At 48.1% G+C, this 65645-nt stretch overlaps 2 protein-coding genes across 2 annotated transcripts in view; both read left to right on the forward strand.

The window, feature by feature from the left end:
- LOC119930926 (mucin-2-like) overlaps positions 1 to 8296 on the forward strand; it is a 14881-nt gene extending 6585 nt beyond the window's left edge. Inside the window, exons 3-6 of the mRNA XM_038749683.1 lie at positions 1 to 1914; positions 2308 to 2423; positions 2883 to 3088; positions 8119 to 8296. The exon at positions 1 to 1914 is cut by the window's left edge and continues 46 nt beyond it. Of these exons, the coding sequence (XP_038605611.1) occupies positions 1 to 1914; positions 2308 to 2423; positions 2883 to 3088; positions 8119 to 8175 (2293 nt within the window). The 3' untranslated portion in view covers positions 8176 to 8296. The remainder of the gene's footprint in view (positions 1915 to 2307; positions 2424 to 2882; positions 3089 to 8118) is intronic.
- A 10424-nt stretch (positions 8297 to 18720) lies between these two features.
- On the forward strand, positions 18721 to 60077 carry PIGR (polymeric immunoglobulin receptor). The gene is made up of 11 exons (XM_038749170.1): positions 18721 to 18860; positions 35670 to 35761; positions 38440 to 38784; positions 44898 to 45548; positions 46868 to 47194; positions 48830 to 49171; positions 53233 to 53323; positions 56462 to 56583; positions 57256 to 57384; positions 57551 to 57609; positions 59554 to 60077. Exons 2-11 carry the CDS (start codon positions 35722 to 35724, stop codon positions 59650 to 59652), a joined length of 2205 nt encoding a protein of 734 aa, XP_038605098.1. The 5' UTR covers positions 18721 to 18860; positions 35670 to 35721; the 3' UTR covers positions 59653 to 60077.
- Positions 60078 to 65645: the final 5568 nt, after the last annotated feature.

Genomic DNA, 65645 nt, shown 5'->3' on the forward strand with positions numbered 1-65645 from the left:
CAGACGGACCCCAGAAACCAGGATTGCTCCAACTCCGTTTACAGACAAACCAATCCCGGGAACTGTCATTGCTACAACTCCACTTATAGACAGACGGAACCCAACATCTAATGTTGCTACACCTCCATTTACAGATAGACGGACTCCGAGAACTGTCATTGCTACAACTCCATTTACAAACACACAGACCCCAGGATCTACTGTGGCTACAACTCCATTTACAGACAGATGGACCCCAAGAACCATCACTGCTACAACTCTACTTACAGGCAGACAGACCCCAGGGTCTACCATTGCTACAACTCTACCTACAGATGGATGGACCCCAGGATCTACTGTTGCTACAACTCCATTTTCAGACAGATGGACCCCAGAAATCATCACTGCTACAGCTCTAGTTACAAACAGACAGACCATAGGATCTACTGTTGCTACAACTCCATTTACAGAAAGAAGGACCCCGAAAACTGTCATTGCTACAACTCCATTTAGAGACAGACGGACCCCAGGAACTATCACTGCTACAGTTGCACTTACAGACAGACAGACCCCAGGAATTATCACTGCTACAACTCCACCTAGAGACCGACAGACCCCAGAATCTACTGTTGCTACAACTCCATTTACAGACAGATGGACCCCGAAAATCATTATTACTACAACTGCACTTACAGACAGGCAGACCCCAGGATCTATTGTTGCTACAACTCCACTTACAGACAGACGGACCCCGGGAGCCACCACTTCTACAACTCCACTTAAAGACAGACGGACCCCAGGAACCGTTGTTGCTATAACTCCCCTCGCAGACAGACAGACCCCAAGAACCACCACTGCTACAACTCCACTTACAAATAGACGGACCCCAGGAACAATCACTGCTTCAACTCCACCCATAGACAGATGGACAAAGAGAACCACCACTGCTACAACTCCACTTACAGTCAGACGGACCCCAGGAACGATCACTGCTTCAACTCCACCCATAGACAGACGGACAAAGAGAACCACCACTGCTACAACTCCACTTACAGTCAGACGGACCCCAGGAATGATCACTGCTTCAACTCCACCCATAGACAGACGGACAAAGAGAACCACCACTGCTACAACTCCACCTACAGTCAGACGGACCCCGGGAAACATTGTTGCTACAACTCTTCTTACAGGCAGACAGACCCCAGGATCTACCATTGCCACAACACCACTTACAGATGGACGGACCCCCAGAACCATCACTGCTACAACTCCACTCACAGACAGACGGACCAAGAGAACCACTGTTGCTGCAACTCCATTTACAGCAAGATGGACCAAGGGGACCATTGTTGCTACAACTCCTCTTATAGGCAGACAGACCCCAGGATCTACCGTTGCTACAACTCCACTTACAGACAGACGGACACCGGGAACCATCACTGCTACAACTCCCCTTCCAATGGGAGGAGCCCCAGGGACTCTCAGGGCAACAATTCCATCTACAGACCACCAGGATCTGGAGACCAAAGGAACAACCTCTCCAGGTGCAGGCAGAGGGTCTCCAGGACCTCCACTTACCACCACATTGGCTCCAGGGACCCCTCCCAGGGGGCAGGCCCTAACGACCCTTCAATCAACACTTGCTGCCCAGAAACAGGCAACACAAACCGTTAGAGGTGTGATATCATCAGTCCTTGTTCTTCCACGCCGGAGAACCACCGGGGCAGGAACTCAGGTTTCAGACAAAGAGGTCTCAGGAGCCATCGCTGTAGGTGCTCCAGCTGAGGAAACAGCACTTGGAGGAAGAGGAGGAGAAGGAAGAGGAGGGAGAGGAGAAAGAAGAGAATCAGCACTGGAACTGTCTGAGAAGACAGTGGAATCAGTCTTGGGAGAGGGGATTCGGCCTCCTTCTGACCCCCAGATCCCACTAGGGAGGTGAGTGTTGGGAGGGAATTCTCTCCAGGTGCCCTCTGTCAGTCATCCCTGCCAGGCCCAGCCCTGCCAAACCTCCATGAGCTTCATGGTATTTGTTAAGTGTTTACTATGTGCTAAGCACTGTCCTGACTGTTAGGACAGATACAAGGCAATCAGGTGGGACAGAGTCGCTGTCCCACATGGTGCTCGTAGTTCAAGTAGGAGCGAGCCATTTACAGATGGCTCTCGGCTCACTCCTCCCCTCCTGTTGCATTGCTCGGGGGTTGTGGGGAGGAAGGACGAGTATCACTGGTTGGAGGGAGGCAAGAGTACCCTTCCCCTCCCTCTTCCCCCCACCAATCCTGCCCAGATAGCTTCCTGGGGTTGATCCTTGCCGGCTCCTTCCTTTCCCAGCTTTCATCCACGAGTGAGACACTTCCCACTGAAACTCATCCCCACTACCTTGGTACTGCTGCCTCTGATCATCACAGGGTTCATACTGTTGAAGAGGAGGCTCCAAAGGAGAAGCCGTGAGTCAGTCAGTCAATCAATCATATTTATTGAGTGCTTCCTGTTTGCAGAGCACTGTACTAAGCACTTAAGCCAGTGCTGGGTGGCTTGGGCCCCATGTGGTGTTCAGAAAGCTCCTGGGGACAGTGGAGGGGCCTAGTGGAATGGACACTACTCTGGGAGCTGGGACACCTGGGGTCTTTTTTTCAAGCTCTCCCGAACACACTGGTTCACTTCAGGCAAAACCCTTTCCCATTTCCCTTGTTGTCAACTGGAGAGACCCTCGGGAGGATGATGGGAATGGTCTTGGGATGAAAACTACTCTGTCACTCACCCAGTGTGTTTCGGGTCATTTGGAAAGTTTCTAATCAAAAGTTCAACTTTCCAGAGCAGGGATCAATCAAACAGTTTCCTTCTGTTGGGATGGTTTTCTGTGGGGATCACACTGCCCAGGTAATCCCTTGTCTATGTCTGTGCAGCTCTGAGCGCAGAGAGAGTCACCCTGCTGAACCTGGCCCATTTCCAGGACTTTCCAAGGGACCCCAGGCCTGGACCCACCGGACTGCGGGGGATGAAGCTCCCTGATGGTGATGATGGTGATGACGATGATAATGATGATGATGATGACAAGGAGCCTGCCTGTCCCAGCCATCAGGCTGCCCAGGGAAGCTGGGGTGCCTTCAGAGTAAGTGTCAGACTACCTGGAAAAGAGATTGGGAGGGAAATTCCTTCCAACGGGTGATGTGATCGTATGTGATGGAACACAAGAAGCAGCATGGCCTAGTGGAAACAGCACAAGCCTGGGAGTTAGTTGACCTGGGTTCTACTCCTGGCTCTACCAATGGTTTGCTGTGTGATCTTGGGGAAGTCATTTAACTTCTCAGTGACTCAGACGCCTCATCTGGAAAATGGGGATTGAATACCTGCCTTCCCTTCTGTCAGCCTCTGGAGGAACAGGGATTGTGTCTCACCTGACTGACTTGTATTTGCCCTTACACTTAGAACAGTGCTTGGCACAGAGTAAACACTTAACAAATACCATGAAAAAAACAATCTCAAGATGAGATGTGGGGGTCGGGGAGGGGTGCTTCTGGGGAGTGGGGCCAGTGGTCCAAGAAGAGGTGTTAGAAGGCAGAAAAGAGAGACTGAATAGAGATGGGCAGAGGGAGAAAGAGACAGAGAGACCGTCATGAACATGAGCAGCAGAGTGTCCCAGTGAAAAAATTCACAGGACCTGGAGTCAAGAGACCTGGTTACTAAGCACTAAGTATAGTACTCTACACAAAGTAAGTGTTCAATAAATATGATCAATTGGTAGATTGAGTAATCCTGGCTCCACCCCTTGCCTACTGTATGATCTTGGGCAAGTCACTTCTCTGCCCTTCATTTTCTTCAACTGTAAAATGGGGGAAAATATCTAGTCTTCCCCCGCCCTCCTTAGACTGTGAACCCCAGTGTGGGATAGGAACTGTGTATGATTAGATTGTTTTATATCTAGTCCTGTGCTTGGCACATGGCAACTGCAAAACAAATGCCACTACTGCCACTATTCATTCAATTGTATTTATTGAGTGCGTACTGTGTGCAAAGCACTGTACTAAGCTCTTGGGGGAGCACAATAAGACAATAAACAGACACATTACCCGCCCACAATGAGATTATAAACATGCCCTCACCAATATAATCAGGAACAGACCCAGGAAAACACTTTCCAAGGCCTCTGGATGTCGTCAGTGTGAGGTAAAGAGCAGGTGAGTGGACAATGGAGGAGCAGAAGCTGAGCCTTCCACCACTGGGGCTGCTGTGTTTCCTGTTGCCACAGATGCAGCTGCCTCAGACTGCTCCTTGGGGATGACCTACACAAGCCACCCTTCTTTTAAAAATTTTTTATGGTTTTCGTTATGCGCTTACTATGTGTCAAACACTGTTCTAAGTGCTGGGGTAGTTACAAATTAGTTCAGTCAGACACAGTCCCTGTCCTTCATGGGGCTCACAGTCTAAGTAGAGGGAGTACAAGTATTTAATCCCCACTTTACAGTTGAGGAAACTGAGGCGCCGAGAAGTTAACTGATTTGCCCAAGGTGACACAGCAAGCGATTGGCAGAACTGGGATTAGAACCCAGGTCCTTTGACTGGCCTGGCCTGGCCTGTGGCCTGGGCTCTTCCCACTAGGCTACACTGCTTCTAAGTTCTGGTGCAGTTAAATAATCAATCGATGGTGTTTATTGAGTGCTTCCTGGGTGCACAGCATTGTATACAGCTCTTGGGGAAAGTACAGTTTAATAGAGTCAGTCATCACGACTCCTGCCCACAAGGAGCTTACATGGTCTAGAGGGAGAGGCAGACGTTAAAATGAATTACCGATAGGGGAAATGGTAGAGTAAAAGTATATGTACCGAAGTGCTGTGGGGCTGGGCTGAATATCAAAGCACTTGGAAAAAGCACCAGCTTGGGGGCCAGAGGTCGTGGGTTCTAATCCTGCCTCCACCATTTATCTGCTGTGTGACCTTGGGCAAGTCACTTCACTTCTCTGTGCCTCAGTTAGCTCATCTGTAAAATGGGGATGAAGACTGTGAGCCCCATGGGGAACAAACTGATTACCTTGTATCTTCCTCAGCACTTAAACCAGAGCTTGGCACATAGTAAGCGCTTAAGAAATGTCATTATTATTATTGCTATTATTATTATTCATTAAATCATATTTATTGAGCACTCACTGTATGCAGAGCACTGTACTATTATTATTATTATTATGGGGTACACAGCCACATGCATACGTGATGTAGGGTTGAGGGGGGGCAGGGGAAATGAGGATTTAGTCAGGAAAGGCCTCACCCTTCTGGCTGCATGAAACCTTCCAGGAAACATGGCCTAGTGGAAAACGCACAGGCCTAGGAGTGAGAGTACCTGCGTTCTAATCTCGGATCTGCCGACTGCTTGCTGTGAGACCTTGGGCAAGTCACTCAACTTTTCTCTGCCTCAGTTACCTCATCTGTAAAATGGAGATTAAATCTTCCTCCCTCCAACTTAAGTCGTGAGCCCCATGTGTGACGGGGACTGTCCAAACTGAAAAATTTGCATCTACCCCCGCCGGTTGGAAGTCACTTGACACGTAATGAGCGCTTATCAAATACCATAAAACAAACAAACAAACAGAGAGCTGATGGCAGTGGTGAGGACTTGCAGAGATGGCAGAGGGGAGGGGTGGCAGCGGCAGGGGTGTTCTGGCAGGACACCCTGCCTGTTTTCTACTTTGCCCCACTTATCAAGTGCTTCCAATATGCGCTGAGGCCTATGCCTCCGTCCACGCCAAGCCCGATCCCGCCACGGGCCCCGAGTGGAACTTTCCAGAACCACCACTGAGCCAATCTGTGTGTGGCAGGGAAAATATCTGACTTCCACAACTTTCTTGCCTAATATGAGAAGTCGGATGACCCAAGGGAAAGTCCAATCCAATCCCGGCTCGCCCCCTCTCTGGACAGACTATTGGTTTTTCATCATCCCGGGGGGTGGAGGACCCCAAAGAGATGGGGGAAACGATAGGGAGAGTGTCTAGGCTGCAGGCCGGCCTTCAGACTGTAAGCTTGTTGTGGGCAGGGAATTTGTCTAGCGACTCTGTTGTATTATACTCTCCCAAGCACCCAGTCCAGTGAGTGCTCTGCACACAGTAAGTGTTCAATAAATACCACTGGTCGATTGAATGACTTTGGGACTCCGGGCAAGACCTAGAAGTCTGGCCATGATTCTCTGGGATTTTCCTAAAATCGGGGGACTTCTCAAGGGGATCTTAGGGTTTGATTGTCCCTTTTTCACAACAAGAGCATTGTGCAATTGGAAGAGAGTTCATGGCGGTGGCAGCAGCAGGTAGAGGGGGTTGGAAAGTCTCTCTCTTTTGGAGGGCACAGTCTTGCCAAGAAAAGAAGGAAAAAAAGAGAGGTTTGTGTCTGGCCACTTCACTACAGCCACAATAGATCAAGTCCATTGGGAAACTGTGATGCCTCACCCTGTCTTCCCCTCTTCTTCCCTTCCCTGTCTTCCTCCCACCCTCCAGCCCTCTCTTCCCCTCCCTGTTCCCCCTCTTCCACCTCTGCTTTCTCATTGATTGATTCACCAGGGAAGCTCTGGAGTTCATGATTGGATAATTCTAGGGAACTACCAAGAGAGGAAAGTTTTTTGGTTTTCTTGGGTATTCGTTAGGTGTTTACTATGTGCCAGGCACCATACTAAGCCTTGGGTAGATGCAAGACAATCAGGTTGGATACAGGTCATGTTCCAAATGAGGCCCACAGACTTAATCCTCATTTTACAGAGGAGGTAACTGAAGCACAGAGAAGTTAAGTGACTTGCCCAGGGTCACACGGGCCTCGTGGATAGAGCACGGGCCTGGAGTCAGAAGGACCTGGGTTCTAATCCTGGCTCTGCCACGTGCCTACTGTGTGGCCATAGGCAAGTCACTTCTCTTCTCTTCGAAGCTCTGGGGGCCCCATGTGGGACGTGGACTATGTCTAATCTGATTAGCTTGTATCTAACCCAGAGCTTAGTATAGTGCCTGGCACATAGTAAGTGCTTAACAAATACCACTTAAAATAAAAAGGGGGTGGGGGCAGAGCTGGGATTAGAATCCAGGTCCTTCTGATTCCTAGGCCCATGCTCTATCCAGTAGGCCATGTTGCTTCTCAAAGTTTCTGGAACAATGTCTGGCTCTGCTGTTGTTTCTCAATGCAGTCACTCTAAGGACCCTGATTTTCCCAGAGAGAGCAGTAGACTGCTTTTACTCTCCGCTCTATCTCACCCCACATACCACTTCAGCACTTTCGCAGTACTTAAGATCTTGAGTACACAATCCTCCCTACCCACTAGGACTTTATGTACCTGCCTTTAATTCTGTTACTTCCCCCTACCTTTAATTTCTTTTAATGCTCATCTCCCCCAGGAAGAATGAAAGCTTCTTGAAGCCAGAGGTCATTCTTTTTAGTGCTCTTGTACTCTCAAGCCCTCAGTACAGTGCTCTACTCAGAGTAAGCACTCAATAAATACGTCTGATTGATTGTGAATCTCGTGTGGGACAGGGACTGTGTCTGATTTGATTATAATAATAATGATGACATTTGTTAAGTGCTTACTTTGTGCCAAGCACTGTTCTAAGTGCTGGGATAGATACAAGGTTATCAGGTTGTCCCACGTGGGGCTCACAGTCTTAATCCCCATTTTACAGATGAAGTAACCGAGGCACAGAGAAGTTAAGTAACTTGCCCAAAATCACACAGCTGATCAGTGGTGGAGCCGGGATTAGAACCCATGATCTCTTACTCCCAAGCCCGGGCTCTTTCCACTAAGCCACGCTGCTTCTCTGGTATCTACTTAATAGCACTTAGCACAGCGCTTGTCAGAGTAAGTGATTTATAAATACCAAATCTAAGCACGTTCCCTCTGTCCTTATTGTGGATTTAGCTTTTTCTTTTCTATGGCATTTGTTTGGTGCTTACGGTGGGCCAGGCGCTGTACTAAGCGATGGGGTAGATAGAAGGTCTTAATCCTCATTTTACAGTTGAGATAGCAGGCCCAGAGAAGTGAAGTGACTCTCCCCAAGGCACACAGCAGACAAGTGGTGGAGTCCGAATTAGAACCCAGGTCCTTCTGGCTCCCAGGCTGGTGCTCAATCCACTAGGCCATGCTGCTTCTCATTTTCTCATAGCTTTGCATTTTTTCTCTCAGATCAGGGCCACCGCTTTGTTGAGGAGAGAAGACAGAGCCCAGCTTCTGCAGTCATGATGGCTGTGAGGCAGATGGAGAAACAAAATGGGCTCAGCGGTGTCAACCGGAGAAGGAAGGGAAGTATTCCAGCCGCTCAGCAGACATGCAGTAATTATTAACAATCAATAGTGATGCAAGATTGGCTTGGCTTTCTATATCACTTAATCAATTCTTGGCTTCTTTAGGGAACTTTATTGGTGCATAAATCACTGGCTGGATTAAATTTTGCTTACACAGAATTCTAAATAATTGGCTGAAGTTATAATTTAATCAATTTAATTGCTCTCATCGTGGAGCGAAGTGTAGATCGAAAGTCAGTTTTTCACCAGGTGTTGTAATTACTCTGTTGAAATTACTCTGGGCTTTAGGAGTATCTCAGAACTGTTAGAAAGTTCAACCAGCCAAAGTTTAAGAGAGATGCTGCTGCTGCTAAATGAATGATTATGGTACTTTTTTAGGGCTTATTCTCTGCCAAGCATGGTACTAAAACCTCAGGTGGGGGTACAAGATAATCAGTTTGGATACAATCCCTGTCCCTTATGGGCTCACAGTCTAAGTAGGAGGGAGTCTTCCTTAGCAATAATAAAGATAACGATGATGATATTTGTTAAGCACTTACTATGTGTCAAGCACTGTTCTAAGCTCTAGGGTAGATACAAGCTAATTAGGTTGGACACAGCCCACACAGGGCTCATCCCTATTTTACAGACGAGGTAACTGAGGTATCTGCAATACAGAGAAGTGAAGCGATTTGCCCAAGGCCAGACAGCAGAGAAGTGGCAGAGCGAGGATTAGAATGATAATAATAATAATAATAATGGTGGTACTTGTTAAGCACTTACTATGTGCCAAGCACTGTTCTAAGCACTGGGGGAGATACAAGGTAATCACGTTGTTCCAGGTGGGGTTCACAGTCTTAACCCCCATTTTACAGATGAGGCAACAGAGGCACAGAGAAGTGAAGTGGCTTGCCCAAAGTCACACAGTTGACAAGCGGTGGAGTCAGGATTAGAACCCATGACTTCTGACTCCTAAGCCCGGGCTCTTGCCACAGAACCATGCTGCTTCTCTAGAACCCAGGCCCTTCTGACTTCCATGCTCTAACCATTAGGCCATGCTGATTTAAGCAGGGCCTCTCCATGTTTGGGAGGGTCAAAAGTATGATGATTTGATGTGGCAATATTTGATTCAAACAAAGAATACTGATTTCTACACCAAAGGGAGACAGCTCACCCCCTTTGGAGTTGGAGCAATCGTGGCATTTATTTAGCACTTACAATGAGCAAAGCACTGTAGCACTCTGAGTTCTGGGGAGGCATATGAGAATTAACTGAAAAGTAGTGTGGCTTGGTGGAAAGAGCACGAGCCTGGGAATCAGAAAACTGGGATTCTAATCCCAGCTCTGCCACTTGCCTCCTGCATGACCTAGGGCAAGTCACTTGACCTCTATGAGCCTCAGTTCCCTCACCTGTAACATGGGCATTCAAAATCTGTACTCCCTCCTAATTACAACCTGAGTCCCCTAATAATCTTGTTTCTACCCCAGAGATTAGTACAATGCTTGGCACATAGTAAGCACTTAATAAATATCACTATTATTATTATTAACTTTTAATGGTATTTGATAAGCACTTACTATGCGGCAGGCACTGTACTAAGTACTGAGATAGATACCCCTAATCAGGTTAGACGTAGTCTGTGCCCCACATGAAGTTCACATTCTTAATCACCATTTTACAGATGAGGTAACTGAGGCACAGAGAAGTGAAGTGACCTGCCAAAGTCCCACAGCAGATGAGTGGCAGGGCCAGAATTAGAACCCAGGTTCTTTTGACTCCCAAGCCCATTCTTCAATTCAATTCAATTCAATTCAATCATATGTATTGAGCACTTACTGTGTGCAAAGCACTGTACTAAGCACTCGGGAGAGTACACTACAACAATAAACAGATACATTCCCTGCCGACAATGAGCTTACAGTCTAGAGGGGGAGACAGACACTAATATAAATAAATAAATGAATAAATAAATAAATAAATTACAGATATACGTATGTGCCGTGGGGCCGGGAGGGAGGTTGAATGAAGGGAGCAAGTCAGGATGATGCAGAAGGGAATGGGAGAAAAGGAGATGAGGGCTCAGTCAGGGAAGGCTTCTTGGAGGAGATGTGCCTTCAACAAGGCTTTGAAGTGGGGGAGAGTAATTATCTGCCAGATATGAAGAGGGAGGGCTTTCCAGGCCAGTGGCTGGAGGTGGATGAGAGGTTGGAGGTGAGATAGATGAGATCGAGATACAGTGAGAAGGTTAGCATTAGAGGAACCAAGTGTGATGGCTGGGTTGTAGTAGGGGGGTAGCGAGGTGAGGTAGGAGGGGGCAAGGTGACTGAGTGCTTTAAAGCAATGGTGAGGAGTTTTTGTTGATGTAGAAGTGCTCTATCCACTAGGTTATGCTGCTTCTCTGTGTATCAAGCGCTTAGTATAGTGCTCTGCACATAGTAAGTGCTCAATAAATACGATTGATGATGTATGTGAGTCACATCCAGTCCCTGGCCAATAGGGAGTTCACAATCTAGCAAATTGGCAGTGGGGCCAGGGACCCTGGGAAGGAATACAAAGGGTAGCACAGCAAGAGTGACAGTAAGAGGAGCAGTCTTCAGGTTGCTGTGTGAGATGGGTGTTCAGGCACCCCATGGCTCCATCCGGGCTGTCCTTGGTCCAATCACCACAGTCTTCTCAGAGGTTAAATGCTGGGAAGTAAAAATAATAATAATAATAATTATGCTATTTGTTAAGCGCTTACTATGTGCCAAGCATTCATTCATTCGTTCAATCATATTTATTGAGCGCTTACTGTGTGCAGAGCACTGTACTAAGCGCTTGGGAAGTACAAGTTGACAACACATAGAGATGGTCCCTACCCAACAGTGGGCTCACAGTCAAGCACTGGTCTAAGCGCTGGGGTAGATACGTGGTAATCAGGTTGTCCCACGAGGGGCTCACAGTCTTAATCCCCATTTTACAGATGAGGTAACTGAGGCACAGAGAAGGTAAGTAACTTGCTCAAGGTCACACAGCAATCAAGTGGCAGAGCCAGGATTAGAGCCCACATCCTCTGATTCCCAAGCCCGTGCTCTTTCCACTGAACCACGCTGCTTCTCCATTGTCCAGTCTAATGGCTGTGGCAGCTTCCATCTGTCCTCCCCTCTTGCCGATGACAGATCTGTCTAGCAATGGTACATGGGGAAAGAGCTTAGACTCTAAGCTCATTGTGGGTAGGGAATGTGTTTCTTTTATTGTTATATTGCACTCTCCCAAGTGCTTACTTAGTATAGTGCTCTGCACACAGTAAGTGTTCAATAAATAACAACTGACTGACTGACTGACCGACTCCCCACCCTTTCAGCTCCCCGAAGACCCAATGGCTAGAGTGTGTTATGATTTTTTTCAGGCTTTTGGTTGGGCACAGATCTGCCAACTTTTGGTTGTGAAAGTGAAGGCAAAACAGGAGCCAGGGAGGGGTCAGATGTCTAAGAGCTAAAAGGTCACAAAGCCCCCATTTTGGCCTGATAGGCAACTCTTAGGTTTTGTCAGAAGCCTTGGTCGAGCGAGTCCGAGAGCCATGCTCAAAGCTCTAGGGAGACATTCCCACCCAGTCACCCCCTTGAGTTGGGCACCTCTAGTTGGAGATTTATTCCTACAGAGGTCCTGAGGGAGTACACAGGGGTGGGTGGGAAGTCAATCAATCAATCAGTCAATCTATGGTATTTACTGAATGCTTACTTTAAGGAGAGCACTGTACTAAGAATTTGGGAGAGTAAAATGCAACCAATTTGGTAGACATGTACCCTGCCCAAAAGGAGCTTACAGCCTACAGGAGGAGGTGGTCAATAAAATGAATTACTGATATGTACATAAGTGCTGTGGGGCTGAAGGAGTGGTGAATATCAAGTGCTTAAAGGATACAGAGACGAGTGTCTAGGTGATGCAGAAAGGAGCTTTCTCACAACTTAACATAGAGTCTGGATCTGGGTATACAATTTGCAATGCTTAGGTGAGTTTTCTGGGGCCAGTAGCCAGCAGCTGGGAGCAAGGAAAACCCCAAATCCTTTGCCATTCCTAGGAACATGGTCACTTGGCAGCTAGTGGTTTATATCGGGTGTCAGAGCCCAAACTGCTTCCTCATTCCCAGCCTTGCTTAAGGCTTGGCAGTTTGGAATTTTTACTAGAAGTTTGAAACTGAAAGGCAGCCCCACAGGGTGGGTGGGCTTTGAGAGGCTGGGGTCAGTTGCCACTGGTGAGGAGGGAGAGGCTATTCGCTGAAAAAGAGCTTACTAGAATTGTTTAGACAGGCACGCACTGGTTGTGGAATGGGCATCACTGACCCTTGCTGGGGAAGCAGCTAAGACAAAGAGGGATGCCAGTGGCCTCGAGGAGAATGCCTCACCTGGTCTGAAGATTCATCCAGGAACAGGGCTGCCCTATCTGTAAATTTGCCACGGCCCCTAAAGACACATTCATAGTAATAATAACTGTGGTATTTGTTAAGCCCTTACTCCGTGCCAGGCACTGTACTAAGCACTGCGGTGGATACAAGTCAATCGAGTTGGACACGGTCCCTATCCCACATGGGGAGTCAATTCCCATTTTACAGATGAGGTAACTGAGGCCCAGAAAAGTGAAGTGACTTACCGAAGCTCATAAAGCAGACAAGTAGAGGAGCTGGGCTTAGAACCCATGACCTTCTGAGTGCCAGGCCTATGTTCTATCCACTACTCCACAGTTGTTCTGCTCTGGGAAACCTATAAAAATATTTGGATGTCAGTAAATCAGGGCGGCCACCACAAGGAAGTAGCGGCCAGAAAAATCCCGGGGGGGGGGGGGGGGTCATCACCGCTGTGGGGAACAAATGCTGCTCTATCACCTCATCAAAGCGGCAGGTGCTCCCAACCAACTCCCCACCACTCCCCTCTTCCGCCGGAACACCTACTCTCTGCCACTTTTGATCTGACAGTAATAAAAATCTGGCAGCCAGTAATTTTTAGTCTGTAATATTTGTAAAATGTAGCCTTAAGCACTTAGTGCAGTACTCTGCACAGAGTAAGCACTCAGTAAATACCACCGATTGATTAGCATGTACCTTCCCATCTCCTCCCCCTTCACGCCTGCCCCATCCCAAAAAGTTTCGCTCTTCTTGTTACGGAAGGTTGGGGGCTTCTAAAGAGGGGTGAATCTCACTGTAGCTGAGGGGCTTGGTAGGTGAAGGAGGTTCTGGTCCCCCAGCCTGGCCCAAATTCCCAGTTATCCCAGCTTCCACCTCACTGTCAGCCAGAGCCCTGTGGTCAGTAGGTGGTGCTTAAAGAGCAGGTCCATCTCTCCCAAGCGCTTAGTACAGTGCTTTGTACACGGTGAACACTCAATGAATACAATTAAATATGAATATTGAGTGGACAGAGGAGAAGCAGATTTTATCAGAAACTCCTTGTACCAGTAGGCCTCTTCTTGGAGGCCAGCATGTGTGTGTGTGTGTGTGTGTGTGTGTGTGTGTGTGTGTGTGTGTGTGTGTGTGTGTGTGCGCGCGCGCGCGCGCGCGCGTAACAAAACTACCAACCCTATTACATTGAACTCTCCCAAGCACTTAGCACAGAGTTCTACACACAGTAAACACTCAATAAATATGGTTGATTGATTGATTGATTGATTCTGGTGCTAAGTTAGCATCTAGCCCTAATGGAGGTAGATTAATTTAGACCTTTCAGAGACACTGGGGTCCTTTTCTCCCTCTTCCCAGGAGTCCCCAGCCTGGGCATGAGTTAAATCCTTTCCTTCCACCTCTCTCCCTCTGTTCCTCCACTCCCCTGTTCTCTCCCCATCTTTGCCCCACCCCAAAATTCATTTGGAATTAGGACTTGCCCTGTATGGGCCAATAGTGAGCTGTGGGCTCTACAAAACAGTGCCTCCATTCCTGCCCTCTGGCCTGGCAGTTGCAAACGGATAAAATTTAATGGCCTTGGCACTGCAGCCTGGCACACAGGCCTCTCTCCTGTAAGACATGGTTGTAATCGTGAGCTTTTTTCTACTAAAACCCCACCTTCAGGAAGCCTTCTGAGGATAGTCTGAGAAGTATGTTGGCTTAACGGAAAGCACAAACCTGGGAGGTCGACACGTGCTCTCTCTTGCTACAATTCAAGTCCCTTTCCTCTTGCTCTGTCTTCTGGGGACATGGGGGACAACTGGTCAGCCAATGTTTCTACCAGCCTTCGTCAGAGGTCTCCTATCTTCCCTTTCCCAACCAGCCTCTCTCTACCAGAAAGCCTAGAATGCTAATCAGTTCCTTGTGGGCAGGGAATGTGCCTAGCAACTCTGTTATATTGTACTCTCTGAAGTGCTTAGTAAAGTTCTCTGCACAGTAAGTGCTCAATACCATTGATTGTTTATTTGATTGATAGAATGTAAGGTCCTTGGGAGCAGCTCCTTGTACTCTCCCAAGTGCTTAGTACGGTCCTCTGCACACAGTAAGTGCTCAATTAATACCACTGATTGATTGATAGACTGTAGGCTCTTCAGGAGATTGGGTCTATTGTATTTTCCTGAGTGTTTAGTACAGCACCCTGCACACAGTAAGCACTCAGTAAATATCCTTGATTGATTGATTAATTGACCGATTGACTATAAGCTCCTCGGGGGGCATGGAGTATGCCTACCAACTCTATTTTATTTTCCCAGGTGCTTAGTACAGAGCCCAGCATACAGTAAGTACTTAATAATACCTTTAATTGATTGATTGATAAAGGCCACTCTGGGGAGAGAGCCTGGGGCTATCCACCTGGTCTCTGTGTACCTTTTGCATACATACCTGTTCCCTTCTGCATATTAACACTCCAGAGGATCACGCATCCAGGCCCCCATGGCTTGTCCAGGCAGATGAGGTCAGGTAGAGGGGAGCCTGTTGTCATGCAGGGGTGGCAAGTGTGCCCTCTGCGTACACAGATTAGCCCAGGCATAGAAAGTTAGTTACCATATTTATTCAGCATTGGGGTAGACCAGGATCAGGAAATCACTGTGGACAGAGTCTCTGTACCATCCAGGGGCTCTGTATTGCCTTTCAAAGCCCTGGTGCCTCAGCAATCAGGCAGGATCAATGTTTGGGCCATGAAATGCTCTACTTATCACCCTCCCATCTCACACCCCCTCTCATCCCAGCCCTGTTCTCCCCAGCCCCAATCAAAATGTCATCTTTCAAATGAGGATTAAGACTGTGAGCCCTGTGTAGGACAGAGGCTGTGTCCAACTTGATTAGCTTGTATCTATCTCAGCGCTTAGTACAGTGTCTGGCATATAATAAATACTTAACAAATACCATAAAAAAAGGAAACACCTTTCATTTGGGGATAATGCAGCTGGGAATGTGGGCCTTTTCAGCCACACAAGTGGTCTTAGAAGAACTTCATTGTCAGTGGTGTCCTCTTTGAATACAAAGGACAACTATATATGTGAAAAGACACTGGAATATACAAATTAAGGTTAGGATTCAGAGGGTTAGGGCTAGGATTATGGTTAAGGTTAGGTTAGGGTTAGGGCTAGGGTTAACCAAAATAGTCTTTGGAAGGCCAAATAACCCGATTTAGATTAGCATATTTTGGACACATAATCAGGAGGACTAATTCTCTGGAGAAGACCCTAATGCTAGGAAAAGTACAGGGAAAATGTGGAAGAGGCAGACCAGCAGCTAGATTGATAGAGAACATAACAACGATAATGGAAGAACTGTTAGAAAGGTTGCAGATTATGGCAGAGGACAGGACGTTCTGGAGAAAGTATACCCATGGAGTCGCTATGAATCAGAAACGACCCGTCAGAACTTAACAGCAATAATAATACTATGGTTAAGGTTAGGGTTGGGGTTAGGGTTAGGGCTAGCGTTGAGGTTGGGTTAGGAAAAGTGCCTGGAACATAATAAGTGCTTAAAAAATACCATAAAAAGAAGGAAACACCTCTGGTTTTTGTGTAATGCAGCTGGGGCTATGGGTATATACAGTCCTAGGTGAACTTCACCGGGATGTCTTTTTTGAGTACAAAGGACCACTATATAAATGGAAGGACACAGGAATATACACAGCAATTAAGGTTAAGGTTAGGGTAAGGGTTAGGGCCAAGGTTATGGTTAGGGTGAGGGTCATGGTTACCGTTAGGGCTGGGTTTGTGGTTAAGGTTAGGGTTAGGGTTGGGTTAGAAACAGTGCCTAGAACACAATAAGTGCTTAGCAAATACCATAAAAAGTAAAAGAAAACCTCTGTGCTTTGTGCAATGCAGCTAGGACTGTGGGTCACACAAGTAGTTATAGGTGAACTTCACTGTCAGTGGTGTCTTCGAATACAAAGGACCACTATATCTATCTATATCTGTATATCTATCTATATATACAGTTCTCTCTCTATAGCTATAGATATAGATAGAGAGAGAACCGTATATATAGATAGATATATAGAACTATATATAGATATATAGAAATATATATATATACTCTTCTATATATATATATATAGAAGAGTACTGAGATATACACACTTGTATACATATATTCCAGTGTCCCAGCACTTATTCATATTGTTAATGAATGTCCTGTAAAACGTTTTACATATTTTCATGACCAGTTTTCAAGCCCATGCCCTTGTCATGTGAGGTTTTAGCTAAGAGAGTGTTCATGTTTTAGAGGTTTCATTTTTCCCATAACAACTGCAAACTCCTTGAGAGTGGAACCCAGGATTCTTTTATAAATAAAAAGAGCATCTAAAGCAGTCCTCTGTGCTCACAAAGTGGTCAATCAATTGTTTCTATTGATGGTGATGATGATGATGATGAGTCAGAAGGACCTGGGATCTAATCCCAGCTCTGCCACTTGTCTGCTGTGTTACCATGGGCAAGTCACTTCACTTTCTCTTTGCCTCCATTCCTTCAACTGTAGATTGGGGATTAAGACTGTCAGCCCCATGTGGGAAAGGGACTGTGTCCAACTTGATTTGCCAGTATCCACTCCAACTCCTGGTAAAGTGCCTGGCACATAGTAAGCACTAAACAAACACCACTATTATTACTATTATTGTTATTATCAAAAATGACAGAAAGGGCAATGTCCTCTTTCCTCCAATTTTGCTCCATTGATTGTCATGCACTCACATACCTGTTCCCTTCTGCATATAAACATCCCGTAGGATCATGCATCCAGGCCCCCATGGCTTGTCTGGGCAGATCTTCTAGACTGTGAGCCCGTTGTTGGGTAGGGATCATCTCTACATGTTGCCAACTTGTGCTTCCCAAGCGCTTAGAACAGTACTCTTGCACACAGTAAGTGTTCAATAAATATGATTGAATGAATAAATGAGGTCAGTTAGAGGGGAGTCTGTGGACATGCAGGGGTGGCAATATAGTCCTCTCTGACCTCACCCCCAATCCAGATCCTCAGAGAGAACTCACACTTTCCATGCACTGGCAATTTGCAAATCCAAATCATGGAGCTGCTGAGGTCCAGATGTGGAAGCTGAGCTCCGAGAAGGGGAAGTGAGTTGCTCCAGACCAGCCCCAATGGGTGACCAGGACCAAAATAGCACCCGGCGGGTCTGACCACTACACTCCTTCTCCCAGTTCCACTTCTGCTTCATCCCTTCCCCTCCAGGGAGCACAGCCTTGAGCTGGCTTGGATGGAGGGAGTCCAGCTTGCATGCTGGAACAGCGTGGGCCCTGTGGGGAGAGGGCTGTGGGTATGCACGCGTGTGTCGGGGAGATGTCTGGGGGAAAGGAAAGGGTGTTTGGGGGGTCTGCATCAAAGCACATTCAAGAAAACTGGCAAGGGAGCTGTGGTGTGTATCAAGGGAGAGAGGGTTGGGCCTTAATCGCCAGACTGACTTCATTCCCCCCCAGGAAGGGAAACTACCTAGCCAGGCCGGTCAGGGACCTGAAGGGTTATGTTGGCTAACACCCCCTCGGTCCCCAAGACAGGAGGACCTCAGCTGGTTACTTCCCTGCTGCCATCCCGGGCAGCCAAGAGGTTCCCCTCTGTTTCAGCCGACCACACTCCCTGAGCAGAATGATCACTGCGGGCCTGTTCCTAAGGTCAAGAGCAGAGGCCCAAAGGCAGTGAGCCTTGGCTTCGTTCGCCCGGTCTGAGCAGCCCCTCACTTGGCCAGATCAGGATCCACCTTGCCAGGAGCTGGAGAAACTCATCTCCGAGGAGCAAGAGCGGATCCCAGTTCTTGGGTGTCTTGTGGTGAATGGGGGAGGGTCTTCTGGGGACGGAAGGCATTCAACAAACACCGTTGAGCCAGCTCATGCTGACACCAGGCTGGGAAGACAGGGAGGGAGGCTGGGGGCTTAGAGGCACCCATAGGTCAGCTCCTGTGCTGCCCTTCATGGGATAGCAGGGGAGTCAGCTGGAGAATCTGAGGGAACCAGGAGGGGAAGAAAACTGAAGATCGGCAGGTGTCACGTGTCATCCGCTGGCCGGAGCGCGTGCGGGACATTGTCCCTTTAAGAATCTTCCACAGGTACAGGTCCAAGCGCCGGGGCAAGACATAAAACAGTTTCAGTTTGGGCAGCATCCAGTGCCCTGCTGGCAGTCGGCAGGGAGGTGGAGGTGAGACCTTCCTCAAGGGGACAGGAGACGGAGAGGCAAGAAGACTGTGTCCATAAGAGAAGGCGACAGGGAGTGAAGTAAGTGCAAGAGCCAGTTGGTGAGTGCGGTGTCCTGGAAAACCCTGGGAATGGAGAAGTGGACAGGGAGAGTCTGAGATTGAGGGGACACTGGGAGTTCTGAGCATCAAAGGCTCTTTAATGGTATTTGTTAAGTGTTTACTGTGCGCCAGGCACCGTACTAAGCACTGGGATGGCTACAAGCTAATCGGGTTGGACACAGTCCTGTCTCGCATGGAGCTCCCAGTCTAAATCCCCATATTACAGAAGAAGGAACTGAGGCCCAAGGTCACACAGCAGACAAGCGGCAGAGTCAGGATTAGAACCCAGGTCCCTCTGACTCCCGGGCCTGGGTTTTATCCTCTTGGCCACACTGGTTTTCTGGGTCTTCTATTCTTCACTGTGCTTCCAACCTGGAAACAGTTGCGGGCAGAGGGCCAGGCGGACCCCCTCCCCACAACCCCCTTTTAGGGATGGGGAGGAGGGTGAGGAGGAGTGGGGAAGTGAGGGAGACCAGGCGGTGAGGGAATGAGAGGCAGAAGCATCCCCCTGATATGGGGAGGAGAGGAACGCAAATCCCCAAATGCAGATATTTGGCAGTAAACCTAATCTGGTCCAGACCAGCCATGTGTTCCGTTCTATTTGCATCCAGCGCCATACCCTTGGAAGACACTTCACCATCCCCTTCCTGCAGTTCCAGCTGTGATGGAAACCACAGATGTGAATCTGAACCTGTGGCCTTTCTCCTCAGGGGCTAAGTCTTACTCTATGTCCTGCACTGGACTAAGCACTGGGGCTGATACAATGGGATTAGATGGGTCACAGTCTCCCAGGACGCATTTCTCAGCCTTTTCCCATCAACAACAGAGAACCAGGGTGGTCCTTCCTGGGTCTGTCCTCCACCCACACCCGGGGTTATAGATTAGAATAATTGTCCCCATTTTGCAGGTGAAGAAATCAAAGCTCAGAGATGTTAAGCGACAGGCCCAAGGTCACCCAGCAAGGTAGGAACAGCGCTGACGTAGGAGCCTCAGTTGGCGTTGCCCAACTCCTGGCATCAGTTTCTCGCCAGGAGGGCAGCTCCCTCCGCTCTGCAGACCCCAACCCACCCCCTTCCCCCATAGCAGTGAGGTTGGGAGCCTGCAAATTTTGGCCGGTTTCTTCAGAGAAGCAGCATAGTGCAGTGGCCTGCGCGTGGCCTAGAGCACAGGCCTGGGGGTCAGAAGGTTATGGGTTCTAATCCTGGCTCCCAGCTCTGTCCCTTGTCTGCTGTGTGATCTTGGGCAAGTCAGTTCACTTCTCTATGCCTCAGTTGCCTCATCTGTAAAATGGGAATTGAGACTGTGAGCCCATGTGGGACAGGGACTGTATCCAACCCATTTTTTTTTGTACCCACTCCAGCGCTTAGTAGAGTGCTTGGCACATAGTAAGCGTTTAACAAATACCACAACTATTTATAATGAGAAAGCCGCTTTTCTGCTATTTTCCCTGAAGAATTTTCCGGGAGTGGCAGTTCCACAGGGAAAATCTCCAAAAATCAAATTCCACTTATTTAAACACTAGTGGAGAGTCATGGCCCTCTTTGCCCCAACTCTGTTGCTGTCCAGAGAACACAAAGTAATAATGATGATGATGATAATGATGGCAATAACAGCAAGAATAATAACAATAATTATAATAATAACAATAATAGTTGCATTTGTTAAAGTGCATTCATGAGCCAATCACCATATTAAGTACTAGCTTAGATACAAGATCACTGGGTCGGTTGCAGTCCCTGTTCCACATTGGGCTCACAGTTTAAGTAGGAAGGAGAACAGGTATAGAATACTCATTTTGCAGATGAAGAAACTGAGGCACTGAGAAGTTAAGTGACCTGCTCAAGGTCAGCCAACGGACAAGTGATGTAGCCGGGATTAGAACCCAGCTCTGAGGTAGAAATCAACGAACTGCTGAGGATTTCCCATCACATAAACTGACCGGTTCTGGGGCTTCCATCGCCATGGGGAGCAAGACCCTTGTTGCTCACTAAGACACTGTTACTCTTCTCCCTGTCATTTGTCCACGTTACCCCCATGACACCGAGATGCAGAGAAGCCCACAGCTCCTGTTTGCCCCAGGGAGAGCACTACCGGTTCGCCCTGCTCGATTGCTATCTGTCTACATGCCCCAGGGACCTCTAGAAAATTTTGCTCTCGGGTTTGCACCCCAGGCCCCCCTCATCCCTCTGGAAAGGAGCAAGCTTCCAGCTCCTCAGACTCTTATCAGAAATGCACCCGGCGGGCATTGGAGCAGGAAGATCTGAGCAGCCTCTGGCCCAGGGGAACAGGTGTAAAGACTGTATGCGCTAGTGGAAAGAGCACGTGCCTGGGTGGCAGAAGGACCTGGGATTCATCCCAGTTCTACCACTTTCCTTCAATCGTATTTATTGGGTGCTTACTGTGTGCAGAGCACTGTACTAAGCCCCTGGGAAGTTCAATTCAGCAACAAATAGAGACAATCCCTGCCCACAACCGGGCCCACCACTTGTCTGCTGCTTGACCCCGGGCAAGCCACTTCACTTCTCTGGGTCTCTGTTACCTCATCTGTAAAATGGGGATTACGACTGTGAGCCTCGTGTGGAACCAGGACCGTGTTCAACTTGATGAGCTTGAAATAATCATAATAATGATGGTATTTGTTAAGCGCTTACTATGTGCAAAGCACTGTTCTAAGCACTGGGGAGGTTGCAAGGTGATCAGGTTGTCCCACGGGGGGCTCACAGTTTTAATTCCCATTTTACAGATGAGGTAACTGAGGTACAGAGAAGTTAAGTGACTTGCCCAGAGTCACCCATCTGACAGTTGGTGGAGCCGGGATTTGAACCCATGACCTCTGACTCCAAAGCCTGTGCTCTTTCCACTGAGCCACACTGCTTCTCTGTACCTGCCCCAGCGTTTGGTACAGTGCCTGGCAGTTAATAAGGGCTTAAAAAATACCATTAATAAAAAAAGAAAAGAAAGAAAAATGTCAATTTCCGTCCCCAGCTCTGGGCAGCCTCCTGGGTGCCGGAGTCACTGCAGTTCAGCTGTCTGATGGTTGCCTCTCAGACCCCGGAGCCTGGCTGTTTGAGCGCCTAGTCTGTAGTATCTTTCTGCTCCCCAGAACAAGGCCAGAGCAGCAAAGCCAGCTCTTTATAGGGAGGCAGATGCTAATGGTCCGGTGTGGTGGATTTCACCATCAGAGGCCAAAGAGCAGCATGTCCTAATGGAAAGAACGTGAGGCTGCGAGTCAGAGGAACCTGGGTTCTAATCCCGTTCCCGCAACTTGTCTACTGTGAGACCTTGGGTAAGTCACTTCACTTCTCAGTTACCTCATCTGTACAATGGGGAATAAGACTGTGAGGTAACTGAGGCACACAGAATACTATTATTATTATTATTATTATTATTCACAGTGCCTAAGTTACCTCATCTGTAAAACGGGGAATAAAACTGTGATGTAACAGACACAGAGAATAATATTTTTATTCTCTGCACCTCAGTTATCTCATTGTAAAATGGGGAATAAGACTGAGATAACTAAGGCACAGAGAATATTATTATTATTATTATTCTCTGTGCCTCAGTTACCTCATCTGTAAAATGGGGAATAAGACTGTGAGGTAACTGAGGCACACAGAATACTATTATTATTATTATTATTATTATTATTATTATTCACGGTGCCTAAGTTACCTCATCTGTAAAACGGGGAATAAAACTGTGATGTAACAGACACAGAGAATAATATTTTTATTCTCTGCGCCTCAGTTATCTCATTGTAAAATGGGGAATAAGACTGAGATAACTAAGGCACAGAGAATATTATTATTATTATTCTCTGTGCCTCAGTTACCTCATCTGTAAAATGGGGAACAGGACTGTGAGATAACAGGCACAGAGAATAATATTTTCATTATTCTCTGCACCTCAGTTATCTCATCTGTAAAATGGGGAATGAGACTGTGAGCTCCATGGGACTGCGTCCAACCTGCTTAGCTTGTATCTACGTCACCGCTTAGTACAGTGCATAGTAAGCACTTAACAAATACCATAAAAACAAGGGCAGCCACTTCCCTCCTCTATTCCCTCTCTTCAGCTCAGCGGTGCTTGCAGAACTGAGCAGTCAGTCAGGCCCTTCCTGCTATATTGTTCTCTCCCAAGCATTTAGTACGGTGCTCTGCACACAGTAAGTGCTCAATAAATACAACTGATTGACTGACTGACTGACTCCCTGCGGCTCGGGAAGGCAGGCCTGGGACTCCCCTTCGGAGCCCTGCCTGGGAACTGGATTCCTGAGTCCCCAGGTTGGAACTGCAGCCCTGGGCCCGCCCCAGACTCTGCAGCTTGGAGAAACAGAGACAGCCTAGTGGAAAGAGCACAGGCCTGGGAGTTGGAGGACTTGATCCTGTCTATCTCGCTGCGGACCTCTTGTCCACGTCCTGCCTCTGGCCTGGAACACGTTCCCTCCTCATATCCGACTCTCCCCCTTCTCAAAGTCTTACTGAAGGAACAACTCCTCCAAGAGGCCTAAGCCCTCCTTTCCTCTTTTCCCACTCCCTTCTATATAATAATGATAATAATAATGGCATTTATTAAGCGCTTACTATGTGCAAAGCACTGTTCTAAGCGCTGGGGAGGTTACAAGGTGATCAGGTTGTCCCACAGGGGGCTCACAGACTTAATCCCCATTTTACAGATGAGGTAACTGAGGCACAGAGAAGTTAAGTGACTTGCCCAAAGTTACACAGCTGACAATTGGCAGAGTCGGGATTTGAACCCATGACCTCTGACTCCAAAGCCCATGCTCTTTCCACTGAGCCATGCTGCTTCTATATCACCCTCACTTGCTCCCTTTATTCTTCCCCATGCTCAGCCCCACAGCACTTATGTACATATCTGTCATTTATTTATTGATATTATTGACTGTCTATCCCTCTTTACCGTGAGCTCGTTGTGGGAAGGGAAAGTGTCTGTTGTATTGTTATATTGTACTCCTCCAAGCACTGAATGCAGAGCTCTGCACACAGTAATCGCTCATGACTGACTGAGTTCTAACCCAGCTCCGCTACTTGCCCGCTGTGTGTGACCTTGGACAAGTCAATTAACAGCTTTTTGTCTCAGCTGCCTGGTCTATAAAATGGGGATTCAAAATGTGTTGGTAATGGTGGTATTTATTAAACACTTATTATGTGCCAGGCACCGTTCTAAGCGCTGATACAAGATAATTATTTTGGACATAGTCCCTGTCCCACAGAGGGCTCACGATCTTAATCCCCATTTTACGGATGAGGTAACTGAGGCCCAGAGAAGTGAAGTGACTTGCCCAAGGTCATACAGGAGACAAGTGGCAGAGCTGGATTTAGAACCCAGATCCTGTAACTTCAAGGCCTGGGCTGTTTCCTGCTACGAGAAGCAGCGCGGCTCAGAGGAAAGACCATGGGCTTGGGAGTTAGAGGTCATGGGTTCTAATCCTGGCTCCACCACTTGTCAGCTGTGTGACTGTGGGCAAGTCACTTCACTTCTCTGTGACTCAGTTCCCTCATCTGGAAAATGGGGATTAAGACTGTGAGCCCCATGTGGGACAACCTGATTAGCTTGTATCTACCCCAGTGTTTAGAACAGTGCTTGGTGCATTCATTCAATCATATTTATTTGAGCGCTTACTGTGTACAGAGCACTGTACTAAGCGCTTGGGAATATAGTAAGCACTTAACAAATGCCATCATTATTATTATTATTTCCACTAGGCTACACTGCTTCTTTGTTGTGCCTCCCCTTTAGACTCATGAGCCCCAAGTGGGACAGGGACTGTGTCTAATCTGATTGGCTTCTACCTTCCACAGCACTTAGCACATGGTAAATGCAAGCGCTTCATACAGCGCTCAAGTGCTTAGTACAGCACTCAAATGCTTAGTACAGCACTCAAGCACTTATTGCAGGGCTCTGCACACAGTAAGCGCTCAGTAAATATGATTGAATGAATAAAAAACCATTATTACCGGAGCCCTCTGTCTTCTGGATGACCCCAAAGGAATGAGTTCCTTTCCCATTTCCCTGGGGCCCCATGGCTCTCCCTCAACAGGGAGACTCCAAGGGCGTAAAAGAGGAGACTCTGCTGGCCTTTATGTAGTTGTATGTCCCGATGCCAAGCTGGTGGCATAAGCCGGGTAGACGCAGGAAAATCAGAGATGGCTGGGCCTGAACACAGTTCCAAGCAACAATAATAGTCTTTCTGACTCTTCTGTTTCCGTTGCATCCTTTCACTAAGAGCTCTAAGTACCTTCACCTCTGGGCCTTGTTTACCCTTCCAAAGTCCCTGGGAAGCAGGCGGTACCATATTGAGGTATTTCAATGACTGGGCAAATAAGCAAATTTGTCTTTTTCCCGTTGTCCACCAGAGACGGTTTTAGGGACTGGACCAAGTGGCCGGGGGACCCTCTGAATGCTGTCACTTTGTGGTAGGGTTGGAGCGAGAAACTATAGTAGTCCCACTCTGGGAACTGCCCCCTCCCCAAATCTAGTCTGGGGATGGGGGCTTTGTGGCTTTCAACATCACACTGGCCTCAGCCTCAGGAGGGCCAATTGAAGGAACGGCAGGTAGAGGTGTCGTTCATCCTTCCCTGCAACCCTAATTACCCCCTCCCCTCGGTTTACCCCGTATATCTCCACACCCCCGTCTCCAAGGCCTTCAGGGAAGGTAGGTATGATTCTACTGGCCCATCCCTCCATTTGCTGATGGAAAATCTGCAGCCCAGAGAGGCAAAGTATCTTAATCAAGACTGAACTCCTTATCTTCCCTCCCAAACCCTGCCCTCTCCCTGACTTTCCCATCACTGTTGACGGCACTACCATCCTTCCCGTCTCACAAGCCCGCAACCTTGGTGTCATCCTCCACTCCGCTCTCTCGTTCACCCCCCACATCCAATCCATCACCAAAACCTGCCAGTCTCACCTCCGCAACATTGCCAAGATCCGCCCTTTCCTCTCCATCCAAACCACTATCCTGCTCGTTCAATCGCTCATTCTATCCCGACTGGATTACTGCATCAGCCTCCTCTCTGATCTCCCATCCTCCTGTCTCTCCCCACTTCAATCCGTACTTCATGCTGCTGCCTGGATCGTCTTTGTGCAGAAATGCTCTGGGCATGTTACTCCCCTCCTCAAAAATCTCCAGTGGCTACCAATCAACCTATGCATCAGGCAAAAACTCCTCACCCTCGGCTGCAAGGCTGTCCATCACCTCGCCCCCTCCTACCTCACCTCCCTTCTCTCCTTCTACAGCCCACCCCGCACCCTCCACTCCTCTGCCACTAATCTCCTCACTGTGCCTCGTTCTCGCCTGTCCCACCATCGACCCCCGGCCCACGCCCTCCCCCTGGCCTCCCTCCGCACATCTGCCAAGTTAGCTCTCTTCCTCCCTTCAAAGCCCTACTGACAGCTCACCTCCTCCAGGAGGCCTTCCCAGACTGAGCCCCTCCTTCCTCTCCCCCTCATCCCCTTCCCCATCCCCCCTGCCTTACCTCCTTCCCCTCCCCACAGCACCTGTATATATATATGTTTGAACATATTTTTTACTCTATTTATTTATTTATTTAATTTGTACATATTTATTCTATTTATTTTATTTTGTTAATATGTTTTGTTTTGTTGTCTGTCTCCCCCTTCTAGACTGTGAGCCCTCTGTTGGGTAGGAACCGTCTCTATATGTTGCCAACTTGTACTTCCCAAGTGCTTAGTACAGTGCTCTGCACACAGTAAGCACTCTATAAATACGATTGAATGAATAATAACTGCAGTATTTGTTTTACACCTTACTGTGTGTCAAGCACCTTACTAAATGCTAGGAGTAGCTTAGTGGAAAGAGCAAGGGTTTGGGAGTCAGAGGTCAAGGGTTCTAATCCCGGTTTCACCACTTGGCAGCTGTGTGACTTTGGGCAAGTCACTTAACTTCTCTGGGCCTCATTTATCTCATCTGTAAAATGGGGATTAAGACTGTGAGCCCACTGTTGGGTAGGGACTGTCTCTATATGTTGCCAACTTGTACTTCCCAAGCGCTTAGTACAGTGCTCTGCACACAGTAAGCGCTCAATAAATACGATTGATGATGATGATGATGATGCAACCTCCTCAGCGCTTAGAACAGTGCTTTGCACACAGTAAGCGCTTAATAAATGCCATTATTATTATTATTATTATTTAGAGCGAAATTCTGTCATCAGCTAAGGCCAAAGTGGTCCAAAGTCCCAGAGGCTGCTAATCCCTCTAGGGGATGATGAGGGCTGGCACGCCAGTCCTCCAACTGGGAGTTGGCAGGCGGAGGTGTAGAGGGGGTACATAATAATAATAATGATGGCATTTATTAAGCGCTTACTATGTGCAAAGCACTGTTCTAGGTACATCCTCCGGCCTTGGCCTTTGGCGGGGGAGAAGAAAGGGCAACTGCTCAGGATTGGCAGAGGGACCACGGGACAGTGCCACGGGGTCAAGGTGGTAGGGGGAGCGTGTGCGTGGGAGAGGAGTCCCTGAACTTGGTTCCTCCCCAACCAAGCCTGCCCCTATTGGAAGCTGATGTGGGAGAGGCCCCACGGGGCAAGGTTTTCCACGGCATACTCTGGGCATTGCCAGACTGCCCCTCCGCCCTCCCTCCTGTTTCCTGTAATTCTGCTGGGCAAACTTGCTCCCCCATAAATTCTGTTAATCTTCTCCTGCCACTCTTGGGCTACAATGCTCTTTCAGCTGTGTCCCGCCAACACCCCCCTCCTCCCCCCACCAACTGCCCCCCACCCCGGGATTTAAGCTCTCTGACTGGCCAGACTCGGCTTCCCCCACCATCCTCACCAGGAAGAGAGGCACATCCCTGGGCACGGGCCAGGAGATGCAATCAGCCGCAGAACTATAGCACCTTCATGCAGGCAGGAAGGAGAGGGCTGCCCAGTCCAAGGAAAACAAGCCTATTTGAGGGCAACACAGTGAAGGCTTTTGTCATCCCAGCGAGGCTCCTTCTCCTTCATTCATTTGGCCTCACAATTCCCTCCTCTTTAGCCAGATCTATGTCCCTCACTCTTCCTTGCCTCAAGAGAATCGCTGAAGCGGTGTGGCCTAGTGGAACGGGTGCAGGCCTGGGATTCAGAGGACCTGGGTTCTAATAATAATTATGGTATTTGTTAAGTGCTTATTATTTGCCAAACATCAAACTAAGCACTCGGGTAATAATAATAATAATAATGATAAAAATAATAATGATGGCATTTGTTAAGCATTTACTATGTGCCAAACACTGTTCTAAGTGCTGGGGGGATACAAGGTAATTGGGTTGGACACAGTCCCAGCCCCACATGAGGCTCAAAGTCTTAATCCCCGTTTTACAGTTGAGGTAACTGAGGCACAGAGAAATCGAGTGATTTGCCCGAGATCTCACAAGCAGACAAGTGGCGGAGCTGGGATTAGAACCCAGGTCCTTCTGACATGCAGATCCTTGCTCTATGCGCTAGGCCACACTATTCTGATCCTCCTCTCCACTGTAAAGTCCCCCTCTAGGCTGTAAGATTACTGTGGGCCGGGACCATGTCTACCAATTCTATTGTTCTGTCCTCTCCCAAGCATTAGTACAGTACTCTGCACACAGTAAGCTCTCAGTAAATGCAATTGCTTGTTTGATTAATCTCCGCTCGGCCACTTGTCTGTTGTGTAACCATGGGCAAGTCACTTAAATTTTCTGCGTCTCAGTTTCCTCCTCCTGAGACTGTTCTCCCCATTCCTGAGACTGTGAGCCCCATGCGGGACAAGGCCTGCATCCTACCTGATTAACTTGTTTCTACCCCAGGGCTTAGAACAGTGCTTGACACTTAGTAAGAACTTAATAAACGCCATTTAAAAAAATCAAAAAACAGGGGGCATGGGAAATTCTGCCATTGCATAAGAGACCCAAAGAGAAGCAATGTCTTGCCACGAGATGTGCAGAGCTTTGGGGGTGGGAGAGAGCTGGAAAGGGTCCAGAGATTTGCCTTCCATAGACTGGCTCAAGCCTGGTAGCAATGACTCTTAATCCAATCCCAGTTGCAGTAGGGGTAGCGACCCACACATTCTCTCTAATACACCCATCTGCATCCAAGAATTGCAGCTTCCTAGCTTCGACCCCCCTCTCATCCTCCTCTCTGTAGTGCTGGGCAGCCTCAGTAGCCAGTACCTTGCTATTTATTTATTTATTCAAGGGTATTTGTTAAGCACTTTCTATGTGCTAAGCACCGTATGAAGCACTGGGGTAGATACAAGCTAATCGGGTTGGACACCGTCCACGTCCCACGTGGGGCTCACGATCTCAATCCCATTTTATAGATGAGGAAACTGAGCAGCTGAGAAGTGAAGTAACTTGCTCAAGGTCACACAGCAGACAAGGGGAGGAGCGGGGATTAGAACTCAGGTCCCCTGGACTCCCAAGCCCACTCTCTTTCTAGTGGCCATGCAAGCTGAGGCTCTCTAATTAGGCAGTAATCTCCTTGAAGGTAGGAGTCCTATCTCCCAACTCAGTACTCTCCCAATCAGTCAGTGGAATTTATTGAGCACTTCTGATGTGCAGAGCACTGTACTAAGAGTTTGGGAGAGTACACCAGAATTAGCAGACAAATTCCCTGTCCATAAGGAGCTCACGGTGCCCTGCGCACAGTAAGTGCTCAGTGAATACCAATAATTGATTGATCGATCTTACCTGTCCTTTCCATGTGCCGAAGTCACCTTTCCCTGGGCTCCCGAGGTTGGGACCAAACCGCCCCACCAGCATCAGGGGCTGTTTGGGGAAAATCTCATCCCGATGTTCAGCAGCCGGACCACCAGCCCTTTGCTGGGGCAGATCTGATTTTGAGATGAGGTACTTGGCAGGGACGACCCCGAGCAAGGCTCTGCCCACTCCTTGCCCGGGCATGCCAACCAAGGGTCGGGCTCTACGTGTCTGAGCTTGTGATGGGGGAACCGTCCTCCACAGAAGCAACTGTGGAGACTGCCGATGTCAACTTGACCAGGTATTCCCTGGCAGGCTGAAAAGCAGTAGGATCTAGTGGAAACAGCAGGATCTGGGTTCTAATTCCGGCTCTGCCACTCATCTGCTGTGCAACCTTGGGCAAGGCGCTTCACTTCTCTGTGCCTCAGTTCTCTTATTAGCGGAATGGGAATTCAATAATTGTTCTCCCTCCTACTTAGATTGTTAGCCCCATGTGAGACTTGATTATCTTCTATCTCAACCAGCGCTTAGTACTCACTTGGCACATTGTATGCGTTTAACAAAAACCACAATTATTATTGACTGTTGTGTGCTCATTCCTGTCTTCTCAATCCTGTAGTGTACTTTCACTACTTGCTTTGGCTGAAATGTGTTGACAGAATGAAGCAACACACACTTGTTTGGATAAAGAGAGACCTGGTATTGGAAGGAATGGTTTGTGCCCGTGGGCACCGGGGAGGTGGGGGCAGAGAAGCAGTGTAGCCTAGTGGGTAGAGCACGGGCCTGGGAATCAGAAGGACCTGGTTTCTAATTCCGGCTCTGCCACTTGTGAGAAGCAGTGTGGCTCAGTGGAAAGAGCCGGGCTTTGGAGTCAGAGGTCATGGGTTCAAATCCTGGCTCTGTCAATTGTCAGCTGTGTGACTCTGGGCAAGTCACTTAACTTCTCTGGGCCTGAGTCACCTCATCTGTGAAATGGGGATTAAGACTGTGAGCCCCCCATGGGACAACCTGATCACCTTGTAACCTCCCCAGTGCTTAGAACAGTGCTTTGCACATAGTAAGTGCTTAATAAATACCATTATTATTATTATTATTCAATCAATCAATCAATCTTATTTATTAAGCACTTACTGTGTGCAGAGCACTGTACTAAGCGCTTGATGTCTGCTGTGTGACCTTGGGCAGGTCACTTCACTTCTCTGTACCTCAGTTACCTCATCTGTAAAATGGAGATTAAGACTTTGAGCACCTTGTGGGACTGTGTCCAACCCGATTTGCTTGCATCCACTCCAGCGCTTAGTACAGTGCCTCGTAAATAGGAAGCACTTAATAGATACGACCACTTTTTTGTTTTTTATTTTATAACACAAATTTGCCTTAAGGTAGAGATTTACAAGAATGGAGGGCTGGGCTCAATGGGGGACTCACCCTGCCATCCCACTTGGGACTCTAGAGGGGAAGAACTGGTACTGAATCCCCACTGCACAGAGAAGTGAAGTGACTAACCTGTTGTGTGACTTTGGGGAAGAATACAGAGCTAGGATTAGAACCCAGGTCATCTGATTCCCAGGCCCACACTCTTTCCACTTGGCCATTGTTTAAGAGAAATCTGTTTTCAGGGACCTATTGTCTGAGCTTCCTCCACTGATCCGAAATCTACTAACTAAGCCTTCCTCTCCTCCCACTTCCTTCTGCGTCACCCTGACTTACTCCCTTCATTCATCCTCCCTCCCATCCCCACAGCTCAAATGTATAGATCTGTAGTTTATTTATGTATATTAATGCCTGTCTTCCCCTCAAGACTGTGAGCTAGTTGTGGACAGGGAATGTGTCTCCCAAGCGCTTAGTACAGTAAACGCTCAAAAAATACGATTGCATATTTCTGCTTATTCTTTGGGGAAGAAACCTGCCCCAGGGAGTAGTCCACAGCCCTGGTAGTTGGAACTGCTGGTCCGCATCCTATCTCTGCCTCTGCCCCTCTGTGAAAACAAAGCATGTTACCACACTCTCTGGGCCTCACCTTTCCCTAGCAGTGGATTGCGGGGAGGGGACAATTAACTCTGCCCCTTCCCTGCCTGGCAGGAAGGTAATGAAGACTGGACAAAGAGAGGTGGAGGAGGAAGGAAGGGAGAAAGGGACTCTGTATAGAAGTTTCAGTGCTGGGGGTAAGTGCTGAATAAACACAAGATATTGTTATTTAATCTAAACTTGACCCTGATCAAATGAAAGGAAATCCAGAAAGACATTCCTTTAATCTTTGCAACTGGACTCCAGCTAGGGGTGAGGCGACCCAAAGACAACCGTTCGGGAGTCAGTTCACCATCCCCCCCGAATCTCCCCCGGCAACCTTCCCCACACAAACACACTGCACGTAAACACACACATACACATTCTCTCTCTCTCTCATATGGAAGCATAGACTGGGCTTTATGTCTCTCTGCATGGATTGCGCTGTCCACATCCCCTCCCTTGCTGCAAATGGCTGAGAAGGTGAAGTCACTCACGCCCCCACCCCTCCTCCGGCATCAAATCCCTTGGCTACCACCAGCTCGATCTGTCACTCCATGTTGGTCAAAACATTCCAGACCCCAAGTCCTGATTTCAGGAGTTAATCATTGGCCAAGAGCAAAGAGTCCTTGAACAAAATGACCCCAGGAGGAGCACACACGTACACCCACCCCAAATATTCATTCACAAATGCACACACACAGGTATACACTGACATTCTCACACAGACATACACATGCAGACATGCTCATATAGACACGCGAACGCATACGCAACCCATATGCACCACTGACCGATATTCCGACAAGAACCCGTGCAAGCACGCGCACCCGCCGCTTGCACACACACGATCACAAATGCTCACCCTCAAAAAAAAAAGTAAAGCCAGAGAAACAAGAACACTTTTATCTCTACAAGGAAGTAAAAATGACTTCCTTGCTGGGAAATTACTTGTGGGAGAGTTATAACCAAGACAAACAACTAAATCATCTGGGTAAATGGTGTTTGTTTTTGAATTCACTGGAACTGGGAGAACCCCATATCTCAGACTCTGTTCTAGGGCTGGCTAGGCAGCTCAGGGTCACTCAGGGGCCGGATGGGGAGCCGGGAAGACTTCTCAGATTGGTTGAAGAGGGCTTCCAATCCCACCAAACCCCTGCTCTCTGGAATCTCGGCCCTTATCTTTATTGGACTTCAATTGCCGGTGCTGGACAAGCATTAAAGGCTGCCTTTTCATTTCCTCATGGGCCAGAGCAATAACTCCGTTGCCTTTAAACAGTTTCCTCTCGTGATGCCTTCGGATCTTGCATTCAGTTCATCTCTGCAAGACCTTCCTCCCGAGCTAATCTGCCGTGCTGAGGAGAGGGAGGATCTCAGAGAATCAGCCAGAAAGGCAGACTGTCAGTCAATGAGACAGCCATTCAATCAGCTGACCAGTCAGTTACCCAGACTGACAATGAGAAGCATCATGGACTAGTGGATAGAGCAGTGGCCTGGGAGAATAAAGGATCTGGGGTCTCATCCCAGCTCCACGACTTGTCTGCTGTGTGACCTTGGATAAATCACTTAACTTCTCTGGGCCTCAGTTACCTCAACTGTAAAATTGGAATGAATACTGTGAACCCCAAGGGGGACATGGACTGTGTCCAACCCGATTAGCATGTGTGTATCCCAGCGCTTAGTACAGTGCATGATACATAGTAAGCACTCTACAAATGCCATAAGAAAAATAAAATTAGTCAGCCAGAGAGCCAGTTGGTCAATTAGTGAAACAATCAGAAAAACAGACTGTCAGTCAGTCAGACAATCAGGGAGTCAGTCAGCAATCTGTAATTGTGTACACATGGAGGGCAGAGTCCTGACCTGGGCCCCCTAGGGAGAGATAAAGGGAAGAAGAAGGGAAAGTCCCTGCTCTTGAAGGGTAAACGGGTGAAGCACAGAGCCATTATTAGTGGGATTCAACTCATTCATCCAGCTCAGTCGTTGGAAGAAAATCTATCAATCAATCTTATTTATTGAATGCCTACTGAATAACAGAGCACTGTACTAAATGCTTTGAAGAGAGGAAAATATGACCAAAAGGTGTTGTCTTTGAATTCCCTGCAACTCGGAGATTTTGATCTCAGAGTCACTCTTGGGGCTAGTCAAGCGGCTCTTTACAAAAGGATCTGCTGCAGCCAAGAATGGACTAACCCGCTTGGACATTGGGAAAATCCCAGTGGATGGTTCCTGTCCTGGCTGATGTGGGCTGGACCTGGTTCTGAACAGCCCATCAAAACTCCCTTACTTCCAGGTACAGAACTGCTCTCCTGACTGACTCCAGGCAAGTAAGGAGTTTCGTGGGGACAGTTATGAGAACTTAGTAGTTGATGGAAGAAAATGATAATAGTAATCATAATTATGGTACTTGTTAAGCACTTACTATGTGCCAAATGCTGGTCTAAACTCTGGGGTAGATACCAGTTAATCACAGTGGTCACAGTCCCTGTCCTACATGGGGCTCACACTCTTAATTCCCATTTTACAGGTGAGGCTCAGAGAAGTTTAGTGACTTGCCCAAGGTCACAAAGCAGACATGTGGCGGAGCCCGGATTAGAACCCAGTTCTTCTGACTCCGAGGCCTGTGCTTTATCCACTAAACCGTGCTGCTTCTCTATTTGATGTTCCTCAAACTCCCCTCTCCCCCGGAACTCCCTTCCCCTTCATATCCGACAGATGATCACTTTCTTCATCTTCAAAGTCGTATTAAAATCCCATCTCTGCCAAGAAGCCTTCCCTGCCTAAGCCATCATTTCCCCTACACCCTCTCCTTTCTGCATTGCCTTTGCACTTGGAGTTGTACCTTTTATTCAGTCTCACAGCACTTATGAAAAGCAGCATTGCTTAGTGGAAAGAACACGGGCTTGAGATTCAGAGGTCATGGGGTTCTAATCCCAGCTCTGCCACTTTTCTGCTTTGTGACCTTGGACAAGTCATTTAATTTCTCTGGGCCTCAGTTCCCTCATCTGTAAAATGGGGATGAAGACTGTGAGCCCCATGTGGGACAACCTGATTACCTTGTATCTACCCCAGCACTTAAAACAGTGCTTGGCACATAGTAAGCACTTAACAAATACCATTATTATTATTATTATTGCTATCATTATTATCATTATATCCAGATCTGTAATTTATTTTAAAGTCTGTCTTTCCCTCCACACTGTAATCTCCTTGTAGACAGGGATCATGTCTACCAACTCTATCAAATTGTACCCCCCCAACATCTTACTTCCCAAGCGCTTAGTACAGTGTTCTGCACAGAGTAAGCACTCAATAAACACGATTGAATGAATGAATGTCCTGCACCACAGTAAGCACTCAATAAATACCATTTATAGATTGAATACAGACCTCAATTACCACTAAGTGTCTACCCCTGAAGATAGGTGACCCCAAACCAGTGGATAGTGCCATAAATGGGGACACCAACCTCCCTAAATGTTGGCACTGGTCTTGGAGCAGTTCATTTCTGCAGTGGGAGCACTTTTTTCCAGAGATCACACTGTAATCTACTAGATTGTCACCTCCTTGGGGGGCAGGGATCACATCTTCGAACTCTATCATACTTTCCCAAGCACTTAATACAGTGCTCTGCCCACATTAAGCAGTCAATAAATACAACTGATATTATATTCAATCTGCCATGGCAGAGGATCTTTTAAAGCTGCTACTCATCCTGAATCTCAGTGGTATTTATGAAGAGTTTACCGTGTGCAGAGCACTGTACTAAGCACTTGGGAGAGTATCATACAACCAACTTGGTAGGTACGTTCCTAGCCTGCCATGAGCTTACAGTCTAGAGTTTACAGTCATAGTTGTGAGGTGTTCTAATCTGTCCCTAATCAATCAATCAATTAATGGCATTTATTGAGTGCTTACTATGTGCAGAGCACATAGTGTGAGAAGTGAATTTGGTTATCCCAAAGAAAGATGTCTTAGGAATTGATCCAGAAATACACTGTTTCAACAGGACACCTTTAACTCTCTTCTCCAGTTGGAGGTCCAGAAAGAAAGGGCTTTCAACTCACTGGTGCTGTTTCTTTTCAGGTTTCAGATAGAAAGAGGAGACAGGCCATAGAACTCCTTGTAATCCAGCAGGATGGCTCTCCTCTTCATCTGCCTCTTTGCTCTCCTTCCAGGTGAGTTGGGAAAACTTGCTGAACTGGGAGGAAGGTGGAGGCGGGGAAGACAGGAGCGGAGCTCAGCCTCTTGCAGGTGATACAGGTCCTCTGGAGGCAGAATACAGATTTCTTCTCAGAGAACTTATCTTACTACACTTAATTCACCCGGAAGCAGAGTGGACTCCCTCCCTCAGCTCTACCCCCCTCCCCGTCCCACAGCACTTGTGTATATGCGGACATATTTATTATTCTATTTATTTTATTAACGATGTGTATATATCTATAATTCTATTTATTTATATTGATGCTATTGATGCCTGTTTACTTGTATCTGTTTTGTTTAGTTGTCTGGCTCCCCCCTTCTATATTGTGAGTCCGTCGTTGGGTAGGGATTGCCTCTATTTGTTGCTGAACTGTACTTTCCAAGCACTTAATACAGTGCTCTGCACTCAGTAAGCACTCAATAAATACGATTGAACAAATGAATGAAAGAGCATGAGCCTGGGAGCCAGAGGACCTGGGTTCTAATCCTGGCTTTACCACTTGCCTGCTGTGTGACCTTGGGCAAGTCACTTCACTCCTCTCAGCCTCAGTTTCTCAACTGCAAAATGGAGATGCAATACCTGTTCTCCTACCTGCTTTGACCTGGAGCACCCTGTGGGACAGGGATCATATCCATCTTGATTAAGTTGTGTCTACTCCAGCGCGTGACGCATAGTAAGCACTTGACAAATACCATTAAAAAAAAAGCTAATCTTGACTCTTGATCGCGAGGACAAATCCCCAAACCCATCCAAGGGTTTTGATTCCACGTGTGTAATAAGGCAGGTTACAAGGGATATGGTCAGGGGCTATGCAGGGCTATTAATTTAAACTTCGCAGGTGAACTTTAAGGCTAATATAATGGCTCTACCATCATCCAACTAGTACAAAACCTTCAAGGTACAGCACTCTCTGTTAGATGACTAGGCCCCATGTTAGAGGTGGGATGTCTTATTAATAATAATAATGATAATAATGGTAGCATTTGTTAAGCACTTACTATGTGCCAAGCACTCTTCTAAGTGCTGGGGTAGATACTAGGTAATCAGTTTGTCCCATGTGGGGCTCACAATCTTAATCCCCATTTTATAGATGAGGTAACTGAGGCACAGAGAAGTTAAGTGACTTGCCCAGAGTCACACAGCTGATAGGTGGCAGAGCCTTGGAACCTCCTGTGAACAGGGATCAGTTTCCCCAGCAATCCATCAATTAGTGGTATTTATTGAGTGTGTATGTGTGCAGAACATTGTACCAAGTGTTTAGGACAGTTTCTACTCCCAATCCATCAGATCCCTCCCCTAAAGGCTTCAGAGAGCACAATAAAGTTAAAAGACACGATCCCTGCCTTCAAAGAGTTTACCACCTGGTAAGCTAGCACCCGGACAGTCTTCATCCACAGATCCAGATACATTGAGAACAGAGCAGATTGAGTTGAAATAGCAGGGAAATGGTGAATGGATGACGTAGGGTAGTGAGGTTTGGGGTTAAAGGCTGGACATGGAATAGGCACATAATTTTGGAATTACTCATTAACTAGAAGGAAAACATTTCTTGGTCTGAGTGACCATGAGAAGCAGCGTGACCACATGGAAAGAGCATGGGCCTGGGAGTGAGAGGCCCTGGGTTCTAATTCTGGCTCTGCTACTTGTCTGCTCTGAGAACTTAGACAAGTCACCTAACTTCTTTGTGCCTCAATTCCTTGATCTGCTAAATGGGGACTGGGTATTGACCAGTTCTCCCTCTTACCTAGAATGTGAGCCTCAGGTGGGACCTGATTGTCTTGTATCTACTCCAGTGCTAAGTACACTGCTTAGCACATAATAGATAATTAATAACAATAAAACTTAATAATTATGGCACTTGTTAAGCACTTACTGTCTGCCAAGCACTGGTCTAAGTGCTGGGGTAGATACGAGTTAATCAGGTTGGACAAAGTCCCTGTCAACCAATCAATCAATCGTATTTGTTGAGCGCTTACTGTGTGCAGAGCACTATACTAAGCACTTGGGAAGTACAAGTTGGCAACATATAGAGACAGTCCCCACCCAACAGTGGGCTCACAGTCTAAAAGGGGGAGACAGAGAACAAAACAAACATACTAACAAAATAAAATAAATAGAATAGATATGTACAAGTAAAATAAATAAATAAATAAATAGAGTAATAAATATGTACAAACATATATACAGGTGCTGTGGGGAAGGGAAGGAGGTAAGATGGGGGGATGGAGAGGGGGGGCGAGGGGGAGAGGAAGGAAGGGGCTCAGTCTGGGAAGGCCTCCTGGAGGAGGTGAGCTCTCAGTAGGGCCTTGAAGGAAGGAAGAGAGCTAGCTTGGCGGATGGGCAGAGGGAGGGCATTCCAGGCCCGAGGGAGGACGTGGGCCGGGGGTCGATGGCGGGACGGGCGAGAACGAGGTACGGTGAGAGTAGCGGCAGAGGAGCGGAGGGTGTGGGGTGGGCTGTAGAAGGAGAAGAGAAGTGAAGTGATTTGCCCAAGGTCATATGGGCAGACATGTGGCGGAGTAGGATTAGAACCCAGGCCCTTCTGACTCCCACTGTTTGTCTAGACAAATACTTTTATTATTATTATTATTATTATTAACATTATTATGATCATTCTCTCTGTCTTCCCTTTCCCCTACCTCCAACCTCCAGTGGTCTCCATGAAGAGTCCCATCGTCGGCCCCAGTAAGGTTAGCAGTGTCCCGGGTGGGACCGTCTCCATCAAATGCTTCTATCCTCCCACTTCTGTCAACCGGCACGACCGGAAGTACTGGTGCAAGCTGGAAGCCCGGGGCCAGTGCATCACCCTCATCTCGTCAGGGGGTTTTGTCACCAAGGACTACGCCGGCCGGGCCAACCTCACCAACTTTCCAGAGCAAAACATGATGGTGGTGGATGTCACCCAGCTGGGAGAGAAAGACACTGGAGTCTACAGGTGTGGCGTGGGGGTCAATAACCGGGGCCTGTACTTCAACGTCAGCCTGAACGTAAGACAAGGTAACGTAGATTCCTTCCGTCTCTGGCCATCTGCTCTCTGCTGAGGATGAAAGGAGAGTGGACAGCAAAAGGGATTTAGGCTAGACACCAGGGATGATTTCCCATCTGGAAAGGATGCTGGACACTGCAATGGGTAATAATAATAATAATAATAATAATAATAATAATGATGATGGCATTTGTTAAGTGCTCACTATGTGCAAAGCACTGTTCTAAGTGCTGGGGGGATACAAGGTGATCAGGTTGTCCCACGTGGGACTCACAGTCTTCATGCCCATTTTACAGATGAGGGAACTGAGGCTCCGAGAAGTTAAGTGGCTTGCCCAAGGTCACACAGTAGACATGTGGCAGAGCCGGGATTCGAACCCATGACCTCTGACTCCAAAGCCCATGCTCTGTCCACTGAGCCACGCTGCTTCTCAGAAACACATAGAAATTCAAACACACGACAGAAATTTCCACTAGGCCATGCTGGGAAGTCAGAAGACCTGGGTTCCGATCCTGGCTCTGCCACAAACCTGCTGTGTGACCTTGGGCAAATCACTTCACTTCTCCTTGCCTCAGTTCCCTCAACTGTCAAATGTAGATTCAATATCTGTTCTCTCTCCCACTTAGTCCGTGAGCCCCATGTGGGACCCGATTATCATATCTCTTCCCTAGCACTTAGTACAATGCTGGGCACATAACAAGTGCTTAACCAGGACCACAATTATTATTAGAAGTGGTTTGACTTTTGGCCTTCTCCTTCTCCTCTCCTTCTCCCAAGGAATCTGGAAGCCAGGGTTCTAGGCCCCGTTCTTCCACTGAGAAGCCACTTTATCAAATTGGGCTAGTCTCTCTTCTTCAGGCCTCAGTTTTCTCATTGGAACACTATGGATAATTGTCCTATATGTTCCACACGCCATACTTCTCAGGGGTAAAGATTGGGCTGAAAAAGAAGGTAACAGAGGGTTTGTGGGTGGGGCACGTGGTGACCACAAGCCAGCTGACATGGCCAGATTTTTCACTCATGGCATGTAGGGAGGCTGGCCTGGGACACTAGAAAAATCAATCAGCTAGATTTATTGAGCACTTACTGTGTGCAGAGCACTGTATTAAGCTCAGCGTGGCTTAGTGACAGGAGCATGGGCTTGGGAATCAGAAGTCATTCATTCATGCAGTTGTATTTATTGAGCACTTACTGTGTGCAGAGCACTGTACTAAGCGCTTGGGAAGTACAAGTTGGCAACATATAGGGACGGTCCCTACCCAACAATGGGCTCACAGTCTAGAAGGGGGACCTCACAGTCTAGGCCGTGGGTTCTAGTCCCGGCTCCTCCACTTGTCAGCTGTGTGACTTTGAGCAAGTCACTTAACTTCTCTGTGCCTGTTACCTCATCTGTAAAATGGGGATGAAGACTGTGAGCCCCACGTGGGACAACCTGATTACCTTGTATCTACCCCAGTGCTTAGAAGAGTGTGTGGCACATAGTAAGCGCTTAACAAAAACCATCATTATTGTTATTATTATTATTACTGGGATAGTACATTATAACAATATAACAAAGCACTGGCCTATGTGCTCCAGGTCTACGTCAACAGTCCATCCATCCGTGGTATTTATTGAATGCTTACTCTGAGAAAAGCACTGAACTGAATGCTTGGGAGAGCACAATAGAGTAGGTAGAACATGATTCTGCCCTCAAGAAGCTTAGAACCAAGCGGGGGAGACAAAACACTTAAATCAATTACAGGTAAGAAAAAGTAATAGGATATTTAAGATATGTACAAAAGTACTAAGGGGGCAGTTGTGCTTACTGAAGTGCTGAGGTGCTGTGGAAGCCCTGAACTGGCAGTTGGAGCCACTTAAGTTTAAAAGTAATCATAAACAGGTTGAAAGAAAATCAGGAAGTAGGCCTATGTGGAATTGACTGCCAACCCATTAGTCAATATTTGTCGAGTGTTTACTGTGTTTAGAGAATTGTGCTAAGTGCTTGGGAGAGTATAGTCGAATTGGTAGATATGATTCTGGTCCTCAAAGGATTTACAATTTCCTGGGGCAGATAGACACTAAAATAAATTACAGATAGAGGGAAGAAGGAAAAGGGGATACCTACATGAATCACTACTTTATTGATTAATCACATTTACTGAGTGCTTGCCCCCTCCTTTCTTCCCTCCTTAACCACCACCTTCAACTGTTCCCTCTCCCATGGCTTCTTCCCCACTGTTTTCAAACATGCCCATGACTCCCCTATTCTAAAAAATCTCTGCCTTGAACTCATGGCTCCCTCCCATTATTGCCCCATCTCCCTCCTACTCTTCCTCTCCAAACTCCTTAAGCAAGCTGTCTCAAGTTTCCCTCCTCCAAACCTCTCCTTGATCCCCTCCAATCTGGCTTCTGTCCCCTTTACTCCACAGACACCACCCTCTCAAAGGTCACCAACGATCTCCTTCTTGCCAAATCCAACGGCCTTTATTCCTTCCTAATCCTCCTTAACCTCTCAGCTGCCTTCAACACTATCGACCATCTCGCTTCTCCTGGAAACATTTTCCAACCTCAGCTTCAGTGACCCTGCCCTCTCCCGGTTCTCCTCCTATCTCTCTGGCCCTCATTCTCAGTCTCTTTAGCAGGCTCCTCCTCTGTCTCCCACCCCTTAACTGTGGGGGTCCCTCAAGATTCAGTTCTGGATCCCCTTCTATTCTCCACCTACAACCACTCCCTTGGAGAACTCACTCACTCACATGGCTTCAACTATCACCTCTAAGTGGATGATTCTCAAGTCTACACCTCCAGTTCTAATCTCTCTTCCTCTCTGCAGTCTTGCATTTCCTCCTGCCTTCAAGACATCTCTACCTGGATGTCCCACCATCACCTCAAAGTTAACATGTCTAAAAAAGAGCTCCTTATCTTCCCACCCAAACCCTGCCCTTCCCCTGAGTTTCTCGTCATTGCAGGCGGCACCACCATCCTTCCTGTCTCACAAACCCATAACCTTAGCTTTATCCTTACTCCTCTCTCCCACACTCAACCCACATATTCAATCCATTACCTAATCCTGTTGTTTCAACCTTCACATCGCTAAAATCTGCCCTTTCCTCTCCATCCAAACCGCTACCACATCAGGCAAAAACTCCTCACCCTCGGCTTTAAGGCTGTCCATCACCTCACCCCCTCCTACCTCACCTCCCTTCTCTCCTTCTCCAGCCCAGCCCGCACCCTCCGCTCCTCTGCCACTAATCTCTTCACCGTGTCTCATTCTCGCCTGTCCTGCCGTCGACCCCCGGCCCACGTCCTCCCCCTGGCCTGGAATGCCCTCCCTCCTTTTGCCCATCCGCCAAGCTAGCTCTCTTCCTCCCTTCAAAGCCCTACTGAGAGCTCACCTCCTCCAGGAGGCCTTCCCAGACTGAGCCCCCTCCTTCCTCTCCCCCTCCTCCCCCTCCCCATCCCCCCGCCTTTTCTCCTTCCCCTCCCCACAGCACCTGTATATATGTGTATATGTTTGTACGTATTCATTACTCTATTTATTTATTTTATTTGTACATATTTATTCTATTTATTTTATTTTGTTAATATGTTTTGTTTTGTTCTCTGTCTCCCCCTTCTAGACTGTGAGCCCACTGTAGGGTAGGGACTGTCTCTATATGTTGCCAACTTGGACTTCCCAAGCTCTTAGTACAGTGCTCTTCACACAGTAAGAGTTCAATAAATACGATTGAATGAATGAATTAATTAATCCAAGTATTTATCCTATCCCTCCTTGATTACTGTATGGGCCTCCTTGCTGACCTTCCTGCCTCCTGTCTCTCCCAACTCCAGTTCATACTTCACTCTGCTGCCCAGGTCATTTTTCTACAGAAACATTCAGTCTATGTTTCCCCACTCTTCAAGAACCTCCAGTTGTTGCCCATCCACTTTCGCATCTAACAGAAACTCCTTACCATCAGCTTTAAAGCACTCAATCACCTTGCCCCCTCTTACTTCTTCTCACTATTCTCTTACCACAACCCAGCCTGAACACTTTGCTCCTCTAATGATAACCTTCTCATCATACCTCCAACTCTTCTATTTCGCCGCTGACCTCTTGCCCATGTCCTGCCTCTGGCCTGAAACGCCCTCCCTCTTCATACCGACAGATAATTGCTCTCCTCACCCTTAAAATCTCACTGAAGCCACATCTCCTCCAAGAGGCCTTCCCTGACTAAGCCCTCCTTTCCTTTTCTCTCACTCCCTTCTGCATCACGCTGACTTATTCCCTTTATTCATCTCTACTTCCAGCACCTCAGCACTTCTCTGTATCTGTAAATTTATTTATTTATGAAACTATCTGTCTCCCCCTCTAGGCTATAAGCTCACTGTGGGCAGGGATTGTGTTTGTTGTATTGTTATATTGTACTTTCCCAAGTGCTTAATACAGTGCTCTGCACAGAATAAGTGCTCAATAAATATAATAATAATGGTGATGGCATTTGTTAAGTGCTTACTATGTGCAGAGCACTGTTATAAGCGCTGGGGGGATACAAGGTGATCAAGTTGTCCCCCGTGGGGCTCACAGTCTTAATCCCCATTTTACAGATGAGGGAACTGAGGCTCAGAGAAGTTAAGTGACTTGCCCAAGGTCACACAGCAGATGAGGCAGAGTCGGGATGATTTACTGACTGCAGAGCACTGTACTAAGTGCTTGGGAGAGTACAATATAACAGGATTAGCAGACACATCAGCTGATAGTCTAATACAGTATGTAAGCTATGCACAAAAGTGCAAAGGGAATTTTTTTAATGGTATTTGTTAAGCGCTTATTATGTGTCAAGCACTATTCTAAGTGTTGTGGTAGATATGAGGTAATCAGGTTGGACACAGTCCCTTTCCCACAGGGGGATCACAATCTTAATCCCCATTTTACAGATGAGGGAACCAAGAGGTGAAGTGACTTGCTCAAGGTCACACAGCAGACAAGTGGTCCTCTGTCTTTCAGCCCCATGCTCTTTCCACTGGGCTATGCTGCGTCTTTATAAGGTTGTAAGCACTGAAATGTTAAGTGGCATGAAAGTGCTGAAGTGGCAGTTAGGGTGGGATCTAAGCAGAGAATATTAGAAATGAATCAGGGAAGGCCTCCCAGAAGAGATATAATTTCAGAGGGGCTTGGTAAGTAGGAAAAGCAGTGGTCTATCAGATATGAAGGGGGAGAGAGTTCCAGGCAAAGAGGGAGAGTGTGAGACGGAGTTTGATGGTGGGCGAGATGAGAATGAGGCACAATGAGACAATTACCTTAAGAGGAAGTGCGCAAGCCGGGGTGTAGTGGGAGAGGAGAGTGGATAAGTGAGTGGAAAAGAGCTGATTGAATGCCTTCAAGCTAACAGAGGGTTCACTTGGATGGAGAGGGAGGGGTGGACCCTAGGTTATATTTTGTTTCTCTTGAGCTTTCCCTTTGTGTTGGGTTTTCTTTAGTTCTTTGGGCTGGGGTGCTCTTAATGCAGGCAGCGGATGGATGCTAAAGTTCCCTGAGCTCAGGAATGGGATGGGGGCAGCAGGAGATGGGATATGTAGAGATATAGGATACGTAGGGATAGGGATATGGGGGAATTTGGGTGGATCCACTACAAATTTTTCAGGACATTGAATCGTTGGGGTTGGATTCATTGATTTGGAGGTCTGGGGTTCAGACATGAGCCTCTTATGGTATACACTAGTGAGAGGGGAAAGTAGTAGAGATTTTGAGGACCAACCATGCTGCTCGACCCATTAATAATAATTGTGGTATCAGCCCTTTCTATATTCCAGGCGCTAGTGGTTACAGCATGGGCCTGGGAGTTAGAAGGACCTGGGTTCTCATCTTAGCTCCGCCACTTACCTGCTGTGTGACCTTGGAAAAGTCGCTTCACTTCTCTGTGCCCCAGTTACCTCATCTGTAAAATGGAGATTGAGATAGTGAGCCCTATGCGGGACAGGAACCGTGTCCAATCTAATTAGCCTGTGTTTATTCCAGAGCTTAGTATGATTCCTGGCACACAGTAAGAGCTTAACAAATACCAAGGGGAAAAAAAGCACTGGGGTAGATACACCACAATCAGACCAGACCCATTCCCTATCCCACACGGAGTTCTCAGTCTAAGTTTCCCCCTTCACCCTCCAGGCCCCCTGCCCTCAGAAGATCCCCAAGTCTATGTCGCCGAGCAAGGTGGCACCGTGAACTTCACCTGCCCCTTCCAGGACAGTAGCCTCCGGAAATATATTTGCAAGCTGGAGGATACAAGCTGCGTCAACATCATCGATTCCAACGGGAATGTGAATCCAGAGTTCCAAGGTAGGGTCTCCCTGATCATCCATGACACCTCAAGGAAGAACTTCACCGTCTCCCTCAACCACATCCAGCAGGAAGACATGGGGAATTACATCTGCGGCACGGGAGTCTATGGTGGCGAAGGGGATAGGAGCAACTTAGTCCTGGAGCTGCTGGAGCCAGAGAGCGAGCTGGTCTACTCGGAGCTGGGGGGCTCGGTCACCCTGCAGTGTGCCCTGGGCCAGCAGTACGCGGCCGTACCCAAATACGTGTGCAAGAAAGAGGGGGAAAACTGTGTGACTGTAGTCAACACCAAGGGGAACTGGGCCAAGGCCTTTGAAGGGAGGGTGCTGCTGGCCAACCAGGAGCCCCCCGGCTCCTTCAGCGTCTCCATCACGCGGCTACGGAAGACGGACGCCGGACTGTACCTGTGTGGGGCCAATCGGGACGGAGCTTATGGGGGTGAAGGGCCCCTCCAAGCCAAGGAGCTCCATGTCTCTGAAGGTAAGGTGAAGGTTCCTCAGAAAGGAGGAGATTACCCTCTTAGGTGGACCATCCAGTTCTGGGGATGATCTGGGCTTATTCCATGGCCTCCTCCCTCGGGGGTGGGTGGGGACAGAGAGGGAGAGAAGGGTAACCTCTCCAGACTTGCTGAGGGGGTGAGAGGGCTGGAGGGAAAGGAGATTGGAATTTGTGAGCTAAAATAGAATTGGCGTTTCTCTTCCGATCTCAGTGTCAGTGGAGGAAATCACCCAAATGCCTAAAGAAAAAGCATCAGCAAATTCATCTTCTGCTACGTAGTCGGGGACAGTCCGGCCATTGACAAAGTCAGTCATTAACTCTAGCCCTAACGATGCCAAGCCTGGTCTTCCACGCTAGCTCTAGCCTTATTCCTCATTGTAGAATGTTTCCCATAGCCAGTGGGTTGATTTTGATCTTTGGAAATGTTGAAGGTGAAGGTGTTGATGACTGGCCTTTTGGCATATGTTTTTAAGCAATCCCTCATCTGTGCGCTTCTTGTTTCCTCCACACTCGCAGAAAGGGACTATGGTATCAACCTCAAAATGCTTGGCAGGACACTTTTTACTAAGTATTTACTATGTATCAGGCATTCTTCTAAGTGCTGATGTAGATAAAAAGCCAACCAAGTTGGACATAGTCCTTGTCCCACAGACTTAATCCCAATTTTACAGATGAGGTCACCAAGGCACAGAGAAGTTAAATGGCTTGCCCGGGGTCGTACGGCAGGCAAGTAGCAGAGCTAGGATTAGAACCCAGATCCTTCTGACTCCCAGGTCTGGCTTTATCCACAAGGCCATGCTGCTTTTCACAGTCCTTCCAGAGGCAACCTCATCCTCACTCCTTCCTCCAGGCAGGATCGCCTCTCACTTCAGATGGGAAGCCTTGACTTCCTCCTCTCCAGGAAAAAAGATACCATATCCGCCTTTAGTCACCTCTGCCCACTCACTTAGCAGCAGTTCTTCCCAGTAGTAGCAACACCATTTATTGAGCGCCTTCTGAAGGCCATGAGTTGTGCTAAGCATCATGGATATAAAAAGTTGGCTACAAGTAGGGAAGTTAGAAGAAAGGCCAATTTCACAGCCCAGCCTTAAATTCCTTCTGACTTGGGGTCTGGGATCTGAGTCAGGGAAGACCGGGAATGGGGAGCTGGGATGGCTGGGACCAGGTCCTGACCCTGCCAACAGCAGGCCATGGGCTTTGTTCTCCCTCTCTGAAAATCGAAGGGTGCCCTCATTCCCGATTTGAACCCACCTCCTGGGCTGGCCCCTGCCCTGATGACTGTCCCTTGTCTGTACTTCCAGAGGTGACTCTGCCCCAGGGCCCCTTGGCGGTCAAGGGTGTGAACGGAGGCTCTGTAGCCGTGCAGTGTCCCTACGACCCCAAGGAGAACAAAACGTTGAAGTACTGGTGCCGGTGGAAGGGCAACAGTCATTGCCCCAACCTGGTGGACAGCGCCGGCGTGGTGAGTGAGGATTACAAGGGCCGGATCGCGTTGTTCGACCAACCGGACAAAGGCATCTTCACCGTGGTCCTCAACAGGCTCACCCCCAGAGACGTCGGCCACTACTGGTGCCTCACCACCGGGGAGCGGGAAAGGAAGTCCACCGTGGTGCTCAACGTCACTCAGGGTTTGAACCGGGTCCCCGGCGGTGGAGGGAAGGGGAAAGGGTGGGTCGGGTGAACCGAGGGTGGGAGAGGTCATCTTCATCATCCCCCTGCCTCCAGAAAGATCACCTTCTAAATCTCACAAAAGAGACTGGAGTCTGTCCCGATTTGAATGATCTGCAGGGATAGGGATTATTCAGCCTCCCTTACAGTCTCGCCTTAAGGCTCTCCCGCAGCCAGGAATGTTTCCCTGTCCAGCCCAGGGCTCTTTTCTTTCCCCTTAAGTTCATTTCCTGATAGAGTGGAGGGAGCCTTTAGGGCCCCAGGACCTCACTCCCGACCCCTGACAGAACCCCAAAATCCAGGCTCTGAGAGGATCTTCCCAACCCCCAAACTATGTCTTCCTTGGTGGGTCTGGGGAGGGGAAAGACGCGGAACTTGTTCACCAGCGCTGTTGCATTTTGCTCTCCCAAGTGTGCAGTACAGTGCTCTGCACACAATAAGTATTCAATAAATACCACTGATTGAATTCAACCCCAACTTGGCTGCAATTATAATTACAAATCCCCTGGCACCCTGAATGCTTTTGCCACCATAACTCTTGTTTAGAGTAAAATAATTATGGCATTTGTTAAGCACTAACTCTGTGCCCAGCACTGTTCTAAGCATTGGAGTAGATACAAGGTTATCTGTTTGGACCCAATCCCTGTCCCTCATGGGGCTCACAGATTTAGGGTACAGCTGCAACCTTTGCCACAGAGAGGATTTAAGGACATGCCCAAGCATTGCATGCATGCCTGATGCAGAGTTTGAAATGGCTTTCTCTCCTTTACCCCTTCTCGCATATCTTCCACCATACCCCACCTGCCGTGAACACAGTCACCCACCAGAGCAGTTGGCTAAGCACATATTCATTCATTCATTCAATCGTATTTATTGAGCACTTACTGTGTGCAGAACACTGTACTAAATGATTAGAAAGTACAATTCAGCAATAAGGAGAGACAACCCCTGCCTACACTGGGCTTACTGTCTAGACTATCTGCATCTTGAAGTGCAAAGTGAGTGTATCTAACAAGAGCGTAATACCATGAGTGGTGACATTTGTTCAGAGTTTACTGTGTGCTAAGCCCTGTGCTAAGCTCTGGGGTTGATCCAGGTCAGACACAATCCCTACTCCACATGGGGCTGACTACTTAGCAGGGAGGAAGAACAGGAGCCACAGGGGAGAGCTGGCCCAGGGATTTGGGAAGCAGCATGGCATAGTGGATAAAGCACCGACCTGGATGTCAGAAGGTCATGAGTTCTAATCCTGGCTCCACCACTTGGCTGCTGTGTGACCTTGGGCAAGTCCCTTCACTTCTCTGGGACTCAGTTCCCTCATCTGTAAAATGGGGATTGAGATGGTGATCCCCACGTGAGACAGGGACTGTGTCCAATCCGATTAGCTTTTATCAACACCAGTGTTTAGTGTGGTGCCTGACACATAGTAAGTGCTTAACAAATGCTGTAATTATCATTGTTATCATTATTTGGGTGGGGGAGGGTGTGGGCAAGGCAGGGAGGGGGCAGCAACAGTGGGGGAGAAGAGGAATGCGGAGGGGGAGAGGGGAACAGCGATGCGGAATTACCTTGTGCCCCGATTTCTGTCCTCCCAGGAGAGCCCAGCTTGAAGGCCCCGCAGGAAGCCAGTGGACAGCTGAAGCGCTCACTCAGCATATCGTGCCACTTCCCCTGCAAGTACTCCTCGTACGAGAAATTCTGGTGCAAGTGGAGTCCCAAGGGCTGCCAGCCCCTCCCTAGCCAGGAGCAGGGCCCCAGCGATGCCTTCATGGACTGCAACGAGAAGAGTCGCATCGTCTCCCTGAACCTGAACTCGCTCCAGGTGTCGGATGAAGGGTGGTACTGGTGCGGCGTCAAGAAGGCCGGCCTCTACGGAGAAACCGCCATCGTTTACCTCAGAGTGGAGGAGGACAGCTCGGCTCAGGGAGTCACGAAGGGTAAGTCTCCGGGATTCCTCCCTCCTGGGAATGGGAAGGGAAAGACAGGGAATTTGTCCATCGACTCTGTTGCATTTTGCTCTCCCAAGTGCTTAGTACAGTGCTCTGCACACAGTAAGCATTCAATGAATACAACTGATTGAGTTCAACCCCAACTTTGCTACCGTTTGCTGCAATCTCCCTGGTCCTGCCCCCCTGCTCCTTGGGGCAAGTCGTTTATCCCATTGCAAAGAGGGAAAATCGAGTCCAGCCCTCAGCCTCCAGGCAGACCTCCTGGCCAGGAGAGATGCTCCCATGTTGAAAAGATACCACCCCCTTTTTTTTAAATGGTATTTGTCAAGCTCTTAGAATTGGGGTAGATACCGGGAGGTTCTAATCTTGCCTCTGCCGTTTGTCTGCTGTGTGACCTTGGGCGAGACACTTAACTTCTCTGGGCCTCATTTATCTCATCTGTTGAAAGGGGATTAAGACTGTGATCCCCATGTGGGACAGGGATTCTATCCAACCAGATTATCCTGTATCTACCCTAACACTTACTATAGCGCCCAGCACACAGTAAGAACTTACTAAATACCATTAAAAAATAAAAGGAACTAAATGGCACTGGGATGAGGGTGAAGGTCAGGGGTCTCCCAGAAAAAAATTCCAGATTTGGGGGCTGAGAAGCCGTGTGGTTTAGTGGAAAGAGCACGGGCTTGGGAGTCAGAGGACATGGGTTCTAATCCCAGCTCCACCACTTGTCTGCTGTGTGACTTTGGGCAAACCACTTACCTTTTCTGTGCCTCAGTTACCTCATCTGTAAAATGGAGATTAAGACTGGTGAGCCCCACATGGGAAAACCTGATTACCTTGTATGTACCCCAGTGCTTAGAACAGTGCTTGGTACACAGTAAGCACTTCACAAATACCATAATTATTATTATTGCATTAGTGTTGTGCACATACACAGTATAGCACTCTGGCATCACTATGGCCCACAAGCTGCAGGTATACCCAATTTACCACGATGATAGACAAACGGGAGTCTTTCCTGCTTCTCATGGCCAAGAACCTGAAGTCACTCCTGACCCTCACTCCTCACTGTGGGGAAGTTCATCTTGGTGTCTTTCATTCATTCATTCATTCATTCAATTGCATTTATTGAGCACTTACTGTGTGAAGAGCACTGTACTAAGCGCTTGGGAAGCACAAGTCGGCAACATCTAGAGATGGTCCCTACCCAACAGCGGGCTCACAGTCTAGAAAGGGGAGACAGAGAACAAAACAAAACATATTAACAAAATAAAATAAATAGAATAAATATGTACAAATAAAATAAATAGAGTAATAAATACATACAAGCATATATACAGGTGCTGTGGGGAGGGGGAGATGAGTAAGGACGTAACCTGCAGAGATACTTAATTAAATGATGGCAGAGTAGGGCACTGGAGGATGCCAACATTTTATTCTCTACTTCAAAGATTACCGATATGAACCCCAATTTACTTACGTTCTTTTTAAAAAATTCCTAATTTTAGTACTTTGGAAATCCTGCAGCTCACATGTTTTTTTTTCCAACAGCCAAAACGTACAGGACACTGATTTAGAGTTACAGCTAATTAAGTCAACTCGCTTTGAGTCCTATAATCGCCTTTAAAACCCATCTCGGGGGCCCTCATTTCAGACCTTTCTGAAGTGGTTGAACACTCACTTGCCTCAGTTTCTCCTTCTGCAGGCCTAGCCCGTTCTCTCGCGTCTTACCTCCTTCCCTTCCCCACAGCCCCTGTATATATGTATATATGTTTGTACATATTTATTACTCTATTTATTTATTTTACTTGTACATATCTATTCTATTTATTTCATTTTGTTAGTATGTTTGGTTTTGTTCTCTGTCTCCCCCTTCTAGACTGTGAGCCCACTGTTGGGTAGGGCCCGTCTCTATATGTTGCCAACTTGTACTTCCCAAGCGCTTAGTACAGTGCTCTGCACACAGTAAGCGCTCAATAAATACGATGGTTTGATTGATCTTGCCCTCCTGGCGCAGGGGCCTTTCCAATTCAAGGTGCTTATCACCAAACTGCCACGAGGGGGCAGCCTACGCAAGTGCGGCCCATCATCATCAATGGTATTTATTGAGCGCTTACTATGTGCAGAGCACTGTACTAAGCGCTTGGGAAGTACAAGTTGGCAACATATAGAGACAGTCCCTACCCAACAGTGGGCCATCGTCCCGGCGAGGCAGCCAAGGACAGTGGTATTTACTGAGCTCTTCCTGGGTGCCGAGCACTGTACTAAGCGCTTGAAGGAGGAGCGTGGCCTCCAGGGTGGACCTCCGGCCTGGGAGTCAGAGATACCTGGGTTCTAATCCCAGCTCTGCCGCTTGTCTGCTGTGTTATGATGGCATTTATTAAGCGCTGACTACGTGCAGCGCACTGTTCTAAGCGCTGGGGAGGTTATAAGGTGATCAGGTTGTCCCACGGGGAGCTCACAGTCTTAATCTCCATTTTGCAGATCAGGTAACTGAGGCCCGTAGAAGTGAAGTAGACTTTTAGACTGTGAGCCCCCCTTTTAGACTGTGAGCCCACTGTTGGGTTGGGACTGTCTCTATATGCTGCCAACTTGTACTTCCCAAGCTCTTAGTACAGTGCTCTGCACACAGTAAGCGCTCAATAAACACGATTAAATGAATGAATGAATGAATGAAGTGACTTGCCCAAAGTCACACAGCTGACAAGTGGCGGAGCCAGGATTTGAACCCATGACCTCTGACTCCAAAGCCCGAGCTCTTTCCACTGAGCCACGCTGCTTCTCTGTGTGACCTTGGGCAACTCACTGCACTCCTCTGGGCCTCGATTACCTAATTTGTAGAATGGGGATTAAGACTGTGAGTCCCGTGTGGGACAGGTACTTTATCCAACCCGATTTGCTTGTATCCAAAGCAAGGGAGAAGCAGCGTGGCTCAGTGGAAAAGAGCACGGGCTTTGGAGTCAGAGATCATGGGTTCAAATTCCGGCTCCACCAATTGTCAGCTGTGTGACTTTAGGCAAATCACTTCACTTCACTGTGCCTCAGTTACCTCATCTGTAAAATGGGGATCAAGACCATGGGACAACCTGATTACCTTATAACCTCCCCAGAGCTTAGAACAGTGCTTTGCACATAGTAAGCACTTAATAAATGCTATTATTATGATTATTATCTACCCCAGGGCTTAGTGTCATGCCTGCCACATAGTAAGCGCTTAACAAATATTATTATGATTAATGTCATTATTATTAGCATTATTATTATAGTACAGCCCAAGGGTAAGCTCCTTTGGATTTACAAGGACAGAAAAGGCATAAAGGGTAGGGGTGAGTGGAGGAGCCTATGGTGGCTGGGGTTGGCTGTTGACTTCTTCTTCTCTGAGGCCACACTCTTCGTCCCCTGGTCAATCAACCAATCAATCAGTGGTATTTCTTGAGCGCTTATTATGTGCAGGGCACTGTACTCAGCTCTTGGGCGAGTACCCCAACCCTCCCCTGCACCTTTCCTTCCTGCCCCACCATTCTCACAGCTACAGAGTGGCTCAGTGGAAAGAGCACGGGCTTTGGAGTCAGAGGTTGTGGGTTCAAATCCCGACTCTGCCAATTGTCAGCTGTGTGACTCTGGGCAAGTCACTTAACTTCTCTGTGCCTCAGTTACCTCATCTGGAAAATGGGGATTAAGACTGTGAGCCCCCTGTGGGACAATCTGATCACCTTGTAACCTCCCCAGTGCTTAGAACAGTGTTTTGCACATAGTAAGAGCTTAATAAATGCCATTATTTTTATTACCACAGGCCGGGATGGGAAGAGGCACTGCAGGCCTCCACCTTCACCCTGGAGAATTTGGGGAAGGAGCTTTCTATTCTGGTTCTCTCTACTCTCCCCCAATCTGGTTCTAGACTGTGAGCCCACTGTTGGGTAGGGACTGTCTCTATATGTTGCCAACTTGTACTTCCCAAGCGCTTAGTAGAGTGCTCTGCATACAGTAAGTGCTCAATAGATATGATTGATTGATTGATTTTGGACAATAACCTTTTCCCTCTGTCTCAGAATCCAACGAACCTGCCCAGCCTGCTGTCGTCCGGCCGGAAAACAAAGCCTCCGGGGTTGGTCAGGAGAAGAGCGGAGCCGATCTGTCCAGGTCAGCCACTGGGTCATCTTGCCCCTTGGGCAGCCCCACGCCAACTGGCCCTCAGGGAGACGGGGACCTCAGGAAGGCGACCACGTCGCTGACCACGGAGAGGCACTGGGAGGGGCCCCACCTTGACCCACCAGAAACAGACTTCTGCAAGCAGAGGTGGCTGAGCTCCAAGACTAAGGCAGCTGGGAGAAATTGAAATGGAAATTTTCATAATTGGCCTCTCCAGAGGAGGAAGATTGCTCTTCTTGGCCCTCAAAAAAAACCCTATTCAATAATATTTATTGAGCACTTACTCTGGGAAAGACAATGGACAAAGGGCTTGGGCTGGGACAGATCCCTGTTGTCAAGGAGTTTACAATCTAGTGGGGGAGACAGATACTGCGGTAGATTATAGGTAGTGGAAAGTAACCAAGTATAAAGCTACATCTGTAAGTATTACAGGGGGAGAGAAGCAGCATGATGTAGATAATGGGCCCGGAGTCAGAAGGTCATGGTTTCTAAGCCTTACTCCGCCACTTGTCTGCTGTGTGATCTTGGGCAAGTCACTTAACTTCTCTGTGCCTTAGTGACCTCATCTGTAAAATGGGGGTTGAGTCTGTGAGCCCTGTGTTGGACAGGATGTTCAACCCTATTAGCTGGTATCCACCCTAGCATTTAGTACAGTGCCTGGCGCATAGTAAGTGCTCAACAAATGCATAATTATTATCATTACCTCAGTGTTTAGGAGGTGATTGATTGTCTCATTGTGGACTCACATGCAAGGGCGATGCAGTAGAGAAGGCTGGGGGGATGAGATTAATCAGGGAAGGCTTCCTGGAGGAGATTCATTCATTCACTCATATTTATTGAGCACTTACTGTGTGCAGAACACTGTACTAAGTGCTTAGAAAGTACAATGCAGCAATAGAGTCAATCCCTGCCCACAACAGGCTCACGGTCTAGAGGGATGTGATTATAGTAGGGCTCTAGTATGCTAACTCTAGACTGTAAATTCATTGTGGTCAGTGGACCTTCTACCAACTCTGTTGTATTGTAGTCTCCAAAGTGCTCGGTACAATGCTCTATACACAGTAAGCACTTGATAAATACCATTGATTGATTTGACTGATTAAGAGTTTGAAGATGGGGAGAGTGGTGGTCTGTTGGATATTAAGAGAGAGGGAGTTACAGCAGGAGAGAGGATGTAAGCAAGGGGTGGACAAAGAGGAGTTGACATTAAGGAGTGAAGTGTGTGGGCCAGGGTTGTAGTTGGGGAGGAACAAGGATAAATAGCAGGGAGGGAACTGAATAAAGTGCCTTAAAACTGCTAGCCCTCAGCTGGCCCTCTTGCATATGTGTTCATGCCTCTCTCTATCCCCCCACCCAGTGGGAGGGTGGGCCCTGGAGGCCCCTCCCAAGTCCCATGGCTCTGTAATACCAAGAAGCTCTGCACCTTCAGGGAGGCCTTCCCATAGGGATCATCCTTTGCATCTCCTAGGGTTTAGGGCAAAAGAGTTGGGGTGGGAATGCAGGACTGGTCATCCGGACCCCAGGAGACTGAAAACTCCTCAAGGGCAAGGATGGTGTCTTCACTTCACTCGTCCATTCCATTCCTCCAACTCCGCCACTACCTGGACAGCCGCTCTGCACACAGTAGGGGCTCAACAAACATCGATGATGATGACTATGATAATTAGGACACTTGAGTTCTTGATACGCTACTGTTTTCTCAAGGATTTGAAGCTATTTATCTTCTTTCACCACAGGGCCTAAAAGGCACCCAAAGATTACATTTACTGGCTAGAATTTTGGGGTGTGGCCTCTGAGAAGCCAAAGCTCTGGACTATCTTCCCACTGGAGGGTCATGGGAAAGATTGGGGTATGGGAGGGGAGAAGGATACGCAATTTGTGTCCAATCTTCCTTTTCCTAGATGCTGGGACACCTAATTCAAATTCAGTTCACAATGATTAACCACCCACAGGGTCCTGGCCCCTGAGAAGATGTCAGTAAATTCTTGATTTGGACCAACATGGCAGGGAGAAAAGGGGATGGAACATGGAAAGGCCCAAACTTTGCCCTCAGTGGGTTTGCAGTCTAATCAGTCATCTTCTGGTTATCAGAACATCGATGGAATTTATTGAGCGCTTACTTTGTGCAGAGTTTGAAAGTATTCATTACTATAGAGTTGGTACACAGGAGGGCTAAATCTATTCAAGGTGAAGCCCTGAAATCAACGTATAAAAAGGAAGTGTAAAAATGTCTCAATCTGAGAGGACTTACTTTTTCTCATCATCAAGAGCATTTTTTGAGTACATCCTGAGGACAGAGCACTGTTCTGGCAGGCTGGGAAGACATATGGAAGGAGTATAAAGTATAATCTCTCCCCTAGAGAAACTTGCAAATGAATGGGGAAGACAAGCAACATAACTGGATGGATATTCCAAAGGCGACAAAGTGATGTTTGATATCAATCAGTGGTATTTACTAAGCGTTTACTGTGTGTAGAGCACTGAACTAAGCGCTAGGGAGAGTACAATACCACAGAGTTAGTAGACACATTCTCTGTCCACAGTGAGTTTACAGTCTGGAGGCGAGACAGACATTAATATAAATAATTTATGGTTGTATCTGTAAGTATATTATGTGCAAAAGTGCTGTGGGGATATAGACTGACATAGTCATAGCTATAAACTATGAATGCAGATGGAGGAATGAATGATAGGCTAACGCGAGAGGGCTGAAAGGGCTTAGAACAGTGCCTGGCTTGTAGTAAGCACTTAACAAATATCATTAAAAAAAAGGCTAAGGGAATGGCATGATGAGAAAGGTGAGGGATTAATGAAGGTGGGCTTCCTGGAGGCGATGTTTTTTAGAGGCTGGATTGAGGAAGGAGGAAGGTTTTGAAGGGAGGGATAGAGGCTGGCTCCTGTCCAAAGTCAGTCAGTTGTATTTATTGGGTGTTTACTGTGTGCAGAGCACTGAACTAAGCACTTGGGAGAATACACTATAACAATAAAGATACATTTCCTGCCCACTATGAGTTCACAGTCTAAAGGGTCAGGAGTGACCCCGGCAGAAAGCTCGGGCCCCTCCTGGATCCCCCCGTCCACCCTCCCAGCATACTCTGGCGCCTCACTGTCTGCCCTTGTTGTCTCCAGTGCTGAAGTCTCTGGCCAAGGTTCCCATGTGCTGGTCTCCACTCTGGTTCCTGTGGCTTTTGTGCTCGTGATCGGGGCCGTCGTTCTGCTGGTAATCAGGGCTCGGCTCCGGAAGAACTCAGGTGGGTTTTCCCCCAGGGACTCAGGGGGGATGTGGGGGGATGACTTGGAGCAGGTTTTGCAGGGGCCTAAATTGAACTGAGGGCCCCAGAGGGATGGGGAGGGGGAAGGAGTGTTTAAGGGACCAAGGGCACCTCAGGCCAGAAACTGTCCAGGAAGGGAAACTGAGGGCAGAACCAATTTTCCCAGGGGACTTTCTCTATGAGGTGAGGGGAGGGGCTTTCTCTGGGAAGGGGGTGGGGGAGGGAGTCCTGTTCTGGAAGGTCTCTCTGCAGATGCCTAGAGGTTTGTTCAGGCTATGCCAAGGAGGGCTAGAGGTGTTAGGAGGCCAATCTAAGGAGATTTTAAAATAAGTTCAGGGCACCATGGGCGATCAGGGAGGCAAAAGAGGTCTGAAAATGATAATCCTAACTCAAATTTCCCTTTCCCATGGGCCTGCCTGGGGCAACGTGGGTGTGGGGTGGGCAGAGACACAGTGCCCACATAGAGGAAAAGGGCTTGGGGCAATGGGGAAATCCATTTTACCCATGTCTTCCCCTTGGTTATTGGAACCCCCACTAAAAAAATGTGGCTACTGGTGTCACTTGGGAGAGGGTAAACCAGATGTTTGAGGCTGAATATTAACATATTCTCTTCCCCCAACTCCCGATCCCAACTTCCTTCCTCTCTGGCAGACCGAGTTTCAGTCGGAAGCTACAGGACTGACATTAGCATGTCAGACTTTGAGAATTCCCGTGACTTTGGGACCAAGGACAACATGGCCTCCTCACCCACCGCCCTGGAGACCCAGCTCGGAGAAGAGGGTATGATCTTCCCTTCTTCCCAATTCCCTCCAGCCCTCCCTCCACCCAGGCCCAGTAGGGGAATGTGCTAGACCCTAAATTCAGGTCATAATACTGGACCTCATGGGAGAAGAGGTGGGACACTGGGATCTTCTGTGTCAGCTCTAACCCAGGCTTCTCTCTGCAGAATTTATCCCCTCCAAGGAGGACCCTGAGATGGTGGAGGAGCCAAAGGCAGCCAAGAGGGTAAATATGAGGACGTATCATAGAGATCACTGCCATAAGCGGAAATGGACTTAACTTGCAGTGGGAGGGATTTAGGGTAGACCTAGGGAAGAACCTTTGGATAGTAAGAGTCAGACCAGATGACATAAGGGGCCTGTGGGGCCTCTTTCACTGGAGATCTTGAAAACAAGGTCCCCTTCTCTGGGGGTCTTGGAAGTGAAACTAGATCTTCGTTTGTCCACTGCTAATGGAGTCCAGTTGGAGTCCAATCAATCAATCAGTGGTAACTTATTGAGCACTTAGTGTGTACAGAGTAATAATAATAATAATGATAGCATTTACTAAGCGCTTACTATGATGATGATGGCATTTATTAAGCACTTACTATGTGCAAAGCACTGTTCTAAGCGCTGGGGAGGTTACAAGGTGATCAGGTTGTCCCACGGGGGGCTCACAGTCTTAATCCCCATTTTACAGATGAGGTAACTGAGGCCCAGAGAAGTTAAGTGACTTGCCCAAAGTCACACAGCTGACAATTGGCGGAGCGGGGATTTGAACCCACGACCTCTGACTCCAAAGCCCGGGCTCTTTCCACTGAGCCACACTGCAGAGTACTGTACTAAGTCCTTGGAGAATATAATGCCCTCTCTGCAACCTTTTGGGAAGAGGGAGGAGGAGTACAAAGGACAGGGATAAACTGTTGATCACCACTGAGAAACATGTTCAGGGGTCATTTACAAGTGAGCTTGCTTCATGGATTCTTGGACAAAGTGAAGACGTTGCTAAGAGATTAATCCCCAGCCCACATAAGCGGAGGAGCCCTGCTCTCTCAGAAAGTCCACGAGGAACAGAAAACCCGAGATGAGGCGAATGCCACCGTTCTGTTGCCCCCTGATCTCAGTCAGAAATGGCATAGAGGCCAGAAAAGGTTGGGTTGGTTCCACCCCACAGACCTGAAGAGGGTAGTGAGACAAGTAGAGATATTTTTAGATGTCACGATTTTTCACTTCTCAAATATGCCCCAGTTAAGGGTGGTGGCTTTGTGGAAGATATGTGTGGGTGGAGTGGGGGAGGAGGGGAATAATAATAATAATAATAATGGTATTTGTTAAGTGCTTACTATGTTGCAAGCACTGTTCTAAGTGCTGGGGTAGATACAAGGTAATCAGGTTGTCCCATGTGGGGCTCATATTCTTAATCCCCATTTTACAGATGAGGTAACTGAGGCACAGAGAAGTTAAGTGACTTGCCCAAAGTCACACAGCTGACAAGTGGCATAGCCGGGATTAGAACCCATGACCTCTGACTCTCAAGCCCGTGCTCTTTCCACTAAGCCACACTACTTCTGAAAAGGGGTAGGGGTGGTTGGCCCCATCTGAAACTCGGAAAGGTGTTCGAACTGTTGAAACCAAATGAGAAGCAGTGGTTCGTGGATAGTGGATATTCCTAGTGGATAGCGCACGTGCCTGGGTGTCAGAAGGACGTGGGTTCTTGTCCTGGCTCTGCCCCTTGTCTGCTGCATGACCTGGGGCAAGTCATTTCGCTTCTCTGGGTCTCAGTTATCTCATCTGTAAAATGGGGATTGAGACTGTGAGCCCCAAATGGAACAGGGACTGTATCCAACCTGACTTGCTTGTGATTACCCCAGCACTTAGTACAGTGTCTGGCACATAAAAAGTGCTTAACAAATACTATTATTATTATTATTATTATTATTGTTATTGTTATCATGGCTTCCCTTCCTCTTTGAAAAGGAGCTGAAGCTTAGAACTTTGTCTGTTAAATAGAGATTAAGAGTGTGAGCCCCATGTAGGACAGGGACTGTGTCCAAACTGATTAACTTATATCTACCCTAGTTCTTAGAACAGTGCTTGGCACATAGCAAGCTCGTAACAAGTACCACAATTAATTAGAACGTTGCAACGTCTTCTATCGTCCTCCATTGTCTCCCATCGTCTCTTCCAGTCATCCAAGGAGGAAGCGGACATGGCTTACACTGCATTCCTGCTGCAAGCTAACCACATTGTTTCTGGCATTCCCTCGGACAACCCTCCTGAAGTTTAGTCGACTTCAGCCATCTGCTTTTTTTTTTTATCAGCTCATCAGCTCTTCCCCTCTCCAGCCCACCCCACCTAACAATCAGTTACACAATCAGCATGCTCCTCTCCATCCCTATGGCTTTGCTCTCCCCCACGTTTTCCAGCTATTTCCCTATTTCCCGAGAGTCTGTATGCTATGAGTTCAGAATTCACCCCTGGACACCCTCCACCTGGCATTACACCAAAGTTGTAAGGAGAAAGCCAAACCCGCAGATCTGTTTGCCAACAACAGGGTCCTCAGGGTCCAGAGAAAAGGAGGAAACAACATCGGAAAGGACCCCTCTGTTTTCCAAGTGACCGGGGGGGAACCTGCTGAGGAGGAAGGTGGGAGATCAAACTCTTCACCCCAACCCTCATTCATTCTGCCAGCTCGGTGGTTCACCGGGGGGAAGGACTCTAGAAAAAATGTTTTTCCAAAGTGGTTCTCCCAACTGGGCCCCCTCCCACTGCCCCTTGGAGGCCATGGTGATGTGTGGCTAGTGGGAGATGGCTAGCAGTGGACATCCGCATGGGCCTTCACCAACCCTGGCTCACCCACCGGATCTCCTAGCTGCCTGGGATTTGAGGGAACTTTTGTATTTTTCGTTTTAGAAAGAAGATTGTAAGCCTCCTGAGGGCAGGGACAGTGACCTTTGCTTCCGTGTGTTCTCCTAAGTGCTTAGTTCAGAGCTCTCCGCACATACATAGTAGATGCTCAATAAACATCATTGATTGATCGAAGGAACTGTGAGAGTTTAAAGGCCAGGTCAATTTGGTTTGGGTCTCCGGGGCCACCAGAGGGGAGAAAGTGACCAGTGCAGCTGGCCCCTCTGCTCCTTGCCCTTGGGGTTTGGGGGCACCTGGACTAGGCAAACATCTGGCAGCGCTTGGCCCCACAAGTTCTGCCCACTGAATGGGCTGCTAAGAGAGGGATGACAAAGCCCAGGGCAGAACAGGGGAGTAGACAGCGTCCCTGCCCATCTCCCGATGGGTGTTCTGTGCCCAGACACTCAGGACGCCTCCCATGTTCACTGCTATGGCAGCCTTGGGAAGAATTGTACTTTCCAAGTGCTTAGTACAGTGCTCTGTACACAGTAAGCACTCAATTAATGACTGACTGACTGAATGAATGAAATACATGTGGAAAGGAGGGCAGTCCTCAGACCTGGGCAAGCTCCCTGCAGACCGGTGGCCTGAAAACCGTGGAAACTGTGGAAACCATGGAAACCATGAAGGAGACCGTGACCATCACAGTGACCATGACCATGACTGTGCTTAAAGGGTGAGCCCAAACGCAGGGCGGGAGGTCTCTTCCAACTTCCAGCTTTAGTTTCAAGAAACAGCGTGGCTTAGTGGATAGAACCCGGGCCTAAGAGTCAGAAGGACCTGGGTTCTAATACCCCTCCACCACTTTTTTTTTAATTTGATGGCACTTATAAAGGGCTTACTATGTGCAAAGCACTGTTCTAAGTTCTGAGGAGGTTACAAAGTGATCAGGTTGTCCCACGGGGGGCTCACAGTCTTAATCCCCATTTTACAGATGAGGTATTGAGGCACAGAGAAGTGAAGTGACTTGCCCACCGTCACACAGCTGACAATTGGCGGAGCTGGGGTTTGAACCCATGACCTCTGACTCCAAAGTCCGTGCTCTTTCCACTGAGCCATGCTGCTTCTCTAAGAAGCACTTGTCTGCTATGTGACCTTGGACAAGTCGCTTCACTTCTCTGGGCCTCAGTTACCTCATCTGTAAAAGGGGGATTAAGAGTGTGAGCCCCCTGTGGGACAAGTACTGTATCCAGCATAATAATAATACTAATTATTATGGTGTTGTTAAGTGCCAAGCACTGTTCTAAGTGTTGGAGTAGATGCAAGGTAATGAGGTTGAACACAGTCCCTGCCCCACCTGGGGCTCACACTCTGAATCTCCATTTTCCAGGTGAGGTAACTGAGGCACAGCAAAGTGAAGTGACTTGCCCAAGGTCTCACAGCAGACATGTGGCAGAGCTGGGATTAGGACCTATTTCATCTGATTCCCAGGCCCAGGCTCTTTCTACTAGACCATGCTGCTTCCTCTGATTACCCTGATTAACTTGTATCTACCCCAGCGCTTGGAGCAGTGCTTGGCACATAGTAAATGCTTAACAACTACCATAATAATAATTATTATTAGTTAGCGACAAGGCAGGGACATTGCTATCCTATTGCCTCTACCCAACAATGGGACCTAGGGCTTCCTCTGTGTTTCTCAGCCCTGAAGATGATAAAGGGAGGAGAGTCCCCTAAAATGCTCAGGTTTCAGAATTTAATCTGTCCCCACATCTCCTTTTCCTCCCTCTCCTTCTCCTCCCTTCTTTCCTTCCATCACTCCCTCGGTGGGGCCGAGCCCCCTGCCGCTTTAGCTCACCTGAACTTGACTCTGAACTCCCCCTGCCTCAGCTAGCCCCCCTGGGCCCCAAACAGTACTCCTAGGGTTCTCCAAATCAATCAGATAACCTAATTGGTCAACCAAACCAGACAAGTGGGGTGGTTTGCCTCCACGCTTCCAGAGCGAGCAGTAAATGATATTTCCTGGTGGTGCGGACGACGGGAGTGGGGGTGGGGGTGGTGAGAAAGAGACAGGGGCACCAAGGCCCTGCGGCACTTCTCAGAAGCTGGGGCACTGGAGAGCATCGCCCAGGGCTCCCTGCAAGCACTGCTAGGAATTGGGAATCTAGGAAGAGATGGGAGGAGAAATGGTGCCCAACAAGCCCACTGTGTGCTGCTTGGGTGAATGAGCTGGTTGTGAGAAGAACTGACCTCCTGCCTGGCTAATCCAGCCCAGCCTGGTTACAATGTGCAGTGCCAATGGGCTCCAGGAACGATCCAAAGAGATGACGCTTTGCAGTTTGCCCCCGATCTTCCGAACAGGTAATGTGGTTTGACTTGCCAAGAGCCATTCGGGTAGGTGTCCTTGGAGTAACCATGTCTGGTCTCCCAGCTCTGAATCCTCTTTCTCATCCAGACCATGGACTAGGGACAAGGTTGTGTGAGGAGGAACTCTCCTCCAATGCTGCCCCTCTTGCTCCAGGTTTGGGGCCCAGAAGGCCTAAAGAGATAGAAGGGGGGAAAGTGAAGTTTCTGCCAGCCATCCCCAACCTGTGTCTCTTCCAGCCAGCCCATGACCTGCACGTCCATTCCCCAACCATCTTCGTACACTCCCCACCAACCAGGCAGGCCAGTCGCAGGGTCAGAAGTGCTCCCCAGCGGATGTTGGGTTCTCCCCAGAGCAGGCAGCACCCCCTGCATCTGGGAAAACAACATTTCAGTGGTTTATTTTGGGCCCTGACCTTCATCATTTCCGGCTGCCTCCACCTCACACCCTCGTTCCCTCCTCTGGGAGGAAACCCCACATTTCAGCTGCTTGGTGGCTCTGAAGCGAGACTGCCTAACCAGCAGGCGGGCGAGCAGGCGGGGGTGGGGAAAGAGCAACACAAACAACCGCCAGCCCAGGCAGGGGCTTCCTGTCCCACCTGCTTCGAGGTGGCAAAGTGTAAAGTGGAAGCAGTGTGGTCTAGTGGAAAGAGCCCAGAACTGGTGGTCAGAGGACCTGGGTTCTAAGTCTGAATCTTCCACTTGACTGTTGTGTGTCCTTGGGCAAGTCACTTAACCCCTCTGGGACTCAGTTTCCTCAACTGTAAAATGAGGATTCCAGGCTCCCTCCTACTTAGACTGAAAACTCCATGTGGGACAGGGTCTGTGTCCAACATGATAACTTATACCTACTCCAACACTTAGAATAGTGCTTGAAACATCGTAAATAATAATAATAGTAGTAGTTCCACGGGGTGTTATTGTCTCCAGGACTGGGGTGGAGCCATCCCTCCTGCAGCTGCTCAGGGCAGAGGTCTGGGGGCCCTCTCCCACAGCCACAGGAGTGACCATAAATCAGTTTTTCCATCACTTGATCAATCAATCAATGGTATTTACTGAGCGCTTACTGTGTGAAGAGCACTGTACTAAGCGCTTTGGAGAGTACAATATAACAGAGTTGGTAGACACGTTCCTGCCCACAAAAAGCTTATGGTCCATCAGGCAGGGTTCCACGATGTGCCCTGGAGAGGAATCTGCTGGAGCATTAGGAAACATTCCTCCAACAACTCCCATCTCTCCTAGTATTTAGTCATTCAGTTGTATTTACTGAGCACTTATTGTGTGCAGAGCACTGTACTAAGTGCTTGGGAAAGTACAATACAACATTAAACAGACACATTCACTGCCCATAGCGAGATTACAGTCTAGAGGGGGGAGATGCTGTGCTGGAAGAATCGTGCATGTGTCCAGGTGTGTCAGGCCCACTAAGGCACATATATCTCAACGCGAGTTTTCCTAAATGTGAGGTTGTTCAAGAATTCCTTCCTTCCTTCATTCAATCTTATTTATTGAGCACTTACTGTGTGCAGAGCACTGTATTAAGCAATTGGGAGAGTACAATATAACAATAAACAGACACATTCTCTGCCCACAACGAGCTTATGGTTAAGGGGAAGACAAACATTAATATCAATAAATTACAGATCTGTGCCTAAGTGCTGTGGGGCTCAGAGGGGATGAATAAAGGGAGCAAGTAAGGGGCAGAAGGGAGTGGGAAAAGAGGAAAGGAGGGCTTAGGGAAGGCCTCTTGAAGGAGGCAACCTCTGTGTGATTGGAGAACGTGAGCGTGACAGGCAGGCAGCTGGAAAAGGGTCCAGGGCTCCATGTAGGGTGTAGAGAAACAGACAGGATCACTTCCATCTTGTAGCCCTTCAGGTGGCTTCAGGGTGACTGGCAGTGGCATCAACAGCAGCAGCTGCAGTGGTGGGAGGGCGAGGCTGAAGCAGAATGGACCCTGCCGTGATGGGGGTGGGGAGCGGGGAGCAGTCCTCCCTTCCCTCGCTTCCTGGGCTCCGAGTCCTCGGGCGGGTCTTGTGGAGAAATCCTGTGGCTAGTGAGGATCATCATAATAACGGTGTTTGTTAAGCGCTTACTATGTGTCAAGCGCTGTTCTAAGAGCTGGGGTAGATACAAGTTGGTCAGGTAAGACACAGTCCCTATGGGGTTCATAGTAATAGTAATAGTAATGATGGTATTTGTTAAGCGCTTACTATGTGCAAAGCACTGTTCTAAGTGCTGGGGGGGGATACAAGGTGATCAGGTTGTCCCACGTGGGGCTTACAGTTTTAATCCCCATTTTACAGATGGGGGAATTGAGGCCCAGAGAAGTTAAGTGACTTGTCCAAAGTCTCCCAGCTGACAAGTGGCAGAGCCAGGATTTGAACCCATGACCTCTGACTCCAAAGCCCAGGCTCTTTCCACTGAGCCACACTGCTTCTCTCTAGAGGAGAGGGACAATAGGTATTTAATCCCCATTTTACAGATGAGGAAATTAAGGCACGGATAAGTTAAGTCACTTGCCCAAAGTCATAAAGCAGTCAAGGGGTAGAGCTTGGATTCATAAGAATAATAACAATGAGCCCGACTTCTAGACTGTAAGCCCGTTGTTGGGTAGGGACCGTCTCTATATGTTGCCAACTTGTACTTCCCAAGCGCTTAGTACAGTGCTCGGCACATAGTAAGTGCTCAATAAATACGATTGAATAGATAATTATGGTACTTGTTAAGGGCTTACTATGTGCCTAACGCTATTCTCAGTGCTGGAATAGATACAGGTCAATCAGGTTGGACCCAGTCCTTGTCCAACAAGGGGTTCATACTTGTATCCCCATTTTACAGATGTGGTAACTAGGGCACAGATAAGTTAAATGACTTGCCCAAGGTCATAAAGCAGGCATATAATAGTAATTGTGGCATTCGTTAAGCATTTATTATGTGTCAGGCACTGTACTAAGTGCTGGGGTTGAAACATGCAAATTGGGCTAGACACAGTCCCTGTCCCACATGGGGCTCACAACCTTAATCCCCATTTTACAGATGAGGTAACTGAGGCCCAGAGAAGTCTCTAGA

This window comes from Tachyglossus aculeatus, chromosome 7 (assembly GCF_015852505.1).
Source record: "Tachyglossus aculeatus isolate mTacAcu1 chromosome 7, mTacAcu1.pri, whole genome shotgun sequence".
In the NCBI taxonomy this organism is placed as follows: Eukaryota; Metazoa; Chordata; class Mammalia; order Monotremata; family Tachyglossidae; genus Tachyglossus; species Tachyglossus aculeatus.

Bases quoted from the DNA above. Each gene is read 5' to 3' on its own strand.
- PIGR (XM_038749170.1), top strand. From the start codon at position 35,722: ATGGCTCTCCTCTTCATCTGCCTCTTTGCTCTCCTTCCAG. The intron at 45,549-46,867 runs GTAAGGTGAAGG...CTGTACTTCCAG, and splicing joins GGAGCTCCATGTCTCTGAAG to AGGTGACTCTGCCCCAGGGC. The intron at 49,172-53,232 runs GTAAGTCTCCGG...CCTCTGTCTCAG, and splicing joins GGCTCAGGGAGTCACGAAGG to AATCCAACGAACCTGCCCAG.